Source organism: Nipponia nippon, unplaced genomic scaffold (assembly GCF_047370975.1).
Source record: "Nipponia nippon isolate SJK-2023a ecotype South Korea unplaced genomic scaffold, ASM4737097v1 scaffold_9, whole genome shotgun sequence".
Lineage (NCBI taxonomy): Eukaryota > Metazoa > Chordata > Aves > Pelecaniformes > Threskiornithidae > Nipponia > Nipponia nippon.
The window spans coordinates 11,258,932-11,330,081 of record NW_028262413.1 but is presented as its reverse complement, the minus strand read 5'-3'; the positions used below and the strand labels follow the sequence as shown (position 1 = coordinate 11,330,081).

The window sequence follows — 71,150 nt, the reverse complement described above, 5'->3', positions numbered from 1 at the left end:
TCTAGCACAGCCGAAACCGTCAGGAGTGCCCCTGCTAAGGCTGGAGAGGCAGGTTTGATGCCTCTTGTGATACATAGCAGAAGCATTCATAGAAAGCAAGGAACATTTATCACACACCTGAAGCGCACGCCTCTGCGTGGCTGATGGGAGCCAGCTGCAAATGTTTATACTCGTGCCCTCGCTGGGGGAGCAGAGAGGGGTTTCCTCCACTGCGAGGAAGTGCTGTGTAAGCTGCAAGTAAGCGCGTTTGGACCAGGGCTGCTGGGCTCTGGCCTGCATCACTCGGGCTGAGTGATGTGATGTGATGTGATGGAGCATTGCAGTGAGCCAGTGCTGTAGGAAGCTCAGCACGGGCCAGTTCCCGAGCCTGGTGGGCAGAGAGCAGCTCTCCGCAGGCGTTGCAGCAGGCTGACTCCATTAGTCTGGGTAGCAAGAGAAACCCCAAACCAAGAATGAATTTTCTCTGTGGCAGCTGGGCTGATTGGGCATATTGCTGTACCCAGCACTCACATGCCTTGATCGCTCCTTTTCATTTTCCTGCAGGAAATAGCAGAAAAAGACACACTCCCCCTGTGCCATGCGTCGCCAGGGAGCTTACAATTTCCCTGTGCAGCTAGGAACAACTCTTAGTGGTGCCAGGCATCTCAGCCCCACAGTGTGGCCCTCGGGTACCCGTTCTGTGGTAGATGGGAGATGCATGGCCCTCAGGAGACGCACAGCCCTTGAGAGAAGCCTCTCACAGATGTAGCAATACCGGCCTGATCTGCGCTGCCGGCTGCATCCTCTCCCCAGGCGCCTTCGCTGTAAGAGGGTGCGGGGGCATGAGTGGCACAGGACCAGCAGCACCCACGAGCGCTGGGTCTCGTCCCCACGTTCGGCTTCTTGCTGCGCGGCCAGGCGTCAAGTTCCACAGCCTCTCTCTAGATCCGATTTAAAATCCTGTGCACACATGATTGCCATTCACCAAAAGGTATTTTGACAGGGCTCTGTGATACACTAATTAGAAACAGTCACTTAAAATCCACATCTGAAATGCATTGTGGAATTGAGGTTCAGGGAGTGCAGGGTTGCTACAGACACTGGACTCCTAAAGAACAGTTTCCCACACCTAAATAATGATGTTTTCCATCATGTTACATCCATTAGCTATAGCTTGGCAGTTGCATCCATCATAATATGCTATTTCGGGGAAGTAAATGAGTGTATTTTTCTCTGTGAGAACCAAGGCAAAAACATCTTGCTGCTGAAATATTGAGCAGGTTTATACAGCTAGACCAAATGCAGATTATTGCTCTAATACGTTGATTCAGGCATTAGCATACAGCATAGACTAGTCTGCTTTCTTATAATCCTGTAACTTCAGAACTAACATTTTCATAGTTACTACTTATTAAGTTTGCTTTTAAACTATACAATTAGCCTTCCAGCAATGTTATTAAACAATATCATGACTCCACCAGAACCAGCCTGCTTGTATTTATAGCTGTTCCCAATAGCCGAGGCACTTTTTAGCCTCCTTGTCTTGGGAGGGTGGCTGCTTTCCCTTTGCTTTTTAAAAGCATTTCAATTGAATTTCCTAAGTTCTTCCCCACCATACGTATGTGCCAGCAGGTCCCAGATCTTCTATTTCCAGAACGGGTGCGTTTCAGCAAGAAGAGTGACACAGCTCCAGACACATATGCCTTCCTTGGTCTCCGTGTGCCATTGATGGGAAGAGCATTGACATTCCCGTCGTACTCCGTCAGCATCATTTCTGCTTTGCGTCGGAGCGGGATGTGCTGCTCCGGTGGGATGAGCCAAGGAGGAGGAGTGAAGGAGCGTTTCGCTGTGCCCTGAGCAGCACCCCTCACGTGTGGTCGCCGGGTGTCCCTGGGTGCCTGTCCTCTCTCATTTTTCCATCTGTAAACTGGAAATGAATGCAGTTCATCATCCATCTCATGAGGATTAACAAGCAGCTTGCAGGGCTCACAGCACGCAGGACGCCAGGTAAAAGCTGCATCTTGCCAGTCTGCGGGGCCTCACCCAGCACCTCTGAGGCTGGCAGGACTTAAAGTGGCTTCACCACCCCCTGGAAGAAGGAGATGGCCCATCTGGGGCTGATTTAAAACTGGCCCAGGCTGCAGTTGAACTGCATCCACAAGGCTGCTGATGTGAAACCGCTCCTCGCCTGGGAGGAGGCAGAGAGGAAGCAGCGGCAGCCAGATGCTCCCCGCATCCCCGCAGGTGCTGCCCGGCCCCTCCGAGCCCCCTGGCCCTCCAAGAAACAGTGCATCATCTGCTGGGCTGCAACCAAATTGGGGTTAGGTGGACAACACTGCATGGGAACGAGCTATCAAATACACCGCTTCTTCCATGCTCTGACCACAGTATTTGCCAGCTGGGAATCCCTTCCCTGATCAACAGCGGGGAAAATAATACATTGGGGGCTGCAGCAGGGCGTCACTCTGCCTTGCTCTGGGACTGACACCCCGGTGATGTCGTACAGAAACGGTGTAGTGGGAGATGGAGAACCCTGGGCTGATTGATAAACATCACGCAAACAGCAGAGAGTTTGGAAAATGTGCCGGTTAGAGATTTCCAGTGATATAATCACAGGATATTTAAAAAGCTTGATTCTCAACGAGCCTAATCAAAGGGAAGTTCCTGAACCTCAGCTACAAAGTGAGACCCCATGCTGTAACAACATGAGCACTAATCTCAGAGGCTTTAATAGAGTACGAGAGCAAAAAATGCTCCTAGGACAGCGACGGCAGACACCGCACAGAGCGAGCGAGCGAGCGAGCGAGCAGCAGAGAGGATCAGGCTCTGGAATCAGCACCTTCCTCTTGCACACCGGCTGCTGATACAGGAGATGGGAAACGCCAATGGGATCTTCTGCTCCCAACAGTGCTGCTCCCATTGATTTCTAAAGCAATAAAATTGGCCTTTAGTCAACCACTGCAAAGTTGCATAAAGCATATTTGATGGATTACACCTATCAAAACTTTTAGCGAAAGGAACAGGTACAATTAACAGGCTGCGTACAGGATCTTCTCTGCAATCTTTTCCTTGACATCATCAGTAATTACCTGCACTAAACATGCTGCTGCGGCGCGTGGGCTTGTCAATCAAGAGGCAGCTCAGACCCAGAGCATCATAAATTCACTGTCATAAACTTTGCTGCCAGATTGAGGGAGAAGTGCTGTCAGAAAGGTACCTAGCATCTGCAGGGCTTTGCATCCCTTCCCATGCCCTTGCGGCTGAGGCCAGGGAGAGGAATTACCACAGAGCTGTGCCACAGACACCGGCTGAAAATGCCGGTACTTCCAGCTCTGCAGAAGAGCCATCCCACAATTACCTTGTGGTACTGTGCCTGGCAGTTCTCTCCGCTGGAGAGATACAAGGTTATTAAGCAAATATGATTAATGAATAAAAGAAGCTCTGGCATGCTGGAACGAGGCTCCGAGGCCCGCCGGGCTCCGGGAGGATTCGTCAGCTTGTGCTTTGGGAACTGCGTCAGGTTTCGGCAGTAATATGATTAACATGCTGTGTAATGGGCTAAATCCATCCCAAGCGTCCCTCCGGTTAAGCCTCTGTGTGGACACCTGGCATGAATTTGGCCGCTTTCACAGTGGATGCATTTGAAAGAGCCATACTGCTAAGCTGGAAGAAAGGAAGGTACTGAGTTACTGCTACAGCCGGGGAGGGGGTGGTGAAAAGGATGGAGAGGAGGGATGGATCTGGAAGGGAGCAGAGAGATCCAGACCAGCCCCTGCCTGCGCCACCCTCCCGGAGCATGGGGAGGGCTGCGGGGTCAGAGCAGACGTGCACTGAGCCCGTGTGCCTGCGCTGCCATGCTGTGCCCTGCCCTCCATCCCCGTGGCCGGCTGCCACACCACAGCAGGACGTGGGACTTGGCCCCGCACGCATCCGCCGCGCGGCACTGCTGTCCCCAGCTCCAGAAAATGTGGAGCTGCCAGACCTCACCGGCTGGAGGAACGGGAAGGATGGGGAGCGCTGCCTTCCTTATCTGCAGGGCCAGATTGTGAGCAGCTGTGGGCAGATAAAGAGCGATGGAGATCGGCTGGAGGAAGGCGTTTGCTTCCCCTGCAAAGCAAACTTTCTCTCCCTCTTCCCAGTGTACTCTGGCAGCGGCCAGGCTGCCTTCTGGGCAGGGAATCTTCTCTGCCGCAGGGGTAAAAGCAAGAGGATGGATGATGTAAGAGCAGGAACTTGAGTGACTGACTTCAGTTTATTTGTAGACTTCTGCTTTATCTCGTCCTGTTGGGGCTGCTGCTGCTTCCTACCTCCCCGCGCCCGGGATAGGTGTCCGCCACCGAACGGCAGCGTGGCCGGGAGCAGCCCAGCACAAGCTGCTCTGCAGTGGCCAGGCTCAGCTGTGGGCTTTGCTGCAGCGTTGCAATGCTCTTTCATAGGCAGGCTCCATCCTCCTGTAGTGTCCTGTATGGCATTAATTGCAATATGATATTTCTTACCCATTCCAATATACCTTACGTTTCAGGTAAGTTCCATGGTTTTGTGATGTTTTAATAATTCCCAGCAAGTAATTTTGTTTTCCAGACTTGGATAGTTTCATGCAACTGTTCATTGCAGTCCCTCACAGTTTGGTTTAGTCTCGTAATCACTGAGTGATCACAAGGAATCGAGTCGTTTAGAGGAACTGCCTAGAAAGGGATTAATCGCAACCAGACCTTGTTAAAATCCCGTTGCCACACCAATTCCCCACACTTACAGAACCTGACCACAGTGTGAAAATTGATATTTATGCTGAGGAGTGTCAATGCGCTGCCTGTGCGCCATTCTCTGATTTACTGTCCTTCGGGGTTTGAACTCTGGGGCTGCAGTGAGATGCACTGCTTGATTTCCAAGCCCCGAAAATGAAACAACTGCCCAGCCGGGCCCTTCAGTACCAAGTGTGATCAGCACATTAATGCTGCTAGATTCTGTGGATGATCAGCCTCCAGCTTTAAGTTAAAGTAGCTTGATTTCTTGCAGTCCGATTCCTGCAAATTTGTTGAACCGGATGAAAACAGTAGCAGAACACCCAGATTGTGTGATAGGGATTAGAAGTCTGCTGCTGGGCATGACTTACATTCATTCCTCTCAGCCTGTGGTCTCCCTCCGTCCTGCTGGCTAATGGAGGACAGCCTCGGCACACTGGTGACAGATTTCCAAGGAGGCCAAAACTGTTGGGGAAGTTTTTCCGGAGGCAAGGTGACTCTCCGGGGCTGCTGGGGACCAGTCTTCTCCTCCCCGGGCAGCGTGTCCTGTGGCTGATTGAAGAGAGCTCCCTCCCCAAGGCCTGGGATGGGTTTCAGAGTTTGTTGAAAATGATAAAAATCTCTCTTGGTTACCAGTAATATGACACAAGAAAATAGAAGTTTTCATGATATTCTCTACAGTGGAAAAACTCTGCGAAAAAGTGTCTGTTGGCTTTGAAAGTCGCTTGTTCCAATACTCTTAACAGATGGACAGCTGCTCGCAGAGATGTGGCTGGTCTGCGCTTGCAACCCTTTAGCTCCCGTGGAGACATAAACATTTTGTTAGGAAACAGCAAGTTCTCCTGCCTGAGATCGTGGCCGTGGCCTCTGGGGCGTGGGGGATGCAGGCAGGAGAGCGGGAGCCCGATGCCCTGTGCCTGGTGGGGCACAGCCTGCCCAGCCCCACGCGGTACCCAAGGCACCAGCATGACATTTGTACTCTGCAGCTCTTCCGCGGGCCTGGGTGGAGCGTCTTGCTGAAAAGGATGCCAAGGCACACTCACTGGAGCGGGGCAATGAGTGCTAATAATTGTAATGATTCTGGTTTGACCAATAATGGATCTGTTAATGTAGTCTCTGCAAATAGGAAAGGCAAGTTTATTTCTGTACCTCTCAGGAGAGGGGCTGGAGCTATTATAAAGTTATTAAGCTATTATTATATACAGGTATTAAGGCTGAACGAAGAAGTTGAGTGTTATGAGGGCGTACAAAAGAGAAACCTCAGAGGTACACAGGAGAAGTTAGGGGAAGTGATGGTGAGGCATTTGTAGCGGGAAAGGGCTAGTTCAGCTGCAGGACCAACCAAAGCTAGAGAAGATAAACCATAAGTCACCTTTGAGCTCTCGACAAGGTGTGTAAACCATTTTCTTCTGCCATACAGCTGATTTGTGAAGATTCCTACAGGGAGGTGAGCAAGCTGATTTGTGAAGATTCCTACAGGGAGGTGAGCAAGAGAGCTGGCCTTGCGCTGAGGACGTCCTGCTCACCAGACCTCTAAATGCTGCTGTGCTCTGCAGCATGAGCACAACAGCCGAGCTCCGAAACTCAGGGAAGAGCCCACCTGTGATTGCAGTTGTTATGGGCCTCTGCAAACATTGTGTTGTAGTCTGCAAAGCTTGTGTACTCGGTGTGAGCGAGTGTGCAATGCCGGCAAGGTCTGAATTCAACCAACCGGCTGGAGGAGAGAAGCTTGGCCAGGTGGAGCTGGCACACGGAGAGGACAACTCAAAACCCAGTGTGGGTAGCGTCTTGGATCCGCTCAGAGCTTAGAAGCTCTAAACACAGTGGGATACAGCAGCTGGATCTTTTTCTGGCAATCTGAACATCCACCACAGGGAACAGAGCCAGGGCTGTGACACACGAGCGCGAAACGTTAGTCAGAAAGGACAAATGGAATGTGAAAAACCACCAGAAACTCCCAAAGTGGGTCAAATTCCTTGATGCATCTAACAATAGATGTAGGATGGGAAGGGCAGGGTTGATCTGGTTGCACGCCCTCCTGCGCCTCCTGAAATCTGGGCTCCACTGTGGGCCTGACTCCATCATGGTGAAATTCAAAGCAGGCGGCTGAAATCGTGGAAGCCAGAGGCTCCGCCTGTGCCTCCTTCACCCGGGCCTGCCTGGCATAATATTAGCTTCATGCCTGAGTGAGGAGGACTTGGCTTATTAAACTTGCAAACCTGCCTTGCGCTAGCCCTTGGGTATCTAGGACTGCCGGGTCTCTGGGGCAGGATGCTCTAATGCTACTTTTACGCCGCGTCTACCGCAGCGAGGCCTCCTTAATTGGCTTGTGGTTCCCACCAGCACTGCAAGCAAAGAACAAGCGATGGAGAAAAATCTGCCAGGACCACAGCTACCGTTCGGTGCTGGTGCATCATTAGTTCACATGTTGTCTCTTTCCCTAAAGACAAACAACCTGGGTAGCCAAAAAGGTCTGTGGGGAGGATGTGCAGCAAAATCCAAGCACAAGAAGAGGGGGAGGACAGGCAGTCCTTGTCCACAAGGCATCCCCCTGCCCAGTCTGGTTTCTCCCCTCTGCCGAGTCCTGAGTTTTCAATAGCATGGAGGAAACTTGCAGTGAAATTGTATTTTTTTTTCCCACCTCTATTTTTAAAAAAAACAGGGCCCCCCCCTTCCCTGCTTTAATCACTTTAAAACAACCCTGGAGGAACGAGACTAGGGTAAATAAATGTGGGAACCAGGGGAGTTCTTGAACTGTTAAAGAAATCAATATAAATCACAGAGTAACCTTGCCCTGATATCTTCCTTATCACCTCTGAGGCTCTACCTGCCTTTGTCTAACAACAATCTCAGTTAATTAGATAATTAATCTAATTATCTAATTAGGTGGAATTGCTAATAGCTATTCCACCTAATTAGGCCAGTGGCTGTATCTCAGCAGCAGTGGTTCTCTCTTTCTGGCTCATCCTCCACCTTCTGCCATGCCTGAAACCAGGCACTGACACAATTCACGGCTCTTTGTTTGCCTTAACCAAAACCACCTGGAAACGGTTTTACATTTTGACTTGGGCTTTCCTTGAATGAAAGCAAGGTGGCCAGTTGGAAAGTAGAAAAGGAAGCTCTCAGTACAAGGTTAATTTTTTTAGCAATGAATGCAGCAAGCTCTTCATTTTTTTAATTCATTCTCCTGGTGTAAGATTAATTTTAGCTCTGAACACAGCAACCTGTTATGTTTGAATTGATCCTAGGGAAACGTATTGCTCTGAGGCTGGGGAAACAACGTAAGTAGCTTTTTTTTCCCCTTTTATTTGGACAAGTTTAGCTAACTCATGGCTGCGGTCCCAAACATTGGTCTCTTCCCCTGCAGAAACGCGAGTTGTTCTCTGGCTGCAGCTTTCCCAATCCATTCTATGTGCGATGGCACGAGGAAGCTGGACTGAATTAAAACCAGCCTAAGTCGGCCCCCCTGGCAGTGCAGTCCCACTGCTCATCTCCGCAGGGATGCTGTAGCTGGCAGCACCATGACACTAGTTTTAGACTGGTGACGGCAGCAGCGCTGTCCCCTCAGGAGCTGTGGACACCTTTGGGGCTGCAAAGCTACCGTATGGCACTCACGTTTTTTTTCCCCTTAATGCCTAAATTGGATTTAAGGGCATTTTTGTACGTTCCAAAACAAATCGGCAGGTGTCTGCAAAGCAGGCAGCCCGACTTGGCCCTGAGAAAAGATCGATGTGCTCACGCTTCACACCCAGAGCTCTGCTTTCTCAGGATCTCACCTTAGGCACCAGCCCAAACACAAGAAAAGCCATTCAACACCTGAGCAGTCAAGAAGTTAGACTCTTCCAGTCCAAGGAATGTCGGATGGCTCACGCCATCGCTATCAGATGCTGGAGAGCCTGGCTGGAGCCACCCCAATGCCTACAGCTGTGGCAGGCTCCACTTGGTGTGGTGCTCAGGGAAGGAGGTGTTGGGCTGAGAAATCAGCGCTGTGTGTCACACAGTCCACGGGAACCCTGGCTGGAGTCTAGAGGAGATAAAATGGCCAGGTAGGTTCTGCAAAAGCATTTCTGTGGTAGACCACTTCTCTCTCCTGGAAATGCTTCCTTCCCATAGTGCTCCCAGGTGAACCTGCGGCAATAGCGCCCAGACCTGCGATCTGGTTCTGGGGAGAGACTCCTGCTCCTGTCTACATCCTCCTGCATGACTGGGCTGATGGGCAACAGATGAATCCATGGCTTTTCATTTAGCTTTCTGTGTGTTTTGGGTTTTTTTTTTATGAAGCACCATAAAATGTCTCCTTGGGGTAGTTTGATTTTTCTTTAAAAAAAAAAAAAAGTTATATATTATATATATCTTTTTGAACTGCTTGGAGCAAAGTTGTCTCAGCATTCTCATTTTGAAACCCCCATATTGAGGTGTTTATTACAGCATTGTGAAAATTCACATTTAGTTGAAACGTGGCAAATGTTTTTTGGCTTGAAGCAAGTTTTCTTTTGAAGGAGTTTACTATTAAGTGTTTAAGGTGGTTTTTTTTTTTTTCTTTCTCTCTATTTTTCTTTTCAAAAAGCAACACCTTCCAGAACTGGGTTCAGAAGCAGGAGGCCAGCTCTGCAGCAAGTGTGAAAGCTGCGAGTCAAGCACAGGGCTGCAGCCATTCATGCTTTTTTCTGACATCTGTTAAGGGAATGGGAGGAAGGGAATTCAGCTGTACACTACGAGAAAAGAGGCTTTTTTGTTGTTGTTGTTTTGGTGAGTCCTGAGTAGCTGCACCCCCACCAGATGCCAGTGATCCTGATGCCAGCTGCACAGAGCGCAGCATCTCTGATTGCCTGGAGCTGGTCTCTTCACACACCCCAGAGCACGCCAGATTTGCTGTACCTGTAAGAAAACTGAGTGTGTGTCAGGCTTGTTGCTGTTGAATGACTGAGATGTGTACTGAACAACAACATCCCTGGCAGGGGCTGGGATCATGTCGTTACAGTTCCACTGGAGTAAATGCAGTTACTGCTGATCTTGTTTGTGCTATGGCCTCAATATCGATGACACAGTCTATATTTTGCTTTATACTCACATGCTTTTCTTCTTTTTCAGGTATGCAGACCCATCTGTTTTCAATGTGAGAACATGCGGGTAGATACATAGGTGTATATAACCCGTGCTAGCAAGCTGCACGTCCCACAGAGCCAGGAGTCGCCTACGTAGTCCTCTGTTGGGCAGCAAGCCTTGCTTCATCCCTGCCCTGCATGGAGGACTTGCTACGAGGCGGCAGGAGTGTGTGCAGAGAGCTCTTGTGGGGAGGCTCTTCCACATCCCATATTTCTGGGTGCCGGGGTGGGTGTGCAAGGAACAGCCCAGGAACTGGTGTCTGGCACCGGTGGGAAATGGCTGTTGCTGACCAGCGTTGAGTCCCTGGCTGCCCACTGCCAACCTCCTTTGCCCCTTTTCAGTCTGCAGGCTGTGAGATGGGTGGGGATGGGGATGGACAGAGCGGACAGCCAGATCTCAGGCAACGCATCAGCACGGCCAGTCTTAATGGCCTTGTGTCTCCATATGGAGCTGCGCAAACATCTCCAGAGAGGGCCAGGACCTCCCCGCTGCCTGAGACAGTTCCTAACCCTGAACCCAAATGGGATGTCTTCTGAGATTCTGAAATAGTGTAGACAGAGTTGTTTTTTTTTTTTCCCCCACTTCCAGTTTCTAGCAGCAGCCAGAAGTGGAAGTACCAAGGTCTCGAGACTGAGCCTGCTTTCTCTGGCTCTGTCTTGCAAACTCAGGAAGTTTGAGGGGGCCTGATAATCACCCTTACCCTTGCTTATTTACCAGCTTATTCTCTCCCACGAGGAGGTTTCCAGCGCCCTACCTGAGATGGCTCTGTTCACATGACCGTGCTGGCTGCCTGCCACAGAATAGGAGAAAATAGCATTGGTACTTTTGGTCCAGTCCTTCTGGCGCTTTTTCTGTTTTTGTGCTCCTGTTGAAGTTGCCACAACAGAATTGTGCTTGTGCTGTGAAGATACCAACCTATTACCACCATTTTGTATCACAGATATGACAATTGCACTGCGATATTTAAGATACCTTGCTGGAATATCTGCGGTTGGACAAGTGTGAATTTGGCTTTATCTGTACTGGGGCTTTTCACAGCCTTCCACAATGCAAAATGATTGAATTGCAATGTTGACTTGCTCTTTCCCCCCCTCACGTTATCCTAAATTTCTTTTGGTGTTTTATTAGATATTATTTTTTGACACTGTGCTCCCACGTATCATTGCTATGCAGACGTTACGTAGATCTATTTACTATTTTCTACTTGCTGTGTTTCATTAGTCTGTTCAGCAACTTTCCTTGTCTTTCCTTGTTGCCGGCTTCGGTGTTCTACAAACTGTGTGGAGCTAGAAGATCAAGGTGCTTTTTCTTAGTTGCCAGCATCTAGCACAAAGCAGGAGGCAGATTTGGAGATGTTGCTTGTTTCTATGGATAATAATCAATAAGACCCATTAGGGAGACAACTACATACATCACTAAACTTTGACCTCTGCTCTCCAGAGCAGTCCCAAGATGCCTATTCATATACTGGTGACATCCAGATTGCGCTATTGCAAAAGCCTCTTTGCTTGGGAAGGGATTACAGACTTAAATTGCACAGCCTTTGCTATCTGTAGAATACAGTGTGCAGGATGCTTAGCTAGAGCCTCTAGTTTTTGTTGGCTTTCTTTTCTACTCAGCCGAGTTTTATATTTAACGCTGTTGCACGCGGAGTTTTTTATGCCTCTCTACCTTTTCAGGCTGTTTTCTACTCCTGTCTGTCTGGCATTTTAAGGGTTTGCAGACCCTGGAGATTCTTGGCACTGCCTGTTGCTTGCATATTGCTCCTCATCTTTCAGATCCTTTTTCTACTACATTGCTCTTCGGCAGGCTGTTTCTGATAGAAAGTTTTTGGCTCGCTGTTTGAAGTTCCTGATAGTCGGCATTTGATCACTTGCTAATTCAGTTCTAAAACTATTTTCCAAAGAACCCATGAAAGACTATCTATAAATAGAGTATATTAAAAAAATAAAAGGAAAGAAAGCTTTAAAAATACCCTTATTTTGCTGAATAGAGGAAGTTCTAAGTTTTTTGGGAGGAAAAACACACATACCAAATTTAGAAGCAAACTGGAAATCCCTGGGTGTTTGAGAAATCCATTTCTAGGCACAAAAGCTGGATGAAGCATTTTCTTCTCCCTGTACCTCTCTCTTTCCCTTGAGAGAGCATCTCCTCAAATCTGGTGGTTGGAAACAAGTCAGATGAGATTATTTGGTGTGGGTGGGTGAGGAGGGAGAGACAGGACTCTGACAGCAGTAGGGTCTGACCTCAGCAGGATCACAGGGACAGGAGGGACCGCGAGAGCTGCTCTGCTGTGTGATTCCTTCTGTAAGTGATCAAGGTCCATCTTTACATTGACTGCCTTTGCTCCTCCCATTGCGAGGCTGTTTCTGTTCCTTGCTCCTCTGAAGGTTAGAACCAGATGTCTGGTTTCCAGCCTCCACGTCCAGCATAGATCAGTTGTGCTCTTCTTTCTTGTCTGCTAGGTCTTTTATTGCTGCGATGTGCTGCCTCCTTCCCCAGTGTATTTTTTGAAGAGTGGTCTAATCCCCTCTCAGCCTTTGCTTCCCTAGGCTCAGCAAGTTGAGTTTGTAGAGACTTCTTTCATAAAATAGGCTTTCCATTCCTCTGACCATCCTTGAAACTCTTCTCCATGCTTGTTCCAGCTTGAATGCATTTTTTTCTTCAACTGGAGAACTGCCTGGACGATGGTAGTTCCAAGATCTTGTCTGTGCACTGCACAAAGTCATCATATGTTTCCCCATCTCTGTTCATTAATATGTGTTCTTCTGATACTCTCTGCCTGGCATTGGCCTTTTCAGGAGCTAAAAGTCACAAGAGCGGCACACGAACACCTGAGGCAGGTCTTTTCCCTCCTGCGTGCCATACCAACGAGATTCTGCTCTAAGTCAGGAAGTTTTATTACGAGCACCCAGCTGCCTAACTCGGTAACACTGTATTTCATCCCATTTCCATTTTGCTCTCTCAAAGTTATTCTCTTCTTTCAATGTGACATTCTGCTTCTCTTCTTCAGGTTATTAGCACAATCCCTCCTTTTCCTAATGGGGTCAAGGAAAATATCAAGTAATGTTCACCCCAAGGCAGTTTTTTTTGAGGCGCTCCACCAATGATCTTCCTCTAGCCTCGTGGTTCTCCTTGCTTCATCCCTTGCCTACTTTGCCATGCCTGTGCTCCCAGCTCAGCTAAAAATATCCCATCTGAACGTGCATCCGAGTCTTTACTGCAGTCTGGAAAATGGCACACTGTGTGGTAACTCTTTCTTATCATTTGTTTCTCTCCCACAATTATCAGTGCAGTCTCTTAGTGTCCCTGTATTAATCTGAGACGCTTGCTAATTCGGTACGTTTTGCCAGAGCATGCATAAATCTCTGTGGTGCACCAGGGCCATCCATCAGCCACTTCTGTGTTTCCACAATCCCTAGCACAACGTTTTTCCCCAAAAGCTTACAAACTCAGCCTGGGCCACATTTTCAAAGGTGCTGTCAAGTGCTACGTGAGACTTCCAGGAGTAGTTTCCTCCTGACTTCTCGCTGGCACCGGCACCTGAAGCGGATGGCAGCTAATGCTGTGCTTTGAAAGCAAGAGAGGGTGCGGTTAGCTGGCCACCAGCGTCTCTGGCCAACGCATGCTTTCTGGTTTGGTATTTTGTTTTGTGGTGAAGACTTCCAGGCTTCTGAGAATAGGCTCCTCCTTCCCTTGCCAAGGATGCTCTCATGGTACAGCAAACATTTTGCTACTTTGTGTGAAGTCCGCCAGCTTTCACTCAGCCTCTTTTTTTTCCACCCCTTGATGCCTTCTCATCCTGGAAGCCTGGGGAGGCCGAACACATTTAATCCCCTTCAGCAGGACACGGTGAAATGAATGCTGGCTCTTAAGGTGCTCTAGGGTAGCTGGTTCACCATTTCTACCCTCAATTGCTAATTTCCCTTTCCACCCACTTCTACTACAAGGTGCTAATCGTGTGGCGATACGCAACTTCCCTGCCCCAGAGAGCAGCAGCATCACTTCTGATCCTTTTAGCTCTGGCTAAATGAATAGAGACACCTGTGTCCTGAGCCTGATTCCAACTCCTGTGTAACAAATTCCTTGTTAAATCCACAGAAAAGTCATTTACCAGTGGTTAGACTTCAGGCTGTTCAGGACAGCAGTCACTTCTGAGAAGTTACACACATCTGATGCAAAATTATAAAAATGCGTATTTACCACAGTGACCAATGGGGCCGAGAAGCTCAAGTTAATATTTATATTTGGCATTGAACCCTATGCACAAATACTGACTTTGGCTGTGCACGTAGCATCCCGGTTTATTTTTAAATCCATTTATACAGGCGGTCTAGGTGCAGGGAATTATCTCTGCACTCTCGGCACCCCAGGTTTCAGAGGTCTTGCGGCGCTGAAGAGGCTGTTAGCAGGGTGCTTAGCCTGGGGGTGTGCCTCCCCTCGTCCCTGGCCAGCTGCTCCGGGGAGGGTATGGACTGTCGGTTTGGACCGTTGCCTGTTTTTGGGGCTGAAGCAAAGAAGCAGGAGCAGCTGCAGCGCTGCTGGGGTGAGGGATGGTTCGGGTGAAGGGGACGGGGATGCTGAGCCGGTGCAGAGGTGTGACCATGCTCCCTCTGTCTCATCCCGACATCTCCGTACCTGACATGAAGGATGTATTGATGCACAGCCAAAGCTTTGCTGGGCAAAGCCATTTGCGCGTGAGCTCCCAGCATAGGCTGTGGCAGCCAGGTTGGTCTGAGAGGTTTGTGCCCTGCTCTCCCAACCGCTGTGAGCGTGCCTGCCCCGGTGCCGTGTCTCTGGTCATGCCCTGGAAGCATCTGCAAACAGTGTCTCTTTACAAGGTTATTGTCGTTAAAAATACGCGTGGTGGGGGAAAGGGAGAGGTGGAAAGAAGTGGATTAACAGGATCCTCTTGCAGTTGAGAGTGCTCTCAAGCAGGCAGTTGCACGCAGTTGGCACTGCTGAGAAGGCAGCATCTTCTGGAGGCAAGGGTGAGAATTTCTTCTGCTGGATTTGCCACCAACTGAACAGCACCATGGAGTCTAAAACATTTAGCTGGAACAGGTTTGTTTTGAAAATTGGTGCCATAGATTCACATATGAGTCTAGAAATTTATTCCTTTCACTTTTCAAACCAAGAGTGCTGGAGTTAATGAGAAGAAATGCTAAATGACTTGCCCAAGGCTGCCTTGCGAGCACACAAGAGCCCAAACTCCATTAAAAATCCCCAAATGCTCAGTGGGGTGCACTGCCACACCACCTTGCTGAATTTTGAGGCCGGCAGGATAACTGACTGTGCTAACACCATGGTGTGAAAGAAATACCCCACCGAGGCAGTTGTAATTCAGTTTGACTGTATTTTCAGCCCTTACTTCTGCCAGTGGTTCCTGTCTCAGTGTGTCGGTGTCTGGAGGGGTGAACAGTGAAGCGCTGCCCGCAGGATGCAGCATCCCAAAAGCTCCAGCTGGATTCAACGCACGAGCCCACCGGCGGCCACGGCACTCCTCCAGGAACTGTCCGTGAAGGTAGAGACACCCGACTGTGGCTTGAAGAGTGTTTAACAAACTGGGAATGATCATTTCCCATTGCATGTACGTGATTGAATGAAGTCATGCTATGCTTGGGTTGCCAAGCTTTTAACACGTGACTTTGAAAGCGTTATTTGCTGAGGAAGGAAGGTTTCCAGGGGAATTGATAATAAAGGATGTAGTAGGTTTTTGGAAAGAAAACAACTTTTGCTATGAAAAGAAAACAGCAACCCTGAAACTTTTTTGAGGAGATAAATTGCTTTCTAAAAATGGGCCGTAGCTCCTTGGTGTTCCCGCAATAACTTACTCTGCGCCTGTGGTGGCTGTCGCTCTGCTTAACGCGGCAATGGGGAGCTAAGGGAAGCAGCTGTGGCAGAAAACGGGAGTCAGACCGTGCCTAGATCTCCTCCCGAGTCAAAATTTCAGCGCTTTCTGCCTTTCTGTGCTTCTTCTCAGGTTCTTCACTGGCCTTTTCCCCAACCACGGTGTTTTTGTTGTCCCCATAAACATGATTGCCATGAAGTTCTGGTAGCGATTGCACACGAGGACTCTGCGCTTACCAGACCCCGTGAGCACTGCTGAGTTACTGTTCCCACACAGATTCCCAGAGCAAACGTTACTGCTGTAATCTAAAAGAGCAAAAATGTTTGGAAAACAGCAGATGCAATGGGAAAATGACACTTCCTACATGTGATAATTGCACAACCTTAACTCTGCCCTTGGAGTATGTCTGCTTCTGGCTGTATTGTTCGGGAACTTGCATGGTGTAGGAAAAAGCCATTGGAAGTCTTCGCAGTTAAATCGGTTGGCAGAGGTGCCAGCAAGGGTTAAATTACCTGTGTGGGGCTGGGTAGGGTAAGTGGGTTACATTAAATACCAAGAGGCGACTGTCAGCACGATTTGACTGTTAAAATGGGCAGTGGTGGAGGGAAAAAAACGTCTCTGGCTTGTGAGTGAGTCCAGATCACCAAAGCTTTAAAGCGCAGGACACACTTATGCTTTCCGCCTGTCATGGTAGGAGGGTATCCTGCCTTAAGACACATACATTAGTTTGCTTTTTAAGTAGCAATTTTCTCTATTTTTTTCCTGTATTCAGCAATAGGTTAACTTTGTTCAGATGTCTTCACCCTCGCCCTGCAGAGCCGCTCCCCGGGCACAGCCCCGTGCAGCCCCCAGACGCCCCTCCTGTCTGCGCTTTCTTGCCTGGGGATGAAGTTTGCTCGTCATGGGCGGGAGCTCTTAGCTTGGCTCCGTCGCCACCGAGAAACTGGGGAAGCACGGTGAAAAAATGTCTGCCCTGCAAGGCTTGCGCTCAAGACTTGTGTCTTTATTTATCGCTCATTGCCCCATCCTTCCTCAGCTGTTCACTGCCCCCGTCTCCTCCTGCCGCCGCTGCTGAGGAACCGGCCCCGCACGAGAAGTGGCTCAGCAAAGACGGCAAGGGCTTCTCCTTGGCACGTCGCCGTCCAGCCCGCCATGCCAGCGCTTCTGCAGGCCCCGAGGGGCAGGGGGGAAACTCGGGGAAGGACTGGCGCTTTTTGGGAAAAGCCACTTTTTGCCACCTCTGGAGTTTTGCAGAACCACAGCTTGTGCTTTTGGTGGAGTTGATGGATCATTGAGGGATTGATGGGGACGTTTCTGGAGGACTACAGCAGCGCTGTCGAAATGCCTTCGGCTCGGTACGGGCTAGCGACCTGACCCAATGCGTTAAGGAAATTCACAGAGGTAGCAGCCGAGGTATCCGCGAGGGCGCAGGGACCCGGTGCCCGAGGAAAGGGCAGGGAGCAGCAGTCCGCTCCCGGCTGCCCAGCCCTACAGGGCAACTTCCAGCGCAGCCGCACGGCGGGCGCGGCGCGGTTTGGCCGCCCTTCCCCTCAGGGAGCGGGCCTACGCATCCCCCGTCCCCGCTGCCGGTACCTGCTGCCCCTCCCGCCGCCCCAGCCCGCTCCCGCCCCGCGGGCAGGACGGGGCCGCACGGCCGCGCTCTCCCCTCACGGGCTCCCGCCCGCAGCAGGCCCCGGCCGGGGCGCCGCCGGCCTCAGCCCCGCTCCCCCGCGGACGGGCAGGGGATGAGCCCTCTGAGGGGGAAGGGACGGGAAAGAAAGGGGCCACCCGCCACCGCCGGCTGAGCGGAGCCCGCCCTCCCGCCGCGGCGGGGTCCCGGTGCGGGGGGCAGCGCCCGCGGCGCGGAGGGGAGGGCGGGAGGGAGAGCGGGAGGCGGCCCGCAGGGGCTCCCGGCCGGGGGCGGAGGGCCGCGGCGGGGCGGGGGTGGGACCCGCCGGGGAGGCGGCGCGGCCCGGCGCGGGGGGCGCTCCCCGCTCTCCTCCCCGCCAGGGCTGGCGGCGGGGCCGCCCCCATTGGCCGCGGCGCGGCGGCGAGCTCCGCCCGCCGGAGCGGCGCGGCGCGGGGAGGGAGAGGAGGGAGGAGGAGGAGGAGGAGGAGGGAGGGCGCCGGGCTGCGCTGCGCTGCTAGTCTGGAGCGGAGCCTGGCAGCGGCAGGAGCGGCGGCGCGGGGGTGCGGAGCAGCCGGAGCCTGCTGGACGGAGGCAGCCCCGTCCCCCTCCCCTCCCCCTCGCCTCTTTCTTTGTGCGCAGGGCAGGGGCGGCCCCGATCCATGGTCATGGGCGACAAGAAGAGCCCGACCAGGTGAGCGGGGGCGCGGGGGGCGCGGGCAGAGGCACCTAAGATGGAGGGAGCGCGGCGGGGGCCGCCCCTGCCCGCCCCTGCCCCGCCGGCGGCGGCGGGCCCGGCTCGGCGCTGGCGCGGCGGGAGGGGATGGCGGTGGGTAGGCCCCTGGCTGGTAGTTGCCTGCGTGTGCTCCGCCGCGGGGGAAGGGGGGGCGCGGCGGCGAGGGGCTCCTAAGATGGAGGGAGCCCGCGGGGAGGGGGGCGGCGTGCCCGCCCGCCCGCCCCGCCAGGTACGCGGGGGGCCGGGGCGGGGGGGCTGCGGGCGGGGAGGGAGCGAGGGAGGGAGCGAGGGAGGGAGGGAGGGAGGCTGCTAAGATGGAGGGAGCGTGGAAGGGCAGCAGGAGGCGGAGGAGTGCCGGTGTCTCCCTGGCTGCCGCCGGTGCCAGGGCTGGTCTGGTGCGAGAGCAGCCATGGCGGCTCCGCTCGCTCGCACTCCCGCTCCGCGCACTCGCTGCTCCCAGACAAAGGGAGGTTTAACAAGGTGGAGGAGGGAACGCGCCTCCCAGCCTTCAAACTCTCCCACCCACCCTCCCGCCCTCCCTCCCGGGCAGGGGGGCGGCCCCCGCCGCGGTGCGGGGGGCGCCGGGGGACGCGGCCGGCCCGGCCCGGCTGGATTCGGCCCGGCCCGGCTGGGCCCTCCCGCGGCGCGGGGCCGGGGCCGGGGGCGGAGCGCGGCGCCGCACCGCACCTCTCCGGGCGCCGGCCCCGTAGGTGTTTGCCGGCTGCTCCCGGGCGCGGGGGGAGAGCGGCGGCGAGAGCAGGCGCTGGGTTTCGGGGCTCTGTAACATGGTTTCTCATGTGTGTGTTTTCTTTCTCTCCTCCTCCTCCTCCTCTCCCTCCTCCTCCCGCCGCCTCTCTCCTCCTCCCCAAACACACACGTACACACACACGCTTCCCCTCTCCCTCCCCCTCCTCAAGGCCGAAGAGGCAAGCCAAACCTGCAGCCGACGAAGGCTTTTGGGATTGTAGCGTGTGCACCTTCAGGAACAGCGCCGAAGCCTTCAAATGCAGCATCTGCGATGTCAGGAAAGGCACCTCCACAAGGTACGTCCGCACCTTCCGATGCGGCTTTCGCGCCGCGCTGGGCTGCTGTGACTTGTTGATTTTTATTTTTTTTCTTTTTGCTATTGCCTGCATATCACCTGGTGGCACCTCCCTTTCCCCCCAATGCCGTCCCTTCTGTCCCCGTTCAAAAGCTTGTGGATTTTAAAAATTCTCTTTCAAGCATTTAATTGGAGCTGGAAGACATGTTTTGTGGATGTGGCAGTGACCTGAATCTTTTTGTTTTTCTGTGCTTTTTTGTTGCTGATGTACAGAGGACCTCGCGGTGATGCGTAGGCAGCCAGAAGCGTTCCAACTGTGGTTTGGGCCAGGTGGTTTTCTGTGGTTCGGGTGGAGATTTACCTGTGTTTTCTACAGGAGTAGAAATGATTGAGGATTAGGGAGCGAGAAGGGAAACAGCTGAAACTAAAGATGCCATGAGAACAACAGCTCCCTTCCTGAGATGTTGATCTCTTGGTGCCTGTTGTCATCCGAAAGGAATCGGCTTTGTGCTCAGTGTGGGAATGGTGCAGATTTCTGAAAGCTTTAGCTGTCAGGTCTCTCCGATTGCCTTGCGCCGAGTAACTGTTGAAGTCTTTATGAGATGGCGAAGATGACATACAATAGTTAGTTTAATTAAACTCCCCTCCCCAAAACTTGCACTCTCGCGGTTCGTGGGTTCAGAAAGTTTGTCCTAGAAATACCAGTTGGCACTAAAACAGGCATGTGGTGCTCTGCTTTTTCTTTCTTCTTCTGATTTGTGCTACCATGTTGACTTCTGATTTTGTTCATATTGTATGTTCCAAATGTGAGTTGCCGTTGCTCTGCTCTGCCAAGGAAGCAGTCCGTAGGATTTCCATTGTGAAAGGCATCGTTTTCTTCCTTTGGGTGAAGCAGTGCATGGAGATGCTCTCATCAGCAGGCTGTTTGCATGACTTGGCTGTCTTCACTTGATTGACAAAGGAGGTGAAAGCGTGTTTGGTTGGTTATTGTCTAAAGCACAGTGCGAACAATGTGAAGTGCCTACATTTTTAATGGGGAGCATGCTTTTGGGCCATTGAAACTCTCTGAGTTGCAGCAACAGAGTGCTGTAGTGCTTCCCTGTGTGTTTTATGATGCACGTCGGTTACAAGTATCCCTACGCTTTTTACAAAATACACACGGGTGTTGAACTTAATTTTAAGTAGCGTAGTTATAGCACTGAATAAGGTTGAGCTTTTGGGACAGTAGTATTCTGTATGCACCTAGAGCTGATTCTTCACTTGTTTTGTTCAATCTTATTTTGTCAGGCAACTGAACCTTCATAGCACGCTTGATTTCTGTGGTTTTCTGTTTCCTTGGCTTCCCTGTTGGCTCAGGTGAAACATGTTGATCCTGCAGTCACCCGGTGTTTAACTGTGCTACTACAGCGCGTAGCCTTGCAGTCACCGAGAGTTCTCGCAGCGTCACGTCAAGCATGTGCACGGGTGTTTGTAGGAGGAGAGTCTTAATGAGATGTAGGAGCCCATATGGGTTGTATCTTGTATCAGACTTGATCATTTTAATTTGGCCACCATGCTGATGTTCATTTTGAGAGCAGCAGCTTTCTCTTGCAGGCCCTTTTTTTTTTTTTTTTTTTTAAATGATAATTTTCAAACTGTTTGTAGAGGTAGTAGGATGTTTTGTCTTTTAAAGGACCCTTAAGAGGGATAGCAGTTGGTGATTTCAGGTTAAGAGCTGTAGCCTTACTTGCAGATGTGATCCTTGGGTCTAGAACGTTGTACTTCTATTTAGCTTTTAATGGACCCTTATGAATGGCTTCTAATTTTAATTCATTTAATTCATCAGCTTTCTATTCATTTTTGCTGCTTTTTAAATTGCTTTTGTTTGTAGAATTTGAGAAAGTATTTAAAATATTCAATGGACCATCATGTCTCCTTGCATATTTATATCATTTATGAATAAATGTAACCAAAAGCAGGAGTGATTGAATGTTGGGAGTGAGCGTCCTATGTTGAGAAGACCTGGGAGGTCAGAATTCTTTGTTGTGGTATTGCTTTGAGTGTTACAGTATGTGACGTACGAGTTGATGCTGGGGAAATTCTTCAGAATTTTTTAAATAAATGGCTGATGTAAAGATACTTAACGAGTTATGACTGGTAATTTATTACTTGAAATATAAGGTGTCTGATGAGCTTGACTTTTAAGTTGCAACTTGACAAGTCGATGACACTTTTCCACATTTAAAACTGCCTTGCTTCATTAAGGCTTACTTCAATAACACTTATCGGAAATTTATCAAACTCACTTTTTAAAAAGCTCAACAAAGTAGTGAAAGACAGACATCATAGATGCGGTGAGGCAGCTGGTTTTCATCAAATTATTGTGTGCAATTGCAGTATGCCCATTTTTTTATTAAGATCTGGTGTGACCTATCCCGCCCCCCCCCCCCCCCGCCATGAAGCCAGTTGTTTGCTGTAGAATTTACTTTGGCTGATAAATATTCTCTGGTTTGAGAACTAGTTAGGATGTTAGCTAGTTCTCACCGTGCGTATATTTTTTCAGACTCGATATAATCTGTTGGTGTGTGGGAGGGGTGGCTGGCAGCAGTTAGTAGTTTTACTTTCTCAGACCCAACTATCCCCTTTCCGTAGGATCTCATGAAAGGAGCTTCGAACACAGTGAGTTTGAGAGTTGACGTGCCAAGTCAAAATCACTGTAGATGCTAAACAGTTAAATTGCACCTGAATACTTTTCAAGGGGCTGTTTATAAATATCTCAGTTGCACTTTTAAATAAAAATGAGGTCAAATCCATCTCAAGAGAATTGGGAGTTGTTGTGCAAAGATTACATTAAACCTGTAGTACTTGCCTGAATACTGGATTTGTTACAGTATGTCACTAACTCCCTTTCCTCAACTTTATTCTTGCTATTTTATGGTTAAACTTTATTATGCTCTATTTAGGCAAGTATGTTGAGTTTTTCTACAGTTTTCCTTCTGTGAGGGTCACGGCAAAGATACAAGCTATGTACAACACAGCGTTCGGTTGGGTGAGACAACGATTTAACTGGCTAGCTTGGGAGTGAGCAATGGTAATGTGTTTGTTGGGGTGTACAATACTTTTTTTCTTTCCTGGAGGTTTTTGTATTGATGTAATGGGACAGGGAACTGGTGCTGGCCACTGCTTCCACTTGTGTCCTGCGGCTCTTCTGGTGGTTTGCTCTGGTGTAGCCCCACCAGCTCCTGATAACAGGAGAAGGCTTGAATTAAAACTTCTGCTGGGAAGTTTGCTCCAGGGATGTGTGTTCCCTTCCAATGTTCATTACTTCTTCAAACGCGGAAGGAAAGTTTACTTTGGATTTCCTAGGAACGTGAGGGCAGAATTTGGCCTCGTGTTTCCCATTATGGGGAGCTGTGTGTTGCTATTTGAGAGTAGATGGCTCCCTGTTGCCATTTGTTTTTCTTAATGGTATTCTTGCCCCTCTTCCCCTTTGGTTCTCTGATGGTTTACATATGTTGTGTTCCTGCACACCTCTTCTTGTAGCTTCCTCTCTCCTCCCAGGCACGGCTGCACAGAGTGTTTCTGCATGGGATTGCTTTCAGACATCATTGTGAAGGAGAATATTTCCCCCCTCCCTCTGATTTCACAGGGGTAGTTACTATTTTCTGAAGCTTTCCTTTTGGATAAAGAGGCAAGTGGTGCGCTGTGGTGGAGCTTCTCTGATGTTAATTTTTTGCTAACTTTAGGATAAGTGCTTTGCTTTTCTGAACTTCATATCCTCTATTGTGAATGTGCCTCGATTACAGAGAAATGCACTAAAAAAACGTCGGTGGAAGATGCGAGAGCAACAACCGCATGTCTGACTTGCAAATTAACAAAACAATGGGACTTTTTAGTACAAAATTAACAAGTTGTTGTGTGTGTATGTCCTCTGCAAGGCATGCACTTAATAAGCATTTCTGTTGTAATTGTTGCTAATGCCTGTATGCCTAAAGTGCGTGGTTTGGAGTTTGCATCAAGTGATTTGAAAATAGGTTTCATTGTGGAGTGCTTAAGGAGTGGATGTCAGTAGCGGTTCACTCTTTTGCCATCCTTATTTTTGAGGGGAGGCCGAGCTGAAACTATTAATCATCATTTAAAAATGAATTTTCTCTTGTGTGGAACAGGTGTCTCACATAGGTACTGGCCTTTGTTCCCCTTCAGTTCTCCAGAAAATTCCTTTGCATGTTTGCAGGATCTAAGCTAGCACCTTGAAGGAGGTAAACTACTACCATTGAAAAGTATTCTCTTGTTCTGCATCCAAGCTAGGCTGACCAGAATAGACACCAGATAGTCCTGCTATTCCTGGAATGAGGAATCAGGCTCGTGATCCTGACCTCCGTACAACTAATATATGCCCTGGTTATTTGCCATGTATTTGCAGGACTGTTCTTCTAAAAGTGCTTGCTTTGGTGTGTAGCTGTGGTGTGGGTTGGAGGCAAAGTGGTTTCATTCGGTTCTTTTAAGTTAAATAGCTTTCACCTGCATTAAGGTGGGTTTTATTTAACATCATAGCTGGCCTTTAAGTGGGTTATTTTCTATAAAAATGCAGTATGTGACTTGTCTGGAAAAAGCTGTTGTTGGTGCCTTTACTCTGGAATATTCATTTTCCTAACTGGCCATTTAGATCTATGGTTAAATCATCCCTATTTTTCCCGCTGATCGCTGAAGGTAAATGGCAGTTGGATCAGGTGGAGCGGAGTGTGGGCTGTACCAGCCTGGAGTCGGGCCAGTGCTCCACGGGGCCATCCAGATCCTGAGGACGTGTCCCCTCGAGGACTGCTTTGTTGGTGATGGATGATAACAGCGTAACTCTGCCTAGGTAGTTTTGAGTGCTGGAATGCACGATACCTGTTGGCAAAATGCCCACGTGCAAGGAGTTTTTCAGACCTCTGTTGTCTCATACCTTGTTTACCAGCACTGTCTAAAAGTAATTAGCTGTTACTTTCTGAATTTGTAGATGAGGAGTACTTTTGCTAGGTCTGGCAAGCCCAACAGGGCACGGGAGCTAAGGACAGGAGGAGCCTTTTGCAAACCTAGCATTTTACAAGCAGACAATGCTGATGGTTCACAGCCAGCCCTGAATTCTGGGGCTGTGGTTTGACGATACACTAAGTTTAACTTCATGACTCGTATTACTGGACCCTGGGTGCCACAGCCACGTGGCTATGGGGTATAATCCATTATAAACTGACTACTGGTACATGTTCATGCTACGCTTTTTTTTTAAGTAGCATAGAGTTAGTCTGTGAAACTTCATCTGAGCAGATGAAGCTGTTCAGCTTCAGATCAGCTATTATCTGTCATCCTGGTGCAAGCATAACACTGGCATAAGATCTGCATTGTGTACTTGGGCTGTTGGAAAGAAATAAGAGTTGTGTCCTGATTTGCTCTTTGCTGGTGTTTGGCTCTGGCATTAATGATCTCATTACCATCACCCCAGGATTTCTCTTGGGTCCAGCACCTCTGGGAAATCATTCTAAGCAGGGAGGATCCTCAGTATTGACGTGCAGCACCTTGGCAATACCGCTTCACTATGGTTGACAAATTTGGGTGCCTGAAATGCTGTAGGTGATAAGCACAGTAGGTACTGTGGTGGCTGCTGTGACTCGCTGTGCTTTTGCCACTTGGGTAGGATCCTATTAAGGAATAATAGCTATACCTGTTGTGGTGCTTTGGGGGGGGGGGGGACACATAGTAAAGTCTGTGTTACAGTTTTCACGTGGATTACCCATTTGGGTTAAACGATTGTGGATGGTAGGGTTTAAAGATCAATGTCTGATTTCTCTTGGAGATTGTATAAAGATCGAATAGATAAAGTACGACACGGAGTGTGTTAATCTATCACTGATAATATGCAGCATGGATATTATTCATTTTTCCCTTCCTCCATAGACTTCTTTTGGGGAGACGGGAATCTAAATCAAAGTATGTATGCGTGTGTAGGAGGAGAGGGCATGTAGCTTTCTTTTATTGCTGTAAACAGATGCTGCGTCCACTGGGATACTGGCCCTCGCTCTCAGCAGGCCCTTGTGGGGAACTGGTAGGCAGAGGAATGCAGAGCAACTTTCTCTGCGTGCCTTTCTTAATTGCCCTGATTGTTTCATGTTCCCGTCAGCTGGCTGCAGAGGGGCTGCTGCATTTGCACGATGGGTGTCTGTATTTGCACACTGATGTGGGTTCATCTACTAACTGGAACCTTGTATGAACTGGAAATAGAAAAGTGTTTGTGCAGTGTTGACCTGTGCAATGGCTGAGAAGAGGGAGGTGGTGGATGCGAAGCGTGGTTCTCTGCGGCCACCCTCAGCTCCTGTGGCATCTCGGCTGACTGTCCTGTGCTGCCTGTTAGTGTTCCCCAGCAGCTCGTAGTGCTGTGGGGCTCTGTTTTGGCTGAGCAGTTAGGTCCCTGAAAGCACCACATGGGACCCAAGACCAATGAGGACTGAACGTTGGCAGGTAATGTGCTGTGGGCTGGATGGGTTATTTTGGCTGGCCATATCCGGCTTTTGTGCTATAGCCTGGGTGCCCCTGCCATAACTCCAGGCTGATCATGAACCAGGTGTCACTTGTACTCCAGCTGCTGTGAGACCCGCTTTGCGTTAGCAATGCGAATTAAACAGCTTTGCCGCTGGTAGGCTCACCCTTCCTTGCTGTCGTGCTGCTCCTTTTCTTCCTGCTCTGTTGGGCTTAAATGAGCAGACGGGTCCTTCCATGGTCCCTTGGTGAGAAGCACAGACGTTCACGACAGTTCTCAGGAGTCCTGCCGGTGTGCAAGAATGTGGCAGCAGGGCGAGAGATCACGGCTTGCAGAGTGCTCCGGCGTTAGGCGAAGGATGCGCTCTGCTTGTCCTTTATTACATGCATCTCTCCTTGTCTGCGTAAATCTTCTTACGAGGAAACCCGCTGACCTATTTTGCAGGATTTCGGGTGGTTCTGTAGGTTAGTGGGTTTCAGTCCCACAATGTAGGTCACTCACAAGGTGCGCTGGAGTTTCGTAACACGTAGCTCTGACCTGAAATAAGATTCATACAGACTCTCTCTGTGGCTGCGTCTTGCAGCTGTACTTTATGTCTCTCTTTGCACTGGCCTCCTTCACAAGGTAAAAGGAGAAATCTGGGTGTCTCCAGAGGGAAGGGGTCTTACAGGATTTATTTTTCTGAGGATTTATTTAAAGTGTGCATGTTCCAGACAGGTAAGGGAAAATTATTGTTATTGCCACTTCGTGTTTATTAAGGGCATGGCAAAAAAAGCTGACCATGAAATACTGAGTAACCTGTACATGTTACCCTAAACAGATGTCCAGGATTACACAATATGACAAAAATAATGTGGAAATGCCTCCATTACATTTGTGTAAGTTCCTTTTACAGCTGACACATGCTAAATACATCGATTGTCTCTTTGTGCAGACAGATTTTCTTTACGTCAACCAGAGCTCCTTTCACACTTTTTTGGTACATCTGGAGGTACAACCAAATCCTTAACATCGCTCTTCCCATAAGCCAGCTATTAATTAGGAGCATGTTCTTTGTAGCAGAGTGCTAATTGGTACATCAACAAATTCACTGCGTGTTAAACACGGGAAAGATTGTAATTCTGACTGACTCAATTATAAATGAGAGGGGAAAAGCATCACTTCTCCTTGCTGGCCTGGTGGGTTTTGTTTGACTGTTCAGTAACTTGGTATCTTCAGAATCAGGTAAATCTCAACTTCTTCCTAGAAAAAACAAAACCAGCTGGGTAAAACTGGGCATTGTTTTGATGGTATTTTATTATTGAAGTGCTGCCTGTGTTTCTGAAAGTTAAAAGTACACCCACAGCCAATCTTCTGTTAAATAATACTGGAAATGCATGAGAAAAAGGGGCTGTATGGATCGTGAAACCAGGAGACCTGATTTTGAACTGTATGTGGTGTTATTTGAGACACTGGCCTGGGATTGTGGAGTAATCCCCTATGCTACAAGGATCAAAATACTAAACAATTATAATTATGTTCTTTACCACAGAAACAGAAGTCTTGTAATAGTCAAATTGATTTTAATCTTCTGACTGATAAACATTTTGAAGCATACATTTTGTGGCGATTTGCTGAGAGCTGAAATGTTCCACGTTTAAGTAAGCACAGTGTATGCTTTATGTCAGTTGCTATATGGAGGTGCAAACTTCCAGAAACTATATTTACAACTTACATGGGAATATGTTCACGAGTTCTAGAAACTTTAGTTTGAGGATCTTATCAGATTGGTTGTCTTTAAATAAAATGGAAGCAAAACAAGTCAGTTTTGGATTCTGTTTAGGGGTAAACAAGGAATAAATGTTTAGATGTGTTTTCTCAAGCAGATTGTTGTCTGGGATTTCAGAGTTATGATAGATTGCTTGTAACATGCAGAGGTGCTAAGTGAGACAAAATATCTTGCCCGAGATAAAGCTGCCTTCTTCAGATTTATATTGCTGAGTAGACAGGCATGAGACTGATGATAATCTGAAATATTTTTCCTGAACTAAATTATTTTTGTGCGGGTGGAACTATGTCTGGGTAATTCATGTGCAACTTAACATGGTCGAATCGGGGAGGTGGATGGAGGATGTAGAAGCACTAGGATTTGGTGGCTTCAGAGATGTTGCAAAGTTGATCCGAATGCCGCCTGATGAGTGTTGAGTGTGGGTTACCCCCTGTGCCCTGGTCCTGCTCCCAGATGTGCACCGTTTTTGGAATTAAAGGGGTTGTTCTTAATTGAATAGGATTACTCCCTTTTTTAAAATTTTATTACCTGTGTACTAAATAAATACATGGAAGGATTTGTATTTTCACTTCTATTTGCAGGTGTCAGTGGGGGTAGTGTGATGTTAGTGTGATTTAAGCCTGTGTAAAAGAGGCTGGAACTCACCCTTTAGCAAATCAGCTAAATATCCTCAAGTTGCCATTCTTTAATCTATATGGTTGTATTCACTGTCTGTGTTCTAATTTGACGAAGAAATTTATGTCTATGGTAGGTGTTTCATTCCTTTGTTTAAAAAAAACCCAACATCTAGATTAGCAGAAGGACATAAATCTTATTTGTCCTGGTTGGACAAAGCATGCATATATGTTCAGGTTGTTGGAAACGTGTGTTTCTGCTGAAACATTTGGCTCTAATTATATATCTTGGAGCTCTTATTCTGAAAGTGCTTTCACTGTTTTTTTCGGAAGTGGTACTGAGCACTTTCTCTTCCCAAGATGAGATTTCAATAAGAGAGGCAATACATTGATGGATGATGGCCCTGTGATGGAGTCAATCAGCTGGTGCAGTCATTTGTCTCCTGGGGATACAGGGTAGAGCACATCATTAGCAGCAGAAGGGGAGGCTTTCCTCTGTAATGCTAACAGGGCGAGGAGGCTCTGGCTCGTGCCTTTGCTGCTATTGCTCAGTTATTACAGGTGCCTTACAGAGAAACAAAACTGTTTTCATTTGTTATCTGTAACAGTCATGGGTGTGGATCATTTTAACAAAAATATTTCATAAGCTCTAGGAAATGTTTACAATTCATCATAGTATCAGCAATTGGTAAACCTGTATTGCCTAAAACTGCTTGTTATAAAAATGGTGAATTATGTCGGGGGAATGATGTGTGTTTTATTGGTTTTACACAGAAGTAGCTTGACTTGTGTAGGAAAGACTGGCAGCTGCTTGATGCTAGCGTGGGATTCGAAGGATGGTGTGTCTTAATCAGAGGAGGAATGTTGAAAGCAAATCTGGTGGGTTGCAGAGGTTATTCTAATAGTGTCTGACGGCGTCGGGTTTCCATCGAACCTAAAGGCAAAGCACGCGGTAGCGACGGCGGGTGGCTTGTCCGAGGGATGGCTGGGTGGTATGCTGTTGTGTGGCAACAGTAATGAGTTAGCTTAAAGGTAGCTTGGTGTGCTCCAGGTGGTGGGCATCATCCAGCCTTGCCCAGGGAGGATGAGTTAACCTGCAAGTGGCTGTTCCTCCATGGCTTCTTTTGGGGCTCTTGCGCGTTGGTGGGGGTGGCATAGCCGTGCTTCCATTGGGAACGACCGTGGGCTTGCCCTGGGCTGGGCAGGAGCACTCCTGTTGTGGGATACAGAGCTGCAAACCTTGCATAAGCAGTATCTTGGTGTCCAGAGATGATGAATTCCCATGTGACACATGATGAAACTATAAATGTTGGCGGAAAAGCGTTATTCTGGATGGCTGCAGGTGTTTCTGTGTACCGGTCAGCATTGTGAGCAGGGAGGTGGCACCCAGGGCACTGCTTGTTGTGGGGACCTTTTTCCCCTCCTTTTAACTCGCTGTGACTCTGGACAGTTAGGTAACTCACGTGCATAGGTTTCACTGTCTGTAAAGCAAATGTAGTAAGAAGTCCCTACCACATGTGGCTGGCTTACAGGAGGTTAAGTTAATTTTTGGAAAACGCTTTGAAATCTTGAAATGTCTTCTCAGAAACTGCACATGAAGTCAGACTTAAAAACCAATGTTTATCTTCCTTTCTCTGAACTGTATAGATAATTGTTTAAAAATAAGAGCAAGGGCAGCAAGAAAACAGATGATGATACAACTGCTGGAATGGCGTGGTGGGTAGACTGTACACTTCATTTCACTGTCATGTACAGCAGTGTCTTTGCTCCTAAAGCATCGGAGGAATGGCACAGCTGTGTGCTGTATGGGTACTAAAGGCACGGGATTGTTAGAATTTGTCATGGTTTAATCCCCAGCCAGCAACAAAGCCCCACCCGGCATCCCGGTGGGATGGGGGAGAGAATTGGAAGGGTAAAAGTGAGAAAACTCAGGGGTTGAGATTAAAGACAGTTTAATAGGTAAAGCAAAAGCCGTGCATGCAAGCAAAGCAAACCAAGGAATTCATTCACTCCTTCCCATCGTCAGGCAGGTGTTCAGCCATCCCCAGGAAAGCAGGGCTCCATCATGCGTAACCGTTACTTGGGAAGGCAAACGCCATCACTCCGAACATCCCCTGCTTCCTCCTTCTTCCCCCAGCTTTGTATACTGAGCATCATATGGTGTGGGATATCCCTTTGATCAGTCGGGGTCAGCTGTCCCAGCTGTGTCCCCTCCCAGCTTCTCGTGCACCCCCAGCCTCCTCGCTGGTGGGGTGAGAAGCAGAAGAGGCCTTGACTCTGTGTAAGCGCTGCTCAGCAATAGCAAAAACATCCCTGTGTTATCAACACTGTTTCCAGCACAAATCCAAAACACAGCCCCACACTAGCTACTATGAAGAAAATTAACTCTATCCCAGCCAAAACCAGCACAGAATTGCACAATTTTACATGTGGGTTAGCAGCGTAAGGAACATGCTTAATCATGGGTATGGGAATACGGTAACTGTGGCAGTAATTAAGAGTCATTAATTAGAAGTACTTATTACCGGATGTGACTCAAGTTAGTTGTAAGTTGCTTAACTTCTGAGGTCAGAAAGATCTAATGCATCCGAGACGAGTGTTACTAGCATCCATGGGACTGCGGGGCTATCCACAGAGACAGTCTGTAATACCAGAGCTCAAACTGTGAAATTTTGAGGTTAATTAAATAACTTATTGACAGTGACAGTTTCACAGCGCCTCTGCAAGCTGGGACCACGTGTTTGCATTCAAAAGTTTAGACCTATGAAGGGTTCGTTTAGACTCCTAGGTTGCGTTGACTGGGAATGTACAAGTAGGTACTGGGAATTTACACTGCCATGCTGAGATTCTGTATTATTCAACCAGCATTCAAATAAGCGATAGTGAAACTTTTTTATAAACCAAAGTTTCCCTGTTTATATGAAGAAGATGACATTTTTTTCCAGTTACAAATTAACCAATTGATACAAAAATCAACACCAAACAGGGCAGTAGAACATCATGTCCGTATGTCGCATACCTGCTCTGTAAATGCATGGGAGATCACACCTTAATGTTCAGTGTATGCATTTATAAAGATTTAAAATGTGAGGACAGTCTTATGGCTTGTGCTTGGAAGAGGCATTACTTCTGCCAGTGGCCAGGCGTGTCAAGCAAATAATGGAAAACGGTCCATAATAAGGTACCTGTTACAGTTCTGTGCCAGTTCTCAGGGCTTTTCCTGATGGGCAGGGAGTGAGGGATGACACCTAGCAGTAGTTTGGTTTTATTTCCATCTCTTTAGTTTTTCCCCTCTTGCCTTTTTTTTTTTTCGCGTTGTAAGCCAGACCGACTTTCCCACTGGCACTCTGAATTCAAAGCTATGAAATTGTACAGCTGTGTACTACACTTATTTGTTTTTAAAAGCCAGACACAAGCATGAGTAGTATTTTTTTTTTTTTTACACAAAGGCATGTAGCGTAAGGAACAGGTTTACTTAGTCACGAGAGTGGGAATATGGATGCCGAAATTAGGCTAATAACAGTTGGTTGCTTTATTTCTGAGTGTGCTAGCATTTGTGAATCTGTCTTGGTTTGACAGGTAATTGATGCTTGTGGAGAACGTGGCCTTTTGCTCTTTGCATTGGTTTTTCTGAATCGTGTCCAGAGGCTGCAGAAGTCAGTGCAAGGGCTGGATCAGGCCTCTGAGACTGACGCCTGGAGAAGAAAGGGAATAAGTTGACGTGAAACTTGCCACAGTTATCCTTTGTGATCTTGCTTTGTTCCAAGACTGTTTTTTTCCAGGGAGATTTTTTTTTTTATAGATAAAAAAGAATTGAGGAATGAGTTGTATTGTATAAAGCCCTAAATGAGACTCGTGGGGAGAACTTGGTCTGTGTCCATATAAGCAGAGGACTCCTCAGACTGCTCGTTGCTCTTGGTCATCCTGGAGCCTCTGAGGTTTGAACTGGGGCTGAGACTGATAAAACTTTGGATCTGTTTTTTTTAAAGTAAGTGTCATAGATGGTGACCAAACATTTTCTTGTTTTTAAGCAGAAAGAAACAAAATACCCATAAAGTCCAGCATACTCAGCAAATTTTGCAGGGCTGTAGTTCTCAATGAGTCTCATCTGCCTAAAGTTCAGTCTTTCTACTGCCAACTGCATAAAATTCTTGGTTTTTATGTTAATGTACAAATACGCTAGTCCTCGTATACCTGTGTGCTCACTTGGATCAAAAAAGATTCTATTCCTTCTCCATGGAGTTGTATCCATGCCTTTGCTTATAGAGCTGGCAGGCTATTAGTAGTTAAGATGGGTCAATTATCAGTGGCTTGCTGTTTTTCCTCCCTGCTCTAGTTCAGAGTATTATCAGTAGCAGCTTTTAAAGTAAGGCTCCTCCTGGAAGAATTTCTGGCTCCAGGCAGAAAAAGTTTTCTTACCAGTTTTGAACTGCTGGGACTATTGTGCTTTTTGAAATCCTATTCATCGCTTCACAAAACTTCTACAAGTACATCTTGAATCATGCATAGCCTGAAGAATATCCTGGGGGGAGGGAGACATAAATAATTCTTTAATTGGGCTGCTCTGCTGTGTAGGTTATATCATGTTGAGTATATAGAAAGGACTGATTTTATTTAGTGTTTTACTGTAACAATTCTCTGAGTCCTAAGCTGAGTGTTTATCTTAGTAAAATTTAATGTGGTGTTAAGCAAGACATGCAAATGTGTTTTGACTTAAGCTTTTAGTTTGTGAATAAAAATGTCACAGATCTCTCACCTTTCAAACGTTTGGTAGTTGTGCTAACTGAAGTCTTACAAAGGAGAGTCTTACAAGGAAAACAACATCCTATTGGAAGGAAAAGAACTTTGTGATTAACACTTATAAATAGTTAATAACTATTTTTATATTTCATTAGATTTATGAAAAAAACATGTCTTCAGTGGTTGTTAGCAGAGATGGCAAAAATCTGAGTAATACATCAACATTGTTTTAATTAAAAATACATTGATATTCTCCTAAAAATTCACTCTTGACATCCAGCTCTTAGGCTTAAAATGAATGTAAAACTTAGCTCTTTATACTGCAGGAAAATATGCTCTTACACTCAAAACATGCAGCAAAAGCAATCCCATGAAAATCAATTAGAATAATAGAGTACAGCCATTGCAAAATATCATTACAATAGTTAAGTAATTATCCCACTGCATGACTTAGCAAGAGGGATAAATAATGCATGTAGAATTGTGTTGGAGCTTGCAAGGAAGATTCATGCTGGCAGAGTGGGTGGGAAGGGCAAAGGCAGAGCACGCCATCCGAGGAGGGAGTCTGCTGGGTCTGGTAGCTGATGATTGAAACCTTTCAGTGTCCGTGATAACGAAGATGCAAGAGAGACCCACTTTTCTGGTTTTCTTAGAATTTCAAGACTGCCTTTGGGAAGAGGCAGTGCCTTTGCTGTGTTAGCACAGCTTGACTCCAGCTGCTTCTTGGAGCCACCCAGCTGGTCCTGAGTGGGTGGATGTTGGGCTTTGGGGTGCGAGCATGGCCATCCTTTGGAGGGTTGCCTTTTGGAGTAGTGGAGCGGGCGCCCAGCCGGAGTCCAGCTGTGCCATCGGAAGGGTGGAAAACTCCTGAGGTGGCACCACATCAGGGTGCCGATCCCAGCAGCTCGCTGCCTTGCCTGGCACACTTCTCTGTATTTCACCCACATTCTGTATTTTACCACTCTCTAGGTCTGGGCTGCTCCTCATCTGCCATTCGCTGGGCTGAGCGAGCTGCTTAGCACATTAATGCAAGGCTTGGAGTCCCATCGGCAGCATGTCCCAGCCCCTGACTGAGCTGTGTGTCTGGTCAGCGGGAATATTGGCTGTTTTTTCAGTGGACAGATGAGGTTTTTGATTTTTCTTTCTTTCAGCTAGAACTGAATACTCCAAATCTGTCAGTTGCTGTCAAGAGGATTGTACTTTGGATTACTGAGCTACTGGAAGCAGTTTGAATCATTGCAGTTAAAAGCATGCCGAGCAGCGGTGTAATTAATAGTTATATAATGTCACCAACAAGCTTAGGAAAGTAGGATGTAGCTTGGAAGGAAATACAGCCCCATGCATCCTGCATCGCCTAAGGACCACTGTGCATTTAAAGGATGATGCTTTTCTTCCCGGAACTGTTATGATCAAGGCAGGTTTGTTGCTGTTGTGTTGCTTCCATCACAAGACTTATGGAAGCACCTTTCTGTGCCTTTCCCCTTCACTTCTTTTTCTCTGATGTCCTTCTTATCAGGACCCGGTCAAACCAAGAGCCCTGCTTATCTTAGGCTTGTTGGAGCCATTCTTTGCTTCTGTGATTGCAGAAATCTTCAATTGCTCTGTAATTATGGATGCTACATGAAATAAATCTTCAGCTCATGAGAATATACATTTTTGTTGTTGTGTTTTTGAATAGAAATTTCAGGGAAATTATGCAATACCTTTCTGTTATACAGTACTAGTAAAACTCTGTCAGCCCTTTACCACTTGTGTTTTTAGGGAAGCTGAAATGGTTATTGAGAGTAGTTCCTGTTTTGTGACAAGCTCAAACCTGTCTGAAAAAGCTGTGTATTTCAGTGAGGCAGCAGGTGAGACTGTGCACCTGAGACCTCCCGTCTTGTAGGTATTGAACTGGAGGTGTAATGCTTTCAAGTTGTTCATATTAACTTCTGTGAATATCTTAAGTGCACAGAGATGGTGATCAGAATTCTGAGGTGTTGCTGTAATTCTGGGCGAGTTTGATAAAAAATTAATTATTATTCCCTTGGCTGACTGGATGCTTCAGTTTTCTTAAACCCTTACACTCCAACATTTAAAAATATTTTTTTCTCTTAGTTGACGTGTAGATGCGGCACTTAGGGTCATGGTTTAGTGGTGGACTTGGCAGTGTTAGGTTGGTGGTTGGACTAAATGATTCTATGAAAAAGGGAGAATTATGCTGGTACAGAACTTGGTATTTCTGTTTCTAAAAAGGTACCTTATTGAACGTATTGATTGGTGATTAATTAGAAAGTAATTCTCGGGTCTAAAAAGAGCAATTTATGTTAAAATGTGATAGTACTGCAAAGCAAATGTAAGGCTGCCTGCCCTCCAGTTTTCTATCTACATTGCTTCCCCAGGTGTCAGTTTGCTCAGTACTCACTGCCATTGACCTTGGATAATTAAGAAAAAAGTCTGCTGTTCTGAGGAGATAAATGCAGCTTATGTTTGGAACATGGCTGATTAGCTCAGTTGTGAAAGTGTAATTGTATGTCTGTAGTTTCTGGCAGGATGGATGCTAACCTTTGCAAAACTTGATGTCCCTCTTTTCTGCTCCCTGATGCCCAGTTGAAGTTGTTGGTGAAAGTCTCCTAGGACTCCGAGATCTGAAACTTGCAATGGACTTCTTCAATTTTCAGGGAAAAGGAATTTAAACTAATATGGGCTTCTTTTACTTACTGAATCACCTTTTCACTTTCAGCCTCGTTCCAGTGCAAATACAAGGCTGAAGCTGTGCCCTGGGTGGGGGTTTGAGATTCCCGGCCGGCATGGTGGCTGGAGCCGGGAGGGGTTGGTGCATGTGGACTTTCCTCTCGGGGTCGGTGTTGGTGTTGGCTGTCGAGAGCTGGAGTGTGCCGGGACCACCAGCACTGTGTGCTGGGGGCCCAGCGGAGGTTAGAGGAACAGCAGTCGAGGGGGAAGGCCAAATCATAAAAGCAACAAAAAATTACAGAGAAGCAAAATTTTTTCAGGCCTGTGAAACTTATTTGTCAAAATGTGAAGGTAGGGGACTGGTGGGCAGTGGGATCTGTTTGCAAAATCCTTTGCTGTTTTATTTTAATCTGTGCTGGCACTTTGACTTCCTTTTTTGCTTCTGTGTTTGTTCTTTATGAGTTACTTGGACCATTTGTGACTTAAAAATACATGCTTGTTTGCAGTGCCAGGGCTGTTTGTTTTTTAAACATGGCCATGATGATCCTTTGGGTTGCATGGTATTTCGGTGGGTTTTTTTTCTTAGAGTAGGTTTTCCACTTGAGATGCTCTACTACAATATTTTGTGCTGGCAAAGTACTCTGGGCTGAAGATGGCTAATAAAGTTAAAAGTTGTGGTTTGTTTTTTTTAATTATTATTTACTAAAACTATCTTAGGACTAGAAGAAGCTATTCAAACCAAAGCACAGCTTTATAAGGGCAGCTGCATCCATGCTAGGTTTTTTTTAGAGCTCATGTCAACCTCTTTACATTCTTGAGAGATGGTACTGTGCTGGTAAATCGTGTATTTTGCCAGGTTGTCCTTTGTTAATGCACAGTGGGGCACTCTTCTCATGGGATCTTCGGGTGCTGAGGTGGTGTCAATAATTATCAGGAAGATTTCGGATGGCATGTGGTTTTTACGGACTGTTTGCTTTTGAAGCCAAATCTGCAGCCTTGAAAATCTTCAGGACTTTGTAATCTTCCCCCCTACAAGGGTATTATTTATTTGGAAAATTGCATAATACTTGTTATGCAAGCAGTCTCTTTTCAGCCACTGTGTAGAGTGTATTGTAGAAAAAAGCATAATGTTGTGGGGTTTTTTAATTCAGGCAGCAAGTGGCACAAAATAAACCCTGCAACTGAGAAGTTTTAATGAAGAGAGGTTTTAATGAAGGTTGTATTCTGTTTATAACAGAGGTAAGGCAGAACTGAACGCAGTTCCAGCAATCGTTCATGCAACAGTCAATTCCCACTATGCATCTGATTTGAGAAAGTGTGATTGAGTGGACAGGCTGTGTTGTGGATAAAATCAGCATAGGCCTATGAAATTGAAATACATGTTTCCTGTAATATTTCTAGTAAACAACATCTTACGTGAAATCTATCCATACCTTACTTTATAGCACCTCATTTAAGGATTTACTACTTATAATAAGTTCTAGGTCCTTTTTCACAGGTCTGTGCATGTCCTGGAATAACTCATTTTGTAGACATCTCTCCTTTTCCTGTGCAGGCTGGTGGATGGTCTTGTGTTTGAGTTTCCCTGGAATCTGGTTTTAAAACAGCAGGAGTTGATACAGTGGAGTATCGCTGGCGTTGTAGGAGGACACTGGCGCCCTCGTCCCCGTCACACCTTCTGTGCGTGTAGGCAGGACTGACGAGGCTCGGACTCCACCGTGTTAAAATACAGTGTGGCTGCTTCCCAACGTTGGGGGCCTTACAGGTTTTACACTCAGGTCTTAGCTGTGTGCCTTGAATATATCTGTTTAGTTGAGAAAGGATTGTTCCATGTAGTATGTCTGAGTAGAAGAGTTATTCACTTGAACAAGAGAGACTTAAAATGAAGCTGTTAATTGTCACAGCTGGTGACTTTTTTCTGTGCGTAGCTGCCAACTGAGAGTTTTAAACTTGCATCAGGTATGAGAAGACTGGCACCTGTTATCTGCACCTCCCTGAGTAAGGAAAGCAGTCATTCAATTGTTCTCTATAATGAGTGTACTTCAGTGGGTAGGCAGGTGTTAGTTATTCATGGCCTCGTTCACAGTGTCTTACTTTTCCAGGAGTGTTTGCCTACCAGTCTTCTGCCATCGCCTCTGTCCCAAGGCATCGGGGATGATCCTTACCCACTCAGACCTGTGTAATGGGTGGGCTGCTCCGGAGAGTTGTGAAAAGGGGAGAAGTTTAGATGAGTACGAAAACCAGTCCAGCAGATGTAAAAATTTCTTATCCAGGTTGAAAGGATTTGAGAGATGCTGTGATTGCAATAATATATGAAGTAGTTAGAATAACTTGTCCTGTTTTGTGTGATTGCCCTGAAAGCAGGCTTGCAAGTCTGAGGGTCAGTTTTTTTAACTACATGGGGCTGGTTTAGCCTAAGCTTATATCTTCCTGTAGAAACTGTTGAACTTAAAACCATCATGACCCTAGTACTGCTGTTGCTGCTGCTTTCTCTAAAATGCAGTTGAAGGTATTGCAGCATCCAAAAGGTTTACTCATCACTGGGCACTTGTAACGCAGGCAAGTTGTTTGTGTGCCTGTGTACCATGTGGAGGGTGTGCGCGTATAGGATTGAAATAGTTTAACTGCACAGAGAACTTCCTTCACCTGTCTGTAGAATTCTGAAAAAAACCTTAGACTCCATGTTATGTGAATGATTTTCTCCTGTGAATGGACCAGAGGGGAATAAATGACCCGAAGTTCTTGCTGATATAAAAAAAGACATGCGAAAGAGGATTTTGTTGCTGGAACCTGTCTTATAAAAGCAGCAGATGAACGTGCCTGTGAACCTGCTGTGGTGGTTTTATTTGTTTTTGAAGCAGTGAAGAAATGATTTGTGAAAGGCCTGGGTCCTGGTTTTGCAGTGGGCACTGTGCGTGGGCAAGCTTTGTCTGCTGCTCGTTAATGGGCCAGCTTCGTTAAACTTGATGATTCAAGGTTCTTTTTATAAGCTTATTTTCAGGTATTTTATGTCACTACATGTCAGTCATTGAAATGGTAGCCTTTAAGAGACATCTGTTTAAATTAAAAATCCACTTCTCTGAGAAACACCTTCTCTTGGTGACTTCTTTTATGAAATATTTTGATGGGAGTCTGTTTTGGTGAAACTCTTGTTTTAGCTGATACTGCAAAGACCTTTCCTCAAGAGGAGCACACGCTCGCACAGGCTCTGCTGTGGTCGGTGTGGGGCTTTGAAGTCCTGTCCTGATGTCAGGCGTGTTAGATCCCAGTGCTGCTACTGCTAGCCACATTATAGTATCACAAATAGCGCGGTGTTTTATATACATTGCAATCCCATTCCTTTTTTTGCTGGCTAGGTGTACCTGAGATTAGGAGAACAATAGACCTGGATTTACACCTTAATGCAAGCACACCGTTCCCAAAGGAAGTAGAGCAAGACTTGCACTCTGTCAAAGTGCCAGCTTTCTGTGGAAATCCCTGTAGAAGAGCTCTACTGTTGATATCAAAATGAGAATACTTATTTGCAAAGGATGTTCAGTATCCAGGTTTCCTGCTACAAATGTGTCTTTAAAAAGTTCAGGTTATTTCTCTTCCTTCACCCTGGATCCCTCAGTGAGTCAGTCCTTTGCCTGTGTCAGTCATTCACTTGAAGTTGGTGGAATTGGTATCACTTGAGGTTAAACTTCAGCGTAAGATGGACCATCTGAAATGCCACCGAAGCGCATTTGTGCGTAAGCGGAGAAGTCTGATGCTTCCCAAGCATTTGGTGACTGTACCAGCATCTCCAGGAAATGTCTGCAGCCTCCAGGGAAGGAGCAGAGACTTCTCTTACAACTTGTGCTGGTGGTTTTTTAACAGTTGTGTAAGTAGCATTTAGGCTACATTGGGCATAGACTGTGTAACTCATTGGCTTTTCCCTCTTCACCTTCACTACCTTCTTTCAGCTTGATATGACACTTGGAAAAAAACAGGAATTTTTTTTTTTTTCAAGCAAGCTCTGAGGTGATTTGCTACCTTTTCCTTTAGAAAAAACTTGAAGCTTCTTCCAAGTTCAGAAGGACATAGCTACCTGCGTTTTTGAAGAGCAGCGTGGATCAGCTGTCGGGGGTGAGGACTGTTTGTTGGTTTTGGATGAAGCCGCTTGCCTGGCACTGCCCTGGCTGCCACTGGGAGAGGAAAGAAGCTGAATAAACAGGGAAACTGTGAAATAAACAGAAACAAACCCAAACCTAGCCCCTGCCTTGGGGCGTGGACTTGAGTCAGCGAAGCAGCTGTTTCAAAATTAGACTTTCTTTTGTTAAAAGAAGGCACGTAGAAGCTTTTCTGCTTTTGTTTTTGTGCCATCATGATAATTTCCATGTGTTTTTCTGTGTTATTTGATTGCTTTCAGTTTCTTCTGAGGAAATTTACTTGAAAAGTGAGCAGTTATGTTATTGCAGCATTAAGGTGGTTGCTTCAACCTTTCCTACCTTGCGTACCGCCAAGTTTTCTAGCAGAAGTGACCATTTTCAGGTAGTGAACTTAAGCCTCCATGTGTTTCTAAGTTGCCACTCAGTCTTCAGAGATGTTAAATAGCCTTTTGGGGTTCCAGGTCAGGCTGGAAATACTCATGCTGGGGCTTTAGCGCTCACGACATTCCTCGTCGCTGTTCACTGTGAGCGCTGGAGCTGCTGCTGCACTGGTGTTGACCCAGCTGGTTTTGTGGCTGTGTTGAGAGCTGGCAAGGGGGAATAGGTGGCTTTGGAAAAGCTGGTGGCAGGAGTGGGGCTCCCACGGGGAGGCTTTGTGATGGTTTGAATCCTGGCACTTGCTGCTGCAGCAATTGACCCCAGAGATTCTTAAAGGAGATGATGATGAGCAAATATTTTCTGTTTTTCCCTCTTGATGATCTGTATGTGTGTAATTGCTCACAAAGTTATGCTAGCCCCGAAAGCTTTTGCTCGTTCTACTCCCCAGTTTTGGTGCAGAGCGAGGGTACAAGCTCCTTAGGAAGCGGTTGCTCAGCTCAGTCCCTGCTGTTTTCTGTAATGCGTTTGAGTAAAAACAAGGTTCTGTTTTTAGCTTGCTTTAACTTGGAAATTCTGGTGATAAGCAATTAACTGCACAAATCCAGGAAGAAATTAGAAGAGGAAGCAGCGTAAAATAGTAGACTCTCACTGAGTCATTTGTGCAAATCTCTAGAAGCGAGTAATTTCTTTAACCTGGTAGATGTGTATCACCAGTGTGGTGTAGTCCTGGGGCTCAGAAAGACTTCATTTATTTTCTTCTACTGTAGTCATCCTCAAGCAAGCAAGTTGCTGTTTGTCACAGTTCCTCTGTGGTTCAATGGAAATAAGCTTAACCAAGGGGTGTCTTGCTAAATACACCCAAGACCAAGGTGCCTGGATATTGTGATGTGGAAAGCTGGATGATACGCTTAAACCAGAACCAAGCCCAGTGCAGTTGGGCTGCTTAGTAGTGCTTTTCAAGACTTTCTTTTATTTGTTCTATTATTGTGTTTGCTATTATAAAATAATCAGTACGTTTTTATTAGCAGAAAAATAGGTTTATAATAGGTTGTCTAAAAATCCCTGTATTTAGTTACGTAGTTGGTAATCTTTATCTTTCTCTGCTCAAATGATAATTAACAAAAAATCTGTAATCTGACATCAGATATAAAGTAGAAAATCTTGGGTGTGTATGGACAGTGTGTGGTGTCTGAGGAGGTTGTAGAGGACGTGCCATGTGCTGTGATTGAGCTTTCTGTTGTATTTTGTTACATAGAGGAAGTGAAACTTCAGCTGTATTTTGCGTGTTCTTTCCTTCCATTTCCAAGTAAGATCTCTGCTGGCTTCTGTATTTCATTCATCTACAAACCAGTTTCACTTTCATTACACTTTGTAGTTAAGCATGATGTTAAATTTGCGTTTATTTGATATTTGCACATTGTGTGGTATTTTCTTCTGTATATTCATCCTGTAAGAATTTACAGTGGGATTTACAGGGCTGATGTATTGCCTCATTCTTGAAAATTTCTCAGTATATCTTTTATATAGAAGAAATGCCCAAGCCTCATTTCTTTCTGCCCTGACTAAATGCCAGGCATAGGTACAATTTAATAGCAACCTCTTAAACTGGTGAGTGACAACTGACTTGGTCACAACTCATTTTTGAGCCTGTATCTCTGAATTTTCACTGTCATTCAGTTAACTGAAGGTGGGTTATGTGAAAAAAAAGGTTACTCAAATCCAGAATCTTTATGTGCAAATTTTGAGTCATTGCAAGACAACAATCAAGTAAGGACGGATGTTTTGTATGGGAAAGCCCTGTGTTGACTCTCCAGCCTTTGGTTAAAGGATCATGCTGAATGCTATTGCTCTTACCTTGCATATTTGCCTCTCGGAAAGCAAGCGGCGGCAAACACCCAGATGCTCCCTTCTGTATCTCTTTCTCCACCAGCGCTGGAAAGTGTAGTAGCTGGAAGTTTTGGGAGCCGTCAGCCGTTGCTATGTGGACACTGCTGGGTCCTGCTTCGTCCCGGGTCTCTCCAGATGACATAGTGCATTAGGCTGACAAACCCACACGTGTTGCGGGTCAGGCAGGCTGCCAAACGCTCAGCGCTCAGCCAGCGGGGAGAAAAGGCATTAGGAATCCCAATAATCCGCACATCAGTCTCGTGTGCTGCTTGGTCAGTGGAGACCGAGCGAGTGAGCTGTGGAGAGATTGTGGGTATTAAGTGGGACGGGTAATGAAAGGCTGTGCTGGCGCTGATGGGAGACTCTTTAAATGGAAAATGACTTTAAATGATGGTGCCAGGGCAGTTGGAGCGATTTGCAGCTGGCACAGGTTCACAGTGTAACTGGTAGTTTTCAGTGAGACTAACCACTTCTTTTGGATGGAGCACCAGAACTGTTTTGAAGAATTAAAAAAAAAAAAAAACAAAAAACAAAAAAACCCAACCTCTTTTAACTGAATTTGCTTGCTTTCCCTCCTTGAGGCTTGTACAGAATGATGGCAATTCAGGATTTTCGTTGTGCATATGCGTCTGCGTGTATATAGATAAATGCAAGCCATGTCAGCGTATGCAAAACTGCAAAATAGTAGTTATCAGGATAACAGTGTTAGGACACTAGAGAATACAATAAAATGAGGATTTTAGGTTCAAGATTATCTTATCCGAGAGCTTTAAAAAGAGTAGTTTTGTCTGGACAAGTCGTTATCGTTGTGATCTGCAGATCAGAAGTTGGCTTGCAGAGAACTTGGAAATGCTTCTGTTACTTGAATTATTTGTTCTTGACTTTTTGTTATGTAGGATAGCGCGCTCTACTAGTTTTTATAAAGGTAGTTGAGTTTCTTTATCCTACAGCATGCTAGGCACATGTAGGTAACTCGCACTGGTACTCCAAGTAGAGAGCCAAGAGTTTACTAAGTAGGTTTCTTCTAAGGCTTTCTAGTTAGGGGGAGGAAGAGCTTCTAAACTGAGTATTGTAATATTATTTCCTGGCAAATTTTGAAACCGTGTGGGTCAGTTCCTCACGCCCAGGAGTAATAGTTCTGAAAGAAAAAGTTTCTGTGCTGGCGGGCTGTGTTGTTCCCACGATGTTTGAACAGCAGCTATCAATGGCAGCCCCACGCCTGATTTCTCCTCCGGCTTTCCTGGGCAGCGGGGCATGCATGTGCAGGAATGCTGCGCGTTGTGCCGCCTGGATGGAGCTGGACACCCCCAAAGTGTCACTTGTACATCTGTGTTCAGTTATCAAGTTGTGTTCAGAGGACAAAATGGGGGGAAAAAGCTCCTCTGAGCACACAGTGGCCTTTTGAACATGCATCTGTCAGCCTCATCGTCCTTCAGTGTCTTTTATTTCTTCTCGTGTTTAGGAAAGCGAGCTGATTTCCAAACGGTAAGGTTTCCTCTTAAACCGTTGACGATGACTGTTTCACTGCAGATTGTACTGGGACAGAGGTATGAAGGAATAGGTGGGTACCACTTACTGCTGCCAGTGGGTACCAGCCGCCCGTGCTGCTGCCCAGTGCCGTGTTGGCTTCCCGGCCAGCGCTGGGGAGCAGCGGAGCAGCGTCCGCTCCACATCGCAGCAGCCCTGGTGTCTCTCTTAAGTGGCATAGCTGCTGCAGGCTGGAGCTTTGTCGGCAAAGCTACGTTCCTGGTTGTTCCAAGGACTCTTGAAACATCACTTTCATATGAAAGGAAATCCTTTGGGGTTTTTTGTTGGGTTTTTTGTTTTGGTTTGGTTTTTTGTTTTGTCTTTTTTTTTTTTAACAAAAAGGAGATTTTGTTTGCTGGAAGAACTCAATTTCTGTCTTTAAGGTAAAGCCTGCAGTTTCTGATGTAGCTGAATTAAAATTACTGCCTTGCTCGATTGGCTGCCTTTTTTTAATGGCATCCCTAGAGATTTAGGGCCCTTTGAGACTATTCAGCATCTGTTGTAGAATTGATAGTTTCTCATTTTGCTTCTATGTGAACTTAGCCTGGTTGGTAAATGATAGAGAAGTCTTTTTTTCTTTTTTTTTTTTTTTTTTTTTTCCCCTAAGTGCACAGTGTTCCAGTGTCATGCAATCACAGTGAAATTTTATTCTGATAAACCAGCACATCCCCGCATTGGCAGGGGACTCCACAAAATTGTTACTCAGAAATTTCTTCTTTGTTTTTAAGCAAAGCTATTGTGCCTCTGTATCCGCAGGTTAGGTGTTCGGATTATCTGCATTTCTCAAAGAGTAAGTGTTACGTAAATTTAAGCATTTTGCTTGAAGTGACTGGAAACCCTGTTACGTAGTTCTTACTAGTGACCACCGCTCCCAGGTTCGGAGGCTGCGTCAATCCTGTTGGTACTGATCTTAGGACAATGTTTGAAAGGGTGACGGTGATAAAAGAATTACTCTTGATCTCTCCACATCAGAGCAATTCTGGACTGATGATACTGGTGTGCAGCTTCAAAACCTCAAAATCTTATTCAACTCTAGCTGTACAACAGGTGGTGTTTTAGACCCATTACTTCAATGTTGATTTTTTGCATAAGTGATTAGACCATTCCTCTTCCTTAAAAAAAAACACTGACAGGCTTCTTTAGAATGGTATTATATGTGATGCTACATTATATGAGGCATTATACGTCTGATATGTATTCAAATTTGGAGATGCTTGGGCATGTTTAAAGAGAGAATATTCTTACAACTCATCTTCCTACAAAAGTATGGGTTATTCTTTGTGTTTACCTAATAACATACTTCTAAGAAGGATGCTTTTGGAAATTCTTTTACTTTTTAGTTTTAGTACAAACTTCTGGGGAGGGGATCAACTTCAGAATTTAACTGATGTATCTTTTTTGGGAGGAAGCTCCTTTTCCTCAGCATCTCTCCTTTTTCTTGGTTGTTTTCCAAGTTTGGTCTCTCTCCTGCTGTGATTTTGAAGTGTGAAACTTAAGTATCCCAAAACCTGGAGGCAGGTGCTCCCGGATTGGACATGTCAAGCTATATTAAAGGATGGTGTATACATGACAATTTCTGTTACTACTCAAGATTTCAGTGTCTGAAATGGCAATATATATAGTAGCAGCAGCGATAAAGCACTTTTGTAACCAAGTCTGGTATTCCTAGTTTTTAGCTTTAGTTAGAGTTGCTAAAACTATTATTTTCCTCATATTTTCATTATTTTAATTTATAATACAATAACCCTAAGCAGTTGCTTTGGAGAATCTACATGTTAAATTTTCATCAGACTCATTTATGCCCTCACGCTGCCAACTGCACCTTGTTACTCACGAGGAAGTTTTGAGCCTGTTCACTGTCCTCAGGATTATACATAGCTTAACAAACAGTCAAATAGGAAGAGGTATTTAAGTAATTGGTTTTGTTGTAAATCTGAGTATTTTATTATACACATCTTGGTTGCTGCCAGCTTTATGAACTGTTTTCAAATTTTTGCTAGTGAGAGCAACTTATTTTTGACAAGCAAGTAAAATTGCCTTAGTTTTATCATCGTTCCGGTGGTAGTAGGCAAGTAAATTTTGTGCTGAGACCAGTGAATTTTCCGTAACAATTTTGTAAGTCTTTGTAAATCATGGAACATTTGCTATTTTGCCATTTTGCAGGAAGGTGTGTCCGTAGATGAAAACACCAGAAGCAGCTGCACAACAAATGTTACCATTTTGGTGTACAACCTGCTGAAGTACTGATTTGAATTTTCAGTGATGGATAAACCTGAAGCTCTGAGTGGATCAGCGAATGGGTCAATAGCATGATGAGGGCAGTTGCAGTAAGTTTCTAGAAGTGAACCTTGTGCAGCACTTGCAAAATAAGACTAAAATTACTGGTAACCAAAGAAATTCACATACCTAGGAAAAATGATTTGGCAATCTCAAGGCCATCTTTACGTTTACAGTTGCATCTCATTTCGTAAACACTCGGTTGTGGATTTTGTATATATTAGCACAGTTTTTCTGCTGTTGTAGAACTTCTTCCCTACAAATGCAACAAATGAATAGGAGGCAGTGCTTTTTTCTGAATGCTTAGCTGTGGACCTAACTACTGCTGGTGGTAGTAAATGCTTAGGCAGAGAGCAAGAAGGGAATTTGTAAAGTTGTTCTTGTTCAACTGGAATTTAGGGTGATGTTGCAATTGGGAATTGATGTTATTTTAATCTATTACATATTGCAAATTTTGTTTTAAGCAGGAGAGATGTAGTGTGCTCTTTTTTCTTAATTTCTGATTTTTTTTTTTTTTAAATGGGCCATTAAAAAAATCTTAGTAGAAGATGTAAAATAGTGGAGCAAGGAGGCATCTGAAAAACTGTAATTCTGGCTATGTACTTTTGTCTTAGATTTTTTTATATATAGTCATGAATCAGAAGTAGCTTTTTAATATTTGTAAGCATAATAAAGTTGTGATCATTTGGACAGTTCTGCTTCCCCATCAAACAAGACAAAACATGCTTAAAATGTGGTAAATTTGGTGCTTTGCCAATTCTTTATTCATTTTATACGTATTTAGAAGAGTGTTGAACTCCTTATTTAAGGAAATGTGCTTTATTTTGTAATGAAAGCAGAAAAAGGTGATTGAGACTTTTTTCCATTCTAGTCCTTAAAGGATGTTCCTATTGGAAATAATTCCAGCAGATGAATGCAGGTGCAACTTCAGCACTTCCTTGCTATTGTGTATAAATATATATATATAAATATAGCATAAATATGCAATAGCATAAATATAAAGTGTATAAATATATATATATATATATTTATATACATATATACACACACCCAAGTTGCTGCAGTGCCTGCTGGCGGGGAGCCGTGCAGGTGGGCCCTGCACAGCCGGTGAGGACAGGCGTGGGGGCTGCAGCCTTCGTTGGTAGCTCCAGGGACGGAGCAGAGACCGGCCCGGAGCAGTTGCCGTTGTCAGAGCAGGTCTCTGCCAGGGATTCGGACTAGGCAGAGAAAGCAACTGCAGGGTGAGCATCTGCTGGACAGCCTCAGGGCTTTCACTGGCACTTGTTAGCTGCTGCAGATTAGATATGAAATTATCTCCTGTTGCAGCTCAGATAGGTGCTACAGATGAGAGGATGGGTGAGACTGCCAGCGCTGCCTGAGCTTCCGCGCAGGCTCTTACTCTAAAGGGAGAAACAGAGCAGTATTTCTTCCAAAACTTCAGCATGGCTTCTGTTTTGCCTCCTGCAGACACAGTAAGTTAAATTTTACGGTATTAGTGGTTAAGTAAATCTCAAGCTCTCTTCCAATAACTGATATTCAGCATTGTTATTCACTCTTTTCCTTCCATGCTCTGGTATCAAAGAAGCCTGAAGAACAACTTGTGTTGAACTCTTCCTGTTGCCATCTTGTGATTTCAAGTTAAATAGCTGCAAAAGAGGAGAGTTGTTGCTCTTGAGAAGTGCTATTTTGCAGGGGACCTTGTACAGATGGCTCTTCTCCAGAGCATACAGGAGCTTTTGTTTGCTACTGTCTTACGCTACTTGGTATCATGAACCCTCCACAGAGGCATATCAGAATAACCCTGTAGTCCAAAACATGTGCGCCATACAATGTTAGACATCTTTTTTTGAATTATTTTTATAAGGGTGTGTGGTAGAGAAGCACAAAGACCCAGGGCAGTAAGGCAAGCAGAGCCCTGGGTGGAGAAGACTCAGGTTTATGATCAATCCCTGGCTCAATACTTTTTAACCAGAAAGCCCAGTCTGTGATTTATCGGTTTCCCTTGCGGGGTGGGGGAAGAGGTTTTGTGCAAGCTCTGTATACTTGCAAGAATGCAAGCAGTGGTGCTTCTCCACTGAAAAACTTCCAACAAATTTCCAAATCGCCCCCTTCTCCACCTTGGGCTCTTGCTGGCAGCCCACCAGGTCCTAAGTCCGGCTGTGCTAGGACATATAAGATGGTTTTTTATTTAATTTGATATAAGATTAATGGTTGTGATTTGCTTTCACGTTTGGATTTGCGGTAGTGCCTATGTGACCAGTTACAAGAAATGTTATTTGCAGTTTTCAGTTCTGTACTGTATTAGAAATGGGTGTTTTGAGAACTTAAGTGACTACTCGCCACTTGTCAAACTGCTTCCAAAAACATCTTATGGCCCTGACTGTAGATGATTTTGTAATGGGATTATATGAAATAATGTATATTAAAAAAGAACTGTAAAAGTATTGAAAAACCTATTACACTGTGCTATTGAGCAGTCATGCTGAAATAGTTTCATAGATCAAGTCTGGAACTCAGTACTGGATTTGTGATTTTTAGCATATCTTCACTAACGTGAGCTGCAGAATCTGTGTAGTGGCAACTCTGGGGAGTAAAACTCTTTGATTTGTACACTTGGGTTTGTAAATACGCCCAAATAATTAAAAATAAACAATGCTGAGGCTCCTGTAACAAGTAAGAATTGAGTATTCTTTTTAGAGGTATCATTCAAAGAGGCTCAGCTACCCTATGGGGGCACGGAGGCAGTGACTAGCCGCTTTCCAGCAAACAGTAATGCCTGTTGTGTTGCGTAAAGGGAGGTGGCAGCTTGCATTTCATTTAATAACTTTCCCATTCTTAATTTCATTAAAAAAAAAAAAGAAAAAGGGGGGGGGAATTGAAGAAAAGCAGGTTTTCACCCTAAAAGGCAGAGGAGCTGGCAGCTGACCGCTAAATATTAAATAGTGCTAATGATATTGAACTTTTTTAAGTTTAAAAGCGTAAGTACTGTGGGAGGTATTCAAACTGTGAGAAATGACTTGAAGTCTAAAAACTTTTGGTGGACAAACATAAACCTTACAATACTCTTATTCTGAAATCTGAACAGCTCAAGGTTTGTTGTCGTGGCCAGGAATAGTTACCACAAGGCTGAGGCTCCTTTATCTCTGCGTTGCCTATTCTTGGCTCTTCCGAGGAGAGGGGAGACAGCAGGCTGGATGGTCAAGGAGGACATTGAACAGTTTGTGGGAGACTTTCTGGAGGTGGCCATACATTTTTAAATGTACTTAGTTTATTTTCTGACGAACAATTGTTTTGTTTGTGTGAAGCTATTGTTTTCTTTCAATTTTTTTCCGAAATGTTCAGCCTTAACACTCAGAGTCTTTCAAACACGTTGCTGTGCCCTTCTGTATAAGGTTAGTAGCAAATGCCGTTCTCTTCTTCAGCTGAAAGATAACTGCTGGCGATGCTGTGAAAAACCGACACCTGCAGCCCAGAAGTGGATGTTACTTAGATGAACTTCTTTATTTTTAAACATCTGTCTTCTAAATAAAAGCACAGCATTAGCACATCAGTGATAAAGGAAAATTCTGTTCTTTCAACAAAATATTGCTCAGTTGCATATTTCTTGCTGTTTGTCCTTCTAGTCGTCTTTTACTGTTTTTATTGTTGCCTTGTGGTCTTGTATTACATGGAGAACTTATCTGATAAATGTATACAGCTTCCATACTGCTTTGCAGTTGTACCCTAGGGACAATTTGTCCATTCATCCTTTTTCTTGTTGCTAAAAAGGACCGTGTGGTCATCACAAGTGAGCTGGAAAATATGCATGCAAGAATGAGTGCTCACCCTGTTAACGTTTATGGTTTAATTTCTCCAAAGCTTTGGTTATTCTGGATGTAAAATTCTTCTAAGGAGATGTTTGTTTTTTTCTTTATATGTTCATGGGTTAGTTTCTAACCTTGCTTTACAGTATCTCTCAGAAGTATGCTTACTGTATTATTGTTCTGGCACTAACTGTTTTATAAACACTCACGTAAATACTTTTGTCTTTTTTGAGCAAAGTTTATATTCACGTGTGACTGGGATTATTAAAATAATCATGTACTTCACACTGCACAGCGTATGAAACACATTTTCTCAAAGAAACGGCGAGCCGCACAGAGGTCTGTCGGTATCACTGCTTGCATCAAAGCCAGAACAGCATGAAATTATCCAAATCCTCAGTACTTCATGTTACATGAGGCTTTTGACTCTGAAATCCCACTTGATGCCAGTTTCATTCTTCTGATAACGTAGTCGTAGGAAAGTAAAAGCAATTGTAATTAGATCCACATTTCTGGGGATTGCCGGCGTCCCTCAAGGTCTCTGTGTGTTGCTGTGGGTATAAAGCAAGCCGCTGTCTCTGCTCTGAGTGTGTGCAGGAGGCAGGTGACTTGCCTTTTCTCCAGGCAGCGGGACCAAAGAAATCCCAAACAGATACAGAAGTTAAGGTCACGTGAAAAATACAGTGCAACTTACCCTCCTGTATCCCTGTTGAAATCCAGGTCCAAGTACCATGTGTTGGATATGCAGTGTGATTCACGCTGCTCGACTCCTAAGCCCAGTTGCAGAGGGTGGTTGTGGAGCAGCAGAATTCCTGGGCATTGGTGCTCTGGATTTGGTCCTGAGACAGGCTTTAAAGGGAAGCTTTGAGATACAGAAGAAAATGCAGGTAGTGAAGCACTGCAAGATACTTGGCCAGAACCTTAAAAGTACATATTTTTCCTGTTTTCAGCACAGTAACATGAGCAGTGAGCCCTTCGTGAAGGGTCTTGTTTTAATTCCACTTCCCATAAGCCAAACATCCCAGTGTCACTTAATATGACAATCTTGGGGTATAGTATTTGCAGGCATAATGTTTCTGTGCAGGTCTGTTATTAAAAGGTAGTAAAGAGTATTTGTGTGTACCATTCACGATAGTTGATGGTAAAGACCTAGGTGCTAAACCCACACTCGGAATAGACAAACATATTGCAGCATTTTTATGCATCGGTATGTCCTTGATGCAAAGATCATTAACTGTTGCACAAGTATCTGCTCCGGTGATGTGAACTACAGTTTAACTAATGCGAAACAGTTTATTTGGCCAAATGTAACTTTGAAAGCACAGTTTAATTCAGTTTAATTGCTCTTAGTTTTAGAGAGGGAGAAGATATTCTTCTTTATGTTAAAAAAAAAAAAAAAAAGATAATGTTCATTTATTTGTCACATCAAGGTTGGATCTTGGGGGTTGAGTCTTTACCCAGGCTGTCGTTTAAATTAGAGGAAAATTGTCCAAGCAAAATATAACTTTACCTTAATGTTCAGGTAGAAGAAACATACCTATTTCAGATACTCACATTGAAAATTTGTTCTGAAGATGTTCATCTGCTTGGCATTATCTGCTGGCAGGTGTTATAATACCGGCTTCTCTGTTTTTTAAGCACTCACCTGATACTAGGTGCGGAGTAGGCGTTAGTAATGGTGGCCACCAAGGTGTAATAGCACATTTCTATTTGTAGGGACACAGATGGGGGGGAATCAAGTGGAGTCTCTGGTAGCAGACGTTGGGTGAGTAGCTGCGGTGCCGCCGACCCTGTTGGTGTCAGAGGGGACCCAGCACGGACTGGGGAACCCATAGGGAAAACGTGCATCATCTTCCTCTCGTCGGGAAGACCTGCTGGCCTGCAAGAAGCAGAGCCCTGTGGCTCAGTATTTGATGTCTGCTTAGGAATTCAAGAACCAAGTGTAATATTAAGTTTTACATCTCTTCAAATAATTTTTTTGGAAGCTGAGACTCATTAGGTGTGGTTTGTGTGTAATGTTGCTAGTTTAAACCTTCTACTAAATGACAAGGTAGTTGTTCCTTAAGTGTGAGTGTTGGTTAGAAAGCTTGGAAGAGGCTGAGTTGGGGTTTGATTTTTGTCACTCTAGATGCAGTCTTTGTTTATATGGATAGCTTAATGTTACAGAAAGCAAGCTGATGACTGGATTTTGGGGGTAAAAATGGTTAATACTTGTTTCTGGGGCTGTTTATTCTTACAAAAAATTTGGAAGGAGCTACAAGTTTCTGTTCAGGATATTCTGCTCAAATGATATATTAAAAAAAAAAAGTGTATTTGGGTTGAAACATCGTCTTTGAAGATTGCCAAAAAAAAGGCTAGTTGAAACAAAATTAGGGGCAGGGAGACTCAGGCACATTATAGTGTTCAAAAACAGAAAAAGAAGAAAGGGATCCTTCTGTTCTTACAAATACAAATTCTGCGGTAGAAGCTGGAGCATGTTAAATAATTGTAGCCCAAGTGGGAGTGAGGCTTGTTTCTCTCCACTGATATTTTTTTTCCTTTCCTTGTTCAAGTTCTGAAAGGGAAGACAACTAGTATCCACTGCAAAGTATTATTGAATTTACGGTTTTCCTTATTTCTAGAAAGCAATGCAAGCTTACCTGCTGCCACAGGTGGGGAAGAATTCACAACACTCACGAAGAGGGTGGCTGCTGGGACAAACAGCGTGACTAGGACAGGGCACGGATGGCTGTAGAGGCAGGAACGGTGTCTGGAGGGATGATCGGTGCTGGGGGTGCTAGATTAGATCATCAGCGTTAGCCCTTGAAGTGTGTTTTCGGTAGGCAGGGAAACTTGGAGGAAGTTTGGGATGCTGCAGCTACTTGACTCGATTGTGGTTACTATGGTTATAGTTTGCTGCGGTTAAAAATGTGCTGTTCTACTTGCTTTGCTTGGCTGTTTTGTAAAGGGCTTGTAACCAGTGTATCCTGGCTGTAGTGGCAGTGTGGGCCTTATTTGAAGGATTTTACTACTCTTATTACTATTAGTATGCCAGTTGCTTAACTTAACTGCCTTTTAACCTTCCTAAGCTTGCTGCTAGTGTGAGCGAAATGGCCAGATTAGGAATTGGAAAGCTATTGGGTTATTTGTGTTATTTAAAAGAAATAAAATAAATCCGTTCTAGTAGTACAGCAGATCTTGAAACGTGCTCAGTGTTGACCAAAGTCTCGGCAGCTTTCTGCTCCCTTGCTCTGTGCGGCAGGAGAAAGCCCGTCAGCAGGGCTGGGTCCCCTGCCTGTGCACGCTGCTGCCTGCTCTCTTCGCTTTCAGTTTTGGGTTTGCCCTTACCCTTACGAGCCAGCGTGGCGCGTAAAGAGGAATATGCAAATACGGGTTTTGGAGAAGTTGTGCTAGTTGTGTCGGTGGCTGGCCAGAAAATGATAAAACTTAAATATAGTGTGCCGTCACAGGCACACATGAGGAGCGGGAGAACAGGGGGGAAGCGTCTCTGCAGGAGCACTTTAAGGCTGGTCTTTTTTGGATTCCAGTCTTCTCTAAGGAAATACAGTTGACTTATTTATGTTTTTTTTTTAAATTTTAGTTTAGTTGCAGTTTCCATTTTAAAATTTGTATCTTTGTTCAAGCAGTGCAGCACTCCCGCAACAGGAGCGGCAGCTCAGTAGCTGTGGAGGTTGGATGTAAGGCTTGGAAATAACATTGCAGGCACGCACATCAGAGTCGTGCAAAGCAGAAGAACTTTGAAGGTGCTCTCAAATTCTTGAATTGGGATTTTCCATGAATAGCTTGGGTTTCTGAGTTAGCTGGTTGTGTAAACACCAAATAACTGTAAGTCTGGGCAGAAGTGACAGCTTCAAGCAGTGAGGTTAATCATGTATAATCACGTAGGGAGATGGTATCTGCCCTTTCTTTGAAGATTTCTTGACACTATCTTTTTTTTTTTTTTTTTTTTGAGTAGGCAGTTAGCAGGTTGCTTGACACAAGCTAATGTTGTCAGCTTTTAGTGTGGTTGCATCAATCTGAAAAATCTTTTCCATGTAACCAAAACACCTTTTCTGAAGTGTTTATTCTCAGTCATACAGACAGAAATTGCTGCATATGGGATTTTAAATGCAAGAATGCTAAGTATCTTCACTGTTCTGTGGAACAGGTAACTGCTTGATCTGACCTGCAGAACATTTCAGCATCATAGTTCTTTGAGGCTGAAGAGTAGATCATCTTTGTTCACTCAGAAATGTACGTACATTGTAGCACTAGTTTCTCTGTTGGGTGAAAAATCCAAATGCCAGTGGTGTTGAGGCGGGTCAGGGACCTGATTACAACCTATTGCATAGACTTTATAATAAGCTGTGGTAGTGAAATGAAATATTTGGGTGTATCTGGCTTCAGTAAGAACATCTTGGTACCATTATACAGAAAACCAGTGCCAAGAGAGGCTTATTAGAAACTTGGATTTTCCTGTGACAGGGAGTAGAACTTTGTTGGGTGTTCCATTATCTGTATGTATCATCTCTAAATGCAGATGTTACATGTGAGCAATTAGTGTTATACGTTTATTTTTTTTAAAACACATGAAACCACTAAGTAGCTTCTTAAGAAAGTCTCTCTAGGTGCTTGCAGTAAAAACTGGTGCAGGTACAGAGCTCTGCAGCAGAAACCCTTGGGTTCCCATGTTCCAGTTGTAGACTTAATGATACTTGCCTACTACTTTCATTGACAATCTGTTGTAGTCTAATCTATGCAGAAAATTTGAATCGTATTTGTGACCAATATAACGGCTATGGACAAGCATGAGCAACTGTTGCAATTAGTATTCAGCTCATAATGGAAGACTAATGGAGTTGATAACCTGATTTTCTCCCCCCCCGCAAAGCTGTGTGGACATAGGGAGCATAGGTCTTTCTGGCGTGTTGAAGGGGCTGAATCGGTCATGAATAGTCAGAGTATTTGGAGTATAAACTGCTTCGTGATATGCCAGGCCAGGAGGGAGAGGTTTCAAGTTGTTAAGCTGAGAGGAGATGAGAGTTTGGATGAGGAATGCAGAAGAGAGGAAGGTAAAATTTCCATGAGACTATCTGAGGATCAGTAACCAAGGTATGGGTTACATACGAAGCTATTTTTTTTTTTTATAAATCATACTTTGAAATGGAAATAGTCTTTGAACGGCAGTTTGCTTGTGTATTTTGTCTGAGCACCATTGGGGACTGCAGACAATTGTGCGAAGACTGTGTGTCGGAGGCTGGCACGGCTGTTCCCCCGTGGAAGCGTGAATGCCCGCTTGTCTTCTCTGCTCCTGCCAGTGAGCTTCAGTCCCGGGCCTCGGGACAAAGTCATCTCAGTTACCTCCTCTTGTTCTTTGTTATCTGTGTGAGGTTTGCTGCTTCAGGGAACCAGAAGCTCGTTTGAAAAATTAAATTGAAAGATACGAAGAACACAATGTTTATCATGAAACTTATTTTTATCACTCACTCTGTTCCTTCTCTTAAAGTGTAACAACAGTGCGTGGCTGACTTCTTGAAAGCTGCTTTTTCACTATTGTCCCCCCCAAATTGGCTGTGATTCCATGACATGGATGGAACAAAGGGAGCATTATACTTAAGAATGTTAGATGAGGCTAAAAACTGATAAAACAGCAGTTTGGAGTACTTCTTAATTTTAAAATTTCTAGCTTGTTTGGTAGCAGTAGTATTTCACATTAAATAAGGACATCCATTTGGTTCCTCACAAGTGGAGTATTCTTCCGTGGGTGCTGAAACGAATCTTCACACTGCTTTTGGTGAAGTCATTTTTACTGTGTAAAATTGACCGTAGATCTCTCTTTTTATTGTCATTATAGAAAACCTAGAATAAACTCTCAGTTGGTGGCACAACAAGTTGCCCAGCAATATGCAACCCCACCACCGCCTAAGAAGGAAAAGAAGGAGAAAGTGGAAAAACAAGACAAAGAAAAACCTGACAAAGAGAAGGAAATTAGTCCGAGTGTTACAAAGAAGAACACTAACAAGAAGACTAAGTAAGTTTGGAGGATGCAGTATTAAATGTGGAGTGATTTCAGTAGCACTGTGCATTGATTGTGTGGTTAATCTAACATCATACTCTCCCTCTTCCCTCCAATTCTTACAGACCAAAGTCAGATATTGTGAAAGATCCTCCTAGCGAAGCGAACAGTATACAGTCTGGGAATACTACAACAAAGACCAGCGACTCAAATCACACTTCAAGGTAACTTTAGTATAAAGTTAAGCTCTCGGTATCTGAGAACTGTGTTAAATAGCAGACACTCTTTTTGAGTACTGACAGAGTACTGTCAGTGTTAGTATGGCAAGATCAGCAGCAGCTAGGAGCCTTCTCCATGTATAAGCACTCAAACACTCTGCTGGTGAAGACAGATTCAGGCATTGGAAATATTTGTTCTATTGTCAACTCAGTTTTCATTTCTCTGCTAAAATAATCGTATTGTCAATTGGGCAGTAATGCTTTTTGCTGTAAAACACGGTGGGCAGAAAAAAAATTAACCAGCAATCGTAGTGGTCTTTTATCAAATTATTATCATCACTCGATAGCAGTAACAAAGGTTACTTTTTTACTTCCTTATCCGTAATTCAGTCACTGTAATTGTCAAGATCATTTTCCAAGTATACGGGAATTAAAAGACTGCATGAACAGATTTGCTAGAATCTTGCTGTCAACAAAAAGCATGGATGGTTGGTTTCATATTTGTCTAAGTTTCAAATGAGTAGCTGTCTATGGAGGGAGGTTTATTCCTAGTCTTGCCTATACTGGTACTCCATGCTTGTTTTCTTTGTGGCACCTTGTGCTCTATTTCTTAAATCAAAAATTCGGCATCAAAGTACAGTTTTTATATTGTTGAATTCAGAGCTACAAGAGACAGAATTCAACTGGGTGCTTTGCCTATATGGGCTATATAAGAATTGCATCCCTTTTTAAAATGTGCTCTAAGAAGTGTTTTATAGTGAAGCCACATGAACTGAAGCAATATTAGTTAGCTGCAAACAGTTGTAAAGCACATGGGAAACATGTTAGCATTAAGGTTGGCAAGACATCACTCTGCAGAAAACTGTTGTCTTGGAATTTTTAAAATGGCATGAAAATGTTTAATAAGAGTGAATATCCTTTACACAGTAACTCACTTGAATGTGGTGAGGGCAGTGTGAGATTTGCAGAGCTGTTTGCAGGGACTGCTGTTAACTCCTCCTCAGCTGCCAAAGACCAAAGTGTTCATTCCTGATTTGATTAGAGAAATACAGCTTCATTGCAATGATTTTTTTTTGTCCTGTTCTTTTTGAAATGGTACTTATTTTGAGACTTAAGATGCAAGAGACTTGATGCACTTGACTAGTGACATAATATTAAATTGATAGATTACATCAAATAATTGTTTTTACTCCTTGAAGGAGTCACTCTGTCTACTGCAGTCTTTTAGTCCATGTTCTGTGGCAAGCTTCTGTCATTCCTAATTAATCCTTAATAATATCAGGTCTAGCTGGATATTTTTAAGGTATACATCATCTCCTTCAGTTCTTAAACTATCTTTTTAAGTGTTTAGTTTAGTGGAACTTTTCTTGCAATTCACTTCCCTCAGGAGTGCTGTCGAGAGTCGTCATAAAGGATCTGATTTTTACAGAGTCACAAGTTATCTGCTCAGGTTTTTTCATGCCCAGATTTCTTAACTGTTTTTTTTTTTTTTTGTAAATTGTCTGTAAGGATCTCTGGATTTTTAAGAAATCCTGTCTGAACTTCTTGGATACCATGGCTGTTTCTGACAAAATGTCTTGGTTCGTTCCATGCCTTCCTATGCACTTTCAGATTGATTGTTTTGAAACACATTATTTGGCCAAAACTCTTTTTAGCTATAAACATGAAGCATCAGGGTGTTTAATTTTGCAAAATAACGTGAATGGGCGAATCCTTCTATAGGAAGCAAAAACTGTATGCATGTGCTGAAGAGATTGTCTGGAGGTTTCCATCTGTGCTTAATCAGCTCTTTACACAGGGGAGACCCCTAAAACATCCCACAGAAATGGTTGGAGGGCTCAGTTCCAAAACTGATATTGAGAATATGTTTGTGAGTGGGACTGTTGAGAGATCCTGCCCCTCAGCCCTGCTTCTCCCCAGTCCTTCCATGTTACTTTGTCATAGCATTTAAAGATGTGTGGGTAGTTTCATTCAGGCGCTTGATGCATGGCTTATCTCAAAGGCTGCTGGTAGCAGGAGCTTTTCTGGGCAAAACTTAATGCAGCTTAGGCTGTATGAACTCCTTTTTTCTTTCTTTTTTTCTGAATATGACTATCAGTGCTGGCTTTTGGCAAGCAATAGCAGGAGTGCACGCATGTTCAACCCTGTAGAAAGGTGGAGGCAATAAGGTCTGTTCTGCTGTCTGCGCCAGCGTGGTTTTTTGGCTATTTCTGAGTACAAGAGAAAAGAAATGACCCAGGCAAATTACAGGAAGAACTGGGTTTCCTAGAGGAACTCGGCGCTTAGGGAGGAAAATACGTACGTGTACTACGCTTCTGGGAACGCTTGCTGCCGTGTTTGCTGCTGATGCTTTGGGGGCAGCCTTCATCCGCTGAGATGCTATCTGAAAGCCGATGGAAACCCCAAAACTTGCTGAGCTAGGTGGCCTTTCTTGTTACCCACAAACAAGGTGACATCATTTAATCTAGCCTGTGGTTACGTGTTGAATTTGCCAACTCCTGCAAGCACGTATGTACAACGCATATGTGTGGGCGGGTGTCTCGCTGCTGCGGGAATTCACTAAGCACAGCTTTGGGTTTGAAAAGGCTGGTCACTAAACGATGGGCTGTTTCAAGTAGGAGTTTTTACTGATGGTTATCCCAGCACAGTGGTATTTTAGTTGTATTTTCTATCAGAAATGCTTTTCCTGTGCTACTTGTTAAAAATTGAAGCAGCCTCCTAGGTTAGCTATGAAAATACTATTTTTGGTGCAGTAACTTCATTTTTGATAAGGAAGTTTGCAGAAATACAGTTGCTCTATTTTTGAAGCTGTACGTCTGTCCTTAATACTTTATTCTGTCTAGTTCTAGAATACCATTTGGATAACGACTTCTTTAGGACTTTCCCCTTGTTAACTTACCAGCCATTGAATAGGCAAGGCAAATAAAAAATCAGCTTAATTTCCTCTTTTTTTATTTTGGCTGCATTAGCCTAGTATGCTGCAGACGAGGAGGAGGAAAGGCAGATTGGTTTAGAAGCTGGAGCTTGATCCCAAAGTAAACTAACCTTCCCTCCATCCCTTGGAATAAGGCAGTTCTCAGCAAGCTGCTTTTCACTGATGTATAAAGACTCTCCTTTTTTATTTCCCTATTGGGAATATTCTGTTGCTTAAGCCTGACCCTTAATTAGGAGCAAAAGCTGTGAATTGCAGCAGTCACTGCAGCTGACTTGGAATTTGCTGGTAGCTGGAGGACTGTCCAAGGTTTGTTGTATCAGAGCTTTGGACCAGCCCTTGAAATGTGCATGAATGTCAGCTTCCTAGAGTCTAGACCCTTATTAGCTACATTACTAATTGAATGATAGCACAGCATGCAAATTATTGAGATAATCCTGAGCTATAAATACCACTGTGTTCTTTTCTAGTGGATTTGATTTTTTTTTTCCTCTCCTTCCCATAACCAAAAGCGCTAGCTGCAAGAAACACCATTGTACATTCTGGATTTTATTTACAATAGCCTCGATTCCAGAGGGAACATTTTGAGTGTTTTTATACATAGGCTGATTGGGCATCCGATTTGTATAAGCTCAAAGCAGTTGAAAGAGAAGCCAAGTTGTCCCAGTGCCTGTGTTGTTTGCAGCTGCAGAGTTCCAATATGGGAATGAAAGAGCCGTGGTCAAATGCTTTCATGTGGTTTTGTATTGCAGAGTCACAGCCTTGTCTCATAACATCAGGGCACATGATGAGATGGTGAATTTAGATAAGAGAACTCTTTCATCTGCCCCTTGGGGAAGAGATCCTTCGGTCTGTCTGGCTCCTGTCCGCTTGGCTCTGCTGTAGCGTCCTCCTTCCTGGCAGAGTTGGATTAGGGATAAGTCTACAGCAGACACCCTTTGCGGAGCTCTGCAAGACAGGTCTCTCCTCTGGGGCTGAGCGTGCTGCTGCAGCCCCCGCAGCCTGGGTTGTCGCAGGGAGCAGGTCAAACCTTCGTCCTCCGCTGTGCAGCACTTGCTGCTGCCTAGGTTCTCCTCCCAGTTACTGCCATCTGCGCAGGCGAGCGGAGGACAAGGCACACCAAGTTTGTTGTCAGATGCTTTTTTTTAATAAACTTTTCCTTTCTCATTTATTTTTATCCTTTTTATAAATATTTTCTCATTTATTTTAGACCCAGACTGAAAAATGTGGACAGAAGTACCGCACAGCAGCTGGCAGTCACAGTGGGAAATGTCACAGTAATTATCACAGACTTTAAAGAAAAGACTCGCTCTTCTTCCACGTCGTCTTCTACAGTGACCTCCAGTGCAGGATCAGAACAACAGAATCAGAGCAGCTCGGGCTCTGAGAGCACAGACAAGGGCTCGTCCCGTTCCTCCACGCCAAAGGGGGACATGTCGGCAGTCAACGACGAATCTTTCTGAAAATTGCACATGGAGTTGTGGAAACTATGAATCAGGGTATGAAATTCAAACATTCCACCTGCCCATGCTGTTCAAATCCTGGAGAGCCTCTTCTGTGCTTGAACACACACTTTCTCGGACATCGACCTCTTACTGATGCAACCAGGATAATTTCTGCTTGCCGTGGGCATCTGGCCACCAAGGAATTTCTCACCCTAACGATTACTCTTGACACTTTTATGTATTCCATTGTTTTATATGATTTTCCTAACAATCATTTATAATTGGATGTGCTCCTGAATCTACTTTTTTATAATATCTGCTGTGCACAATTTTCCATGAACATTACAACTTTTTGTTTTGGGGTAGGGAGCGGGTGGGGAGGGAAGGGGGCTTTATTTATTGCATTCACAAACTCCATCCTCTTTCAACATATCCTTTTTAAGTTCAGTTCTTCTTCCAGTTATACTGTGTACTATCAGTTTTGATATAAATTATATATAAATATATATAAAAATAAATATATATAAAGGGTTATTTGAAACCAATACATGGAAACGCTGGTGCTTGAAACACTGTGAAGTGAAAAAAAAAAAAAAATTGAACAGTTCAAGATCTGGGACAGTCCCCTTCTGTGAAAGTACTGAAACTGAAATGGAACTGGTCTTATGTGAAAAGTGTTCCTGAAGGTTTGAACCTGGATGGGACCCGTTCTCTCTATTGTTCCTTCCCTGTTTCTTCCCAAACAACGGCTAAAATGTACTGGACACATGGCTTTGATTTTTTTATAGCTTGGGATCTGGAATGAGAAAAGATTGCTCCAGGTAGCTTGTATTTCCACTAGGGTAACTCAGATTGGTGATGTGCAAGTTTGTGCCCAGCTGGAGCGTAAGTGTTCACAACCAGACTGGTGTCGGCATGCCACGGATTCGTGTATTTTGGTAACGTGAGCATCGCTATGTCATGCATAGCCAATCCCACAGACATTTGGTGTTCTTAGATGTAATGAATTTCGTCCACCTGCATCAGTGACCGAGGTAACTTTAGAACTGGAGTGGTTTGCTGTGGGTTGGAAGGCGGCAGGGAGCCGTAGGGCTGGGAGCGATCGCGGGTTGAGGGAGCAAAGCTGGTGCTCGTTCCAGCCGGCAGCGCGTGGGTTGGTCGTCGTCAGCCCCCTTCCGTCTGTCCCATCCATGCTGTTGGGGTGGCTCTTCTTCTTGAAGTCCATCTGTATTCCAAGAGTGGTTTCTGAACAGCGTCTCGTCCAGTGATGACGTTGGGGTTGTCAGCGTTTGGACACTTCTGGGTCTCCTGCTGCGGGAGCAGAAGTAGGGAAAAGCTTTCATGCTGGCAAGTGAGCGACACGTGTGGCTCATGCTCGTGACCAGCATCTCCTTCATTCTTGCTCTAAAGCTATTCAGACTGTAATTTCTTTTCCTGGCCTGTTAATGTTGCTTTACAGTTTACCTTCCATGCATTATCCTGCTAAAACACTAGCCTGAAGAGGTGAAACAAACTTTTTAAAAAAAAAAAAACAAAACAAAACAAAAAACAACAATCCAAAACCCCAAACCTCTTTGGCTTTTCATCTTTATTTAGTGGCCCCAGGGTGCTTTGCAGTAGTTTCGGGCACAGAGGCTGTGGCTTCGTTTGACATCAAATGCATAACTGCTGCGCGTGATGAAAGAGGGCCACATTTTGACAACTTTGTGCCAGCTTGTTATATTGTGAATTGTTTGCTTAGCAAGAGTAATTTCTCTTTGTGGAGGCAACTGATTTAAGATTTCTTTTAAAATCTGTGTGGTTTTGAGTAGCAGACGTAGGTTCCTTTCACACTGGCGACAGAAATGTGAGTAAGGGATCTGTTACAACCCCTGCTCGAAGGTACGTGCGGTGGCAGTGCCTTTGCAGCAGTGGCTTTATTCTGAATATGTTAACATGGGCACCCCGACTTAATTCTGCTTATATTCACAATATAGGCTGTCTTTACCTTTTTAAGCATTTTTAAAGTATTTATTAAAGAACCAAAGGAAACCAGATGCTTCCTATGAGCATCAAGACAATTTATTATACATAGTTTTAAATACTATGAATTTCTCAATCCACATTTTAACATTAGTGGGATATTGCAAAGACATTCCTTTTCCAGTTTTTACTATTCCTTTAAGGGTCTCAGGGAGGGTAAACTGGTCAGCCATATTTATTTATTTTACTGAAATGTATTGGAATAATTTTTTAAGAGAGATTTTTTGAAGATGCCCCTGAACTTGTATATTTTGCACTGCTTTATAAATGATCAATTATCAATTAGGCTTGCGTGCATCTCGGCCGTGATCCAGCGAAGAGTGTGAGTGAGTGGCGAGTCCCTCTGGCTTCAGCGGGGCTAATTCTGGTGCTTCAAGTCAAACCGCGCGCTCGCCTTCTTTGTTGGATCTGGGAATTTGTGCAAAAAAAAAAAAAGCATTGTGTGTACCAGGAAATTGCTTCTTTTTCAAGTAAAAATGGACCTGTAGATCAGTTGAAAAAGCTTTAACACCGTAACCAGCTACTCATGGCTACTGGTAAAGTCGGTAACATCTGTCTCTTTGGGCGTGCCTCCTTGATAAAGTAGCTTGCTATAAATAAGTGGGAAAATTTCTTTGGAACAAGTGACCTGTAATTCTGCGTTCAGTAGAAATTGCTAGCTAAGCATTGAACCTCTCCGGCCTCATCTGTAGCTGTTGTGTTGTGGATTTGAAGGATAGCGTTTGCTTTGACACTTAATTTCTGAAGTTGGCATCCCCACGGCACGCGTCCGCGGGTGGGATTCCCTCCGCGCCGTGTCCGTGGGTTATCCCGCTGTTGGTGGGGAGCATGTTTAAGAACCGAACCAACCAAAACACTAGTGTAGGGGAAGGACCAGATTCGTGGTGTTCAGTGGCACAGAAAGCAGGTAAGTAAAGCACAGTGTTACGTTTGCGAAGTTTCAACTCTTACACAGACACACACAGACACCAACACAGCTTGCCTGACTTGCTCAGTTTGACGTAGTTCTGCAAAGGAAAATTGACAGCGTTTTACACCACCAGGCTATTTATTTTAATTGGAACACTTTGCTTGTGTCAAATTGGACAGATCGAAAATTTGGCAGCAGCTTCCGTGAGTTTATTTCCACTGAGATGTTTTCACCTGCCTTACCAAGATCATTCTCAGTCTACTTTTTTAAGCTCTACCATAAACTTAAATTATTGAAAATTTATTAATTGCTGACTATATAATAACCTTTGCTTGTATGTAACCGAATGGTTTTAAGAGCCAACATTTAGAGTATGACAATGGAGCTGAACAGTTTTTAATGCGCAAGCAGTTCTGTTCTTGTGTATGACTTGTAACCTTAATTTACTGTGTAAAGATGGTTACATTATTTCCTTAGCTTTGTTTGTTGGAGACAAATATAGAATGCTTGTTTAAGTATGTCAAAACATAATCTTATCTTGTGGATTTTTATGTTAATGTATTATACGAGCTATATTTTTCATTTGCCCAGAAAGACAGCTTGTATAACGCTTTTGAAAGTTTTTTCTGCTCTGTAAAGTCTTTAGAGCTGACAGTCCTGTTAGGTTTGTTTTAATCTTCATGCTAAAGTGTCAATGGTGGTTTTGTGAACTGGTCAGAAATTCACAGGTCTTAAATGTTTTCGGGAAATTTATATTGGACACTGCTCTTTGTCTAGCAAATAAAAGATGTTAATATATTCCTGTTACTGGCATGTGCACGACTGTTATTAGAAGCCACTTTATCATTTTCCTGCTTTAAATAGAAATGTCTATTTATGAATTCTGCTTGTAGTTTTTTCACAAATAAAATAGTAAAATTTAATTAAATCTGAAAGCTCTCTTTTTTGGGAGATGCCAGTATCCAGAAAAAGTGGAGAGTCCTGTTGGTGAAGCAGTTTGTCAGTCTGTACGTCTTGTCCGTGAGTCACCGCTCGAGCACCCCACTTCTGCAAACACAGGGTTGTGCACGTAGAAAACTTCAGTGAAGTGAGTAAATCCAGTTTCTTCCCTGGGACTAACGACATGCGGAAAGTTTGTGGTGGATGTGTCTGCAGAATTTGGGTTCTGGTACGTTGAAATAATGATTTTTCCCCTTTCCGTAGCCGCAGAAATGGTGCAGCTCAGTGCAGAGGGTTTTAGTGAGAGCCCTTGGGAGTTCCTTTGGCTGTCTTGTGCTAACAAACTCCCGTGAGTAAAATTAATAAAATTTAATTGAGAGCCTAATTGTATTTTTGTAGTGTAAAAACACGGCTATTCTGCAAGCAGTGTTTTGGTCCTCTGCCTAGGAAACAAGGTGATGTGAATTACTGTGCTCTTTCTAGTTCATATTTTTCCCCCCACCTGAGATGGGAGACCTGTGATGTAGCTGTGCAAATATGAAATGGAAATTTGAAAACCAAGCGATAGGTAAAATGCAAAGGGGAAAAAATTCTTACTCCAGGGTTTTTTCTCAGGAATATAAGGACAGCTACTAAACTAAAAGCCATTTGGATATTTTTGTGTATGCGGGGGGAGGTGTGTGTTACAACTAGAGATCGCTTTAAAAAAAAAAACAACAAAACACACTCCGCAAACAGACTCTTAAATGCTTTTAACCTCAGCTGGAAACGATTCAAAATCCTTTGTGCCAAGAATAGGAAGAAACAGGAAAGGCAGTGTTTGTTCTACAGACCTGAAAAGCACTTGCTTGGCGTGCCGGACGAGTGTGGAGGGAAACGGCCCTTGCCTCGAAGAGCGTATGGTCCCTGTCCTCAATCTGCAACCAGCCAAAGGTGCCGGAGCAGCCGCCTGGGCAAAGCAGCAAGAGCTGCAGGGAGTGGAGGAGATGGCCTTCATCTTCATCAGCGTCCACCTACTTCATCACCAGGTGGAGGCTTGAATGGAGCCAGCAAATGATTTCCATGCTTGCTCACCGCTTCACCGGGATTTTGGTTGACCGGTCTCCTGGAAATCCCTTGCCTTGGAGCCACATGAGCCGAGAGCTGCGTTCGATGCTGGAGCTGCGGAGTCGGCCCTGCCGCGGGGGAAGGAGGGTGAAGGCTGCAGGGATAATGGCACCCGAGGCTGCTTCAAGGTACGTACTGGGCTGAGGTGGTGTGTTGAAAGGTTTGCATTTGGTACCTACAGGGAGTACAGAAGGAGCTGGGGAGATGGGGATGGGGAGCTCTAATTCGTGGCTCCCTAGGGTTTTGTACACTTTCTGAGCTAAACTGTCAATCGTTTTAAGACTTGAAGGTTGTTATAAAAATCAGCATTCACTCGTGTAAATGGGAGAGAGAAGAAAAAACCCTCTGCTCTGTAAGGCTCGTGTCAGCTAATTTTTTAAACTGTTTTTATTTAAATCTGAACATACCTCCTTCACACAGCAGTTTGGGGGCAATTAAAATGAGAAGACGCGAACACCCTGCAGTCTGGAAGGAGCTTTAGGAACCCGCGGCAGGACTGTGCACGTTCCTTACCTGCCAGACACGCAGCCTCGCCGTGATTAGCTGTGTGCGTCGGGCAGCATTTTATTGCATTTAAGTCACAATGGGAGTTTCCAGGGGCCAAAGCGAAAAGTTGTCTGCAAAAGACACGATGGATGTGACGAATGGTCGTGCTGGTCCAGCTGTATCCCATGCGAGTGCTGAGTGCTGTGCTGAGTCAGCAAAGTGTTTGGATCCCAATGGTGGGCAAACTCTGTCCCATCTCACAGAGGCTGCCACATCAAGAAGAAATTGCGCTTGCGATTACAGAGCTACTGCCTGTCTTTCCTTGTTTGCATGACCAAAACAAAAAGCCAACCCAAAAAAACTGGCTGGAAAACTGGGTGCCACCGACTGCAGGAGCGGGGTATGCAGACGATGTGCTGCTGCGCTTGTGGTTTTGAGCGTGGATTCCTCCAGGCTGCAAATGTTTGGCTTCAGGCAAGTGTCTTGCCTTGCAGCAAGTTGGATGGACTGCTGCAGCCCCATTTATTTGGTTGTTTAAAGGTAAACCTGAGTCTACGATGTTTTAAAGAGAGCAGAGCTGTGAAACTTCACTTGTGATTCACAGACTGAAAAGCTAAAAAAAAACAAACCCAAAACTCAAACAAAACCCCATCAAAACCCCTAAAAAACCCCTAGTTATATAGGTTTCCCCACATGAATCCTTGTTTTGCAGACCTTTTTTCTTCTTTTTCCCTTTGCTTCTTTCCCTTCGCCCCCCAAAAAAGAAATTAAGTACGCAGGAGTGGTAGAGATTGCATTTAATGCGTTTGCTATTTTCTTAAATCCCCTCCTGATGCTCCCCAGCAGCCTGGGTTTTGTGGGGCGGACGCTGTGGCTGTGCAGACTCCCCGAGCGCGGTTCAAAGCCTTTCAAAGGGAGGGCTGGGAGCCACAGCGGAGCCAGCGTGTCCCGATTACTTGTGGAAAACAGCAGGATCTGGACAGAAGAGGGAGAGCGGCTGCAATTTGCAACACCTGGATTCCTCCGTGGCTTTTCTAGGTGTAATAAGGACAGGGAAATGTCAGGTCTTTCCACCTACCTTTCTCTCAGTTGTTTCTTTCTGGAATATTTACGTGCATGAGTCTTGCTTGTCTTTTTGCTCTTGCTGTTGGTCGGTGCAGTGAGGCTTGTTTGCTGTTTTCCACCTTATGATGCCCGATTGCTTGGTAGTTGTACAGAGCCCTTTTCTAACAGGGTTGAGCCTAATGCCAATCCCAGCTGAACCTGTCTAATAGGAAGACGTCGGAACCTTCTACAGTGTTTTCTCATTGCTGATTTAGGTCCCTCTGCAAAGCAGAAACTGCACGCAGAAATCAGCAATGACATCAAAAGGCTGTTTCAGAAATTCCTCATCAAAGCATTTCAAGCCACACCAATGCAATTATCCTGCTTGCAAAACTCTCCTATGGCATAGCGTGGAAGCTTGCAACGGTGAAGAGCACTCTCTACCGAACTCGACTTCACCTGATACTAATATGGAAGCTAGAAAATAGTGTCTTCCTGCAGCCAGGTCTTGTACTGCAAATCTCACGGTACTTGCCTGAAGTCCCCTGTTGCTCCTCAAACGGAGATCACTCTTTGCAGAGCAGTAAATGATCTGGCAGCCCTGGCTGTGCAGGAAAGACGGAAGCCACGAGCCAGTTATGCTTCCTAGATGAGGAATCAAGAAACAAATACTTCTTTGTTCTCCTCTATGTCTCCATACAAAAAAAAAAAAAAAAAGAGAAATTGCTCTCCACCAAGACTATTATTTCCAAGATTCTGAAGATTTCATGACTTTCTAACATTTCTATTTTTTTCCAACTTATTTTTTCCAGCATTAAGAGTTGTCAAAACTGTTCCGACGTACTTGAGAGGCCATTCCAGCACGCACATTGCCTCTTCTCCAAAACCATTCTGAGAAGGACTTAAAACTGCATGGTAACTACTAGGAAGTTACGGTGTGAGAATCCCTGTTGCTCTGCCTCCCCTGCTTTGGCAATCCTCCCTTCCTCCTGCGAGCAGGTGAGGCAGAGGCGTTCAAAGCCTGTAACGCCGACAGCGTTCACTTAAATACCATGAAATTCCCAGTGTAATACACACTTGATAACAGCACATCAAAAGCTTTTAGGAAGCATTAATTGGCCACAGCTACTGGAGCTGGCCGGAGTTGGAGGGAGGAGGTATGAAGTGTTTAAGCTGCTCTAAGTTGCTCTCAAGTGTCGGAAAGAACAAGTTTGGGAGCTGAATTGGGGTACGAAATATCCCTGTGAGCAAGAAGAAGCTGGCATGCTGCGGAAACAGCACGTGGTTGCCCAGGTAAGAAGAATGGGAATGAATAAAGCTGATTTTTGCTCCTCCTCAAGCTGTGCTGTCGGGGCTGTGTGATTCATGTTGCCTGGGAGGTTTGGCGTGGAGTTGGCAGGAGGAGTTTTCCGTGTTTGTGTGTGTATTTTAGGAGGGATTAAAGCTCAGAGTAGTGCAGAGAAGCAGGAGAGCCACTGAGATTTTAATTCTGCCTTCACCCAGAAATTAATACCTAGCTAATACATATAATCTATAATACATAATCTAATATATATGTTAGATTTTACATAGGTTGTAGAGATATTCTGTGTGATAGGCTAAAGAAGTGGTGAAGTTTAAAAGCATGACTTGTCAAAAGTTGTCTCTCATAGGGATTTACTCTCTTGATGACTCTCGAGGAATTACCAGCATAAGCCGAGCATAAATAGGGCCAGCAATCCCTCCCACCCCTTTTACGTGGTTATTACTGTCTTACTCTGCAAATTGACTTCAGCAGCAAGTAGGCTGTCTCTCTCTGTTCATATGCTTTACTTCCCAATGGGGTTTATAAAAATAAGATGAAAAAAGGGAAAGAAAAATGTAGCTTTCCATTAAACTAATTTTTTTCTGACCCAAGAAAAACAAAATTATGGAGCAGCAGGAGGAACCTGGTTAGGGCTCGAGGATGCTGCTACTATCTGGGAGGGTCAATTTATTTATACATCCAGATTTTTTGCCAGATTTGAAGAGATGTCCATCAGCCTCGAGCTTCCCAATGGCTGTTGGAAGAGGCTCACGGAGCCTGGATGGAGAAGCTGCCCTGCAGCCGGGAAGCCCAGAGTGCGTGTCTGCCCAGGAGCAAGCGACGTGCGTCTTTCAACATTTCTCACATGCACACGTTCCCATTCTTCATTCCCAGCAAGGAGAATCCTCTGCAATCTCCAAATCTCTGCGCAGCCTTTGTGAGAGGTTGAGGGTTTGGCGAAGGGCTGAGGCTGCATCCAGACATTAACAAACCTGATAGCACAGAGCCTGGCAGCATCCCTGCAAACCCAGGATTTGTGTTTGCTACCAGGAGACGGAGGGGATGGAAATGTATTTAGCTGCTCCTATTGTTCTCCTTATTCAACAGAAGTTTTGTTGGTGTGAAGTTAAGGAATGAAAATGTGGACTGGAGTTGTGGAAAAGCTCCCTGGAAAAGGAGTATGGTGATTCCTGAGGGGCTGAATTGCTGCTGCAGCGCGGGGCGTGATGGGTGTGTGACAGCCTCTGACAGCGATCTAATTGGGAGTCACTGCAGTACAATGGCACAGGGAAAAATGAGTGATGGGAAACTTCCCTGATTGCAAACGCTCCCGAATTGTGATGACACTCGGAGGGGAAGAAAGCCGGGGGGGGACAGGAGAGGCGGGTATGCAGCGAGGCTGCTGGGGGTGCCGGGTTTTGGGAACAGCGTGTAGGCTGGTGGCTCTGACTCAGCCCCAGCTGCTGGCTCTGTTGGCTGCCTCCACCTTCCCGCTGCTCCCAGGAGGGTCTGCCATCCCGTTGGCCTTTGCAGCACAAGCAGGGAGCCTTCTGAAGCAGCAGGAGAAGAGCCTGAATTCAGCAGCTCTGTGCCACCGTGTTGCTCCAGCAATTGTGGAGCAGGCCTGGGGAGATGGCCCCACTGGCCACCCCTCACCAACAGATTTGCCAACCTTTACACTTGTTTTCTGCATCGGTTGTCATACCGAGCAGGACCAGCTATGCTTTTGGGCCCTTCTGGGCTCATCTATCCTCTTGCAAGTCCTATTAGAGACACCTATTGTCATTTTCCTTCTGTGAAAAGTTATGAATCCCACAGATTTATATGCCAAAAGGCTTCATCAATCAAAAGACTGAGTTAAAGGCAATGAGTTAGAGCAACTGGGAAGTGACTCCGCGATTCCCCTGCCCACGGAGCGGCTGGGGGATGAGGGGGCTGCGGTAGCTGATGTGCCCCATGCAAAGCAGGGGGGGTCAGGCCTGGCTGGGCAGCGTGCATGGATGCAGATGAGAGCACTGACGAGCTGATACGCACTCTTGTAAAGATGGTGAGTGCCCTGAGGTGGGTGTAGCGGGCTCACTGTGCTCTGGTTATTGACCAGACAGCTGTAACCAGTGGAGAAAAACATTTTATCTGAAGAAGGACTGCAGGTGATTGGTCCCTTTCCATCCCAAATCTGTACACTGGCTGAGGAGCAGGAGCTGGAAAGAGCAGGACATGCAGCCCTTAGACCCCTGGTCTCCTGGTAGAAACCAGGAGAAGCTAGACCACCATCAGCCCTAGTCTCGAGGAGAAGCCTGTAATGAGCCACTTGAGTTATTCTTGCTGATGTGTTGACTATTGTATTTTACACATGGTTAGGAGTTACGCCTCTGTGTGAGAAGGGGGTCTGTGCCTTGCCCTGCTGGACAACGGGAGATGTTTTCTCAACAGCAGATTAACAGCTTATTTGTAGTGAATTAATGACTCTTCTGGTGCTGAACAGGTTCTCCTGCAAGTTGGGTTTGCCAAAAGGGTGTTGGCGTGTGTGAAAGCTGGGATGGTGGAGTGGATCTCAAATATCACTGGATTTAAGTGAGCTTTTTTTTTTTTCTCTTTATCTGGCACTAACAACAATACTCTTAACATCTGGATTAGGGTAAATGGTGGCGATTTTTTAACTTAACCTCTGCATTTGGATGATTTCCAAGTCAGTGGCAAAGACGGAGGTCATCTGTTCCTGCAGGGACAGAGACTTGGGAGCCGGGAGCTGGTGACACCACTGTGAATTCCCCCCCGAAGCAGAAAGTGAGCAGGGGAGGCTGCCCCTCCATGCCGGCCATCCCCGGGTTGTCATGAGACCTTGAGATGCTCCTACTGAGGCTTTCACAAACTGCGTCTTGTGATTTTGGCCAGTGCAAGTAATGCCACTTGGGAATCTTAAAACTGTGCTGTCTGGGGAGGAGGGGGAGGCAGAGCTCAGCCTGCCAGCTCTGTGTGCATGTAACCATGCTATTCAATGGATTAAAAAAAAAAAATAAAATAAACAGTGGTTCTCTTACCTCAGGCTATCCATTAGGAGTGTGATTTAGTGCAGGGAGGGCTATAAAGGCAGTTGATAAATCTTCCGTGCAGCACAAATAAAATCTCTTATGAGGGGAGAAAGGGCTCTGGATAATGGGGGAAGGCGGGAACAGCCCTTGCCCCCTCATCTAATTAGGCTGCCCAGGAGAAGTTAATATAAAATAATAGATCTGGAAAGCCCAAATCTTCACAACCTTAGGAAGGACTTCATCCCCTTAAATTATGAGGCTAAGACCTCCATTCAACAATACTTTTGAAGGAGATCAACTGGCAGCGCTATTCACAACGGCTAAGGGCTTGGGCTCCAGCTCTGCATGACGACGGTACCTTC

At 45.2% G+C, this 71,150-nt stretch overlaps 1 protein-coding gene across 1 annotated transcript; it reads left to right on the top strand.

Annotated features, from left to right (window-relative positions):
- Positions 1–17,756: 17,756 nt before the first annotated feature.
- RYBP (RING1 and YY1 binding protein) lies at positions 17,757–63,702 on the top strand. Its single transcript, XM_087745092.1, has 5 exons — positions 17,757–17,999; positions 18,959–19,084; positions 55,207–55,383; positions 55,494–55,592; positions 59,729–63,702. Exons 1-5 carry the CDS (start codon positions 17,968–17,970, stop codon positions 59,979–59,981), a joined length of 687 nt encoding a protein of 228 aa, XP_087601218.1. The 5' UTR covers positions 17,757–17,967; the 3' UTR covers positions 59,982–63,702.
- The last annotated feature ends 7,448 nt before the right edge of the window (positions 63,703–71,150 follow it).

Coding starts and splice junctions, on each gene's coding strand:
- RYBP (XM_087745092.1), top strand. CDS start 17,968: ATGGTCATGGGCGACAAGAAGAGCCCGACCAG. Junction 19,085..55,206: donor AGGAAAGGCACCTCCACAAG/GTACGTCCGCAC, acceptor TTGTCATTATAG/AAAACCTAGAATAAACTCTC. Junction 55,384..55,493: donor AACACTAACAAGAAGACTAA/GTAAGTTTGGAG, acceptor CAATTCTTACAG/ACCAAAGTCAGATATTGTGA.